The sequence below is a fragment of the Seriola aureovittata genome, chromosome 5 (genome assembly GCF_021018895.1).
Source record: "Seriola aureovittata isolate HTS-2021-v1 ecotype China chromosome 5, ASM2101889v1, whole genome shotgun sequence".
Taxonomy (NCBI): Eukaryota; Metazoa; Chordata; class Actinopteri; order Carangiformes; family Carangidae; genus Seriola; species Seriola aureovittata.
Window position 1 is genome coordinate 10084375 of NC_079368.1, and position 51832 is coordinate 10136206.

At 44.2% G+C, this 51832-nt stretch overlaps 1 long non-coding RNA gene across 1 annotated transcript; it reads left to right on the forward strand.

Moving 5' to 3' along the window:
* The first annotated feature begins 6600 nt into the window (after positions 1-6600).
* Positions 6601-47529, forward strand: LOC130170011 (uncharacterized). Its single transcript, XR_008827931.1, has 3 exons — positions 6601-6694; positions 7741-7951; positions 47322-47529. It is a non-coding gene; the product is annotated as an uncharacterized LOC130170011 (long non-coding RNA).
* The last annotated feature ends 4303 nt before the right edge of the window (positions 47530-51832 follow it).

Below are 51832 nucleotides of genomic sequence, written 5' to 3' on the forward strand. Positions count from 1 at the left end.
ATACTTATTGCCTTTGAGCTAACAACTAACGCTCTATTCTTATATACTTTTCAGCCCTAATCTGCCCTCTACCTGTTTGCCTTGCGGGCAATAGGTGAGGCTCTAATCAGCTGTGATCAAATTGCTGGGCTACAGGGAACGCTCCTGCTTGCAGACATGGCAGAGCGATTAGCACACTTCTTCACACTGGCTTAGAGCACAGAGGCGTGGAAAGGGCGACTTAAGAGGCTGCTTTAACCACATCAGCTTTAAATAAAGATGTCTGGACTGCATCAACATCAATAAGGCCCCCACCACCATCAGTCTGGGTCCACACACTCACAGGCTCAGTCATACTCGTGCAGTGTATACACTCAAACATGTACTGACAGGCAGGCGGACAGATGCTTACACACGGACACACACCTTCATGAATACATGCGTGTATTTATGAGAAAAAAGTAGTTCAGGCATGCATGTGTGTGTGCATGTGTGAAGTGACACAAATTACTTATTGCACAAGCACACAGAGTCAGTCTCTGCCTTGAGCATGTGTCATCTTCAGCAGCCCATTGTGGTTGAGGGCTGTCCTGGTGTAGGACGAGGCTGATTTGGGGAAACACCCAGCTGACACATTAGCCCTGGCTGGCCATGACACAGTGATGCCACTGCTCTCCTAAAACACTACCTGGGGCTTCGCCTGTGCCATGTGGGATTACCACTAGACCACGTTAGCACCACACTACCCACCCACTGTCTTTAAAAAAAAAACCCACTCCCACCCCACCCAAAGGTCTGGCATTTCCACAAGGACATGGCAATGAGAGTAGGCAAGACTAATGCCGGCCAGTGTTATCATCATGTTAACCCTGTGTGGCTCTGTCCTTTTTGCCCCTTGGGTGTGCCACGCCTGGAAACCCCTCCCCAGGGGGACATGGCCTCCTGCTGGGCTCACAGCTCAGTCTCCACCCGATGTGCTACCCCCTCCCAATTTCTTCATACATCTCCAAAATTTACCCAAATCTGAGTGACTCCTCCTCTCTGTCTGTCTCTTCAAATCTTCTGAGGTCACGAATAACAGGAAGAAATGACATTTTCATGCACACGAAGGCATTGTTTGTGGGATTCATTCACTTGATTTGAATCTATAGTTGTTACTGTGCAGTAAGTCTTTTTTCATATCTCATTTCTGTGGCATAATATACTTTGGATGCCATCATAGCTATATTGTAGAACGGTTTTGGCTTTTGACCCCTTCAAATGAAGCATTGTTTTCTGGTGAACTCTAATCACTGGTTCTTCATACCTGTGGGTTATGACCAAGTCAACAAGAGACCATCTTCACTTACCCCAACTCCTTTTTTTTTGTCTTTTTTTTCTTTGTGAAATAGTGGTTTCTTTTCCCTAGGAGAGTAGCAGGCAGAACACATCATTGTTTCCTACAAACATTACTTATATATTGATAAGGGAACTGTTCAGCATTTTGAAAAATATACTTTTTACTTCATTTGTTAATCATATCTGTCAGTTAAATACTGTATACAGCCTGCAGCTGATTAGCTTAGCTTAGTTTAGCTCTGTCTGAAGGTAACAAAATCTGCCTAGCAGCACTTCTAAAACTCAGTAAATACCATTTTGTGTCTCATTTGTTTAATTTAGTTTTATTTGGGTGGTGGTATCAGTCTTTTAATTTAACTCTCCATGAGAATATGTTTTTCCTGAAATGTCAGACTTTGCATTGTACATATAATCAACATATTTCCTCACTTTACAGACCTTTATAAATATATATTTCTATTATTTTTCAGTGTGTGTTGTGGGGTGGTGGTATTACTGCTCTCTAATTAAGAGAGTTAATCTCCTTAGTAAACCTAGTGAGTGTAGTGAACCTAGAGAACCAAGTGAACTTGTAAACAAACAGAACTGTAAGACCTTGTGTCTCAGATATTTAAAAAACTCAGACATAGTATTGTAGATACCTTAGATACTGAACTGGATGGATTGAATTGATGGACGGATGGATGGAAACTAACTTCTATATGGTCTGTGATGAACAAAGATAAAAACACGCTGTGCTCTGTAGTTCAGTTTCATTGGTGACCAGCTAGGCTGCACATGTCTTGGAGAGGTAAGAGGGTGAAGGGAGAATGAGAGACAGCTTGAGCTGGGTAGTGATAGTTGAATCACAGTATATTTCCACCTGCCAGTTTCGTTGGGAAGTGCACCTCCAGGCAATGTGCTCCTCCACTGTCAGTCCTGTTTTCTGGCCAACGTACAGCAGAGGTTTTGAGAGTCTTCAGCCGGAACATCACCTGACTGTGAAGTTCTCCCCTTACACTGTAATGAACTGGCTCTGGAAATCAATCTGCTGTCTCCTGTGCAAGCAATATCATCTATTTGATCTTGATTGTGCATCAGTGGACCAAAACATACAACTGAATGAGTAGCACTGCATCTGTTAGCCATCCCTCTTTGTCATCCTGATGAAGACTCACGGGGTGAATAGCCTAGATGACCTGAGCATGGCAAAAGGAAAGGAGGCATGTTACAGGAGGTGAAACACGAGGAGAGAGACCCAGGGAATCCAGGACACCTGAGCTGGCAACTTGAGCCCAAGAGAAAGAGAAAACCTCATCCCAGGGGAGAGTGGTAGGACTGGAGTCAGCCAGGGTACCTGAGTTGAGCCCAGGTACGAGGACGAGCCAACACGATGCTCAGACAGCAGGATGAGGTTTCACTTCAATGGGATTAACAGGTGAGCCAGGCTAGTGGTTCATTCAGATGTACGGTACACCCCATCTCATTAGCAGAACAGTCAGTGACATCGCTATAGGGGATGGGCGAGATAAGGTGTGGTGTCCAGTGGTTTCAGTAAGAAAAAAAAAAAAAGAGGTTTCTGAGTCCACACTGCAGGCTGGTATTCAATGCCTGCCCATTCCTTTGTTATCTCTCCTTGGCTGTAAAGCAGTCAGTGAAGTGGAAGGAATGTGAGGTATTTCCAGGGTCTGACAGGGGTGTGTGTGTGTGTGTGTGTGTGTGTGTGTGTGTGTGTGTGTGTGTCTGTTTGTGTGTGTGTGTGTGTGTGTGTGTGTGTGTGTGTGTGTGTGTGTGTGGTGAGGGGGTTCAGGAGGGTGGTCAGTCAGTGCCCACCCAAAGCAGTGCAGCAGCATGATGCCTCCCAACACACATAAAGGAAGCCTTGTCTAATGCTCTACCTCCATTCACTCTCTTCTTAAAGATGCTGGGTTTCCACACGCTTTTCTCCAATTTATTCTTCTACGGCTTGTTTCTCTTTCCCTCTCCTTCAATTTTCACACACACACAATTCAGGCACACACAAACCGACTGAACTAAACTGGCGAAAATGATAATTATATAAATCTTAATTAGTTTCCAGGGATTAAAAGTGTGCAGATTTGGTGAGTGAAGAAAACACTAACAGCTTGAAACCATGATTATCTCACTGCGTAGGTATAAAACTGGGGTTAATACCTGAGATGAAACAAACGGCTTAAAAGTCCCAAACCTCCCTGTGCCTGCCAGGGGATTCTGGCAGCATCATAATGACAGGGATTGAAATACAGTTCTATCACAGAGAGAAAACACAGAATAGTCACAATTTATTCAAGAGACATATTTCATCTTACTAGGTTTTATGGGTCTCCGTACATCTTCTAAATAAAAGATGATGAATTGCACGCGCAGCCGTGTCTCGTACAACAGGAAAAAAATCTCAGTGTTCAATGATAGATAAGGTTTTCTTATTTTCTTTCATCCTGTCTTGCCGCCTCTCTCTCTTTCTCTCTCTCTTTCTCTCTCCCTCTCTCCCTCCCTCCAGCCGCCCTTTCTCCTCCTCTCAGTGTTAATGCTGTTAATGTACACAGCATTATTGAAAGCGTCTGTGCTTGCAGCAGGATTCAGATATTAGGTGGCTCATTTGGTTAGCTCATTGACTGCTATCAGATTTCAGGTCAATGACCTCAATGACCAGACAACAGCATAGAGTAGGCATGGAAAGTGGAGAAATGAACACCACCAAGCTGGTTTGTTGGTTGGCTGGATAGATGCCTGGACATGGAGATGGATGGATGGATGGAGGGATATCAGAGCATGCGCAGGTTTTTACTGCAACACTGAAAGTGAAAGAGAATCGCTGTAATTTGCAGACATAATGACCTTTTGGGTGTAAAAATGTGGCCTGTCATGGCCCTCATCCACTAATAGAACAAGACTACCACCGCAAATAAACAGTTGAACCTGGCTCAGATTTTCAGCAACTTGTTGTGGTGGCCAATCAAATCCTTGCAAGCCTGGATTCATTATTACTTTGTAAAGTGAACGCTGTATTCCCACTGTTTACTTTCAATCATTGTTCTGAAAGATGAAATGTTTGACACTGTAATAACTTTACAGAGTTGGTCATAATATTATGATATATAAGATAATGATGTTCAATATTTTGAGGATTTGTATCATTATTGCATATAGCATCTCAGAAACACAATGATGGCAGGGTGCAGTGGGTTGTGTTGATACAAAGGCTGTGATTCCTGAACGCCCCAGCTGATCAGAGGAAACTGAGTTTAGGGAAGTACTGTATAGTGTCAGTGTGCCATTATTAGATGAGCTAGTCATGTCAGAAGATATACAACAAGCGTATGCAATTAGGGAAAGGAGCTCAGCTGGACCGAATATGCTTTGTTGCGTTTCAGAGGGTAACAGTTTGTTTCGGCTTCTGAAGTGCGTGTGTCTGGTTACCTATATGCTGGACCATTTTTTGATTAATAATAATATGTGTGGTTAACTGTATAGAGGTTATGTATGATTGCATTTCAAAAAAACAGGCTTACATCCTGGTGTAAAGCTTTCTGAGCATAGGCAGAAGTACAGCCCCAAAGAGCCTTCATTGAACACAAATAAAATTCAAATGTATATCATAGCATACACTGACTATTTATATAGTCATGTTCCATGAGGAAAAATATTAAAAACTGTAAAAAGCGTGGGCTGTGGTACCATTATGCCTTGATGTCAACGCACAATGTCACAATAAGTACTCTGGGCTCTGCTATAATTACATGTACAGTTGGAGTGCAATAAAGTTCACCTACATGATGTTTTCTCTCTATTTGTAGATGTGCTGATCAGAATGATTAAACAAGGACATAGAGAAGATGGTTTGGTCTAAAATGGCTCCACAGTTTGCAACATCAAGAGAGACATTAATTAAAAAACAATTCCTTTATGCATATACTGCAGTGACAATGGTTCTAAATGAAAGCAAAACAAATTCATTGTAATTATGGGCATTGATGAAGATTGGAGATCATGATAGGTATACCCACCTTAGTGTTATCTTCACTAGTGACAGAGGTATGCTGACCTCACTGAAATTACTTTTGGTACAATGCACAAGTTAAACACATCTGTTGCTACATACTATGCCACTACTATATGAAGCTGGAAAAAGTATTTGAAGCATGTCTTCTGGTCCACAATTTTGTATATGTGAGACAAGGCTCAAAGTGACCTTGAAGTCCAGTAACACAGGACTGGAATGAAAGTTTTAATTTGAGTGAGAGGACCGCTACATCACCTGCCCATTCGACTACAGCCTCCTATGACTACTGCAGAGTTAATTAACGAAAACAGGGCAAGAGCCTGCTGAAACCTTGGCTTGATATGCATGATGACGCTTTGAATGTACTCAGGTCAACTACACATGAATGAACACACCTGATTTAAGTGATGGAGGTGACGAATTGTGGTCAATGTGGTCAATGTGTGAAATTGAGGATGTAGTTGAGAACTGTTGTTGAACTGCTGTAAACAACTGACATGATTGTGTTGCATTCTGCCTAGTGTCAGCCAATTTCAGCTCTTTATCTGTTTGCTTCTCTCATACTCTCTGTGCTCACATATAAAGTATTTTAATACAGCTGAATTCCATGTAAAGCTTTTCTCATTTACATGTTTTTATGTTTCTGTTGTCAGACAACTGAAAAGTATGAAATAGTGACTGAAATGTGGCCCATTAAGAGTACATGTCAAGCCCTTTGCAAGCTGCTGCTTTGCACTGCTAAAATACTAATTTTATAACCACCATCCTTGTCTTTAATTTATGTGTTTGGCGGTTATGAAATCATAATTAAAAACAAGGACTGTGCTGTGATTTTGGCTAAATGTACTTGTAAAATGATTACTTACAGAGAAAGTTAGAAGTGACAAAATATTTTTCTTATTTTCTTTTTCTCACACAGAGCCAGGGGTGGAAATAGTGAATCACATTTACTCTCACTACTGTAACGAAGTCGTTTTTTTTGGTGTATTTGTACTTTTTGGAGTATTTTTTAAAAATCAGGAACTTTACTCACACTTAAGTATTTCTTAACCCAAGTATTTTAATTTGCTACATTTAAAAGTCGAAATCATTACAGAGTAAAAACAAAAGTCACATGGTGACGATATGATTAACTGTGTGAGAACGCCACAAATCAAAGAAAATGAACCGCCCAGCGACCACGGCAAGTGTCCCAAATCAAACACACCTTCCTTGTCGCGTGATCAACAATTGCATGCTGGGTCTGGCTAACGCTAAATGCTAAAATACTGACGGTGGATCTTCCAGCTTTACTGACGACTAGCGGAGAAGCTGCATTTTGAGCAGATTTCGGAGGACTTAACGGTACACGAGACACAAAGTTACGTCAGTCAGGTGTGTGCCACACTGTACAGTATCGTTTTGTCTGCGTTTGTCAGCTGCAGTGGAGTTTATATTGTTTGTACATCTCGGCTTTTCCTGCTGCTTTATTCTGCTGTCCATTTTATAATTTACAGTATGCAGCTTAATAATGCTACGTAAGGTCTATGGACACAACCGCCTAGGTGACCTGGTGTCCAGAAACTAGGCAACAATTAAAATTGCTGTTGTATTAGACTGCATTGGTTTTAGCTAGGTGTTTCTGATAAACTGCCAACTGGCATATACAGACTGCAATGAAATGCCTCTTCTAAGTAGTCTTTTTTTGAAAATAAAGTCTCTAAATCTAGTGACAAATGTTGGCAACACTGCAGGCTGAAAACTCTCCCCTCTAATAGAAACTGTTTGCGCCAATTCATTTTGAAAGAGCCAATGGAGAAACTCCATTTCAGTCACATGGCATTTGGCTGACCAATGGTGGAACTATGATCTCTCAACTCCATCAGTCAGTCAGTCATGGACATTCGTGATTACAGTGCTGCCCCTGATGTTGCAGTCTAGACAGAAATAAGGATAAAGGAAATACAAGCAAAGCAAGAAAGGAAGCAAAATGTAAACCCTGTTTTAACTTTCCACCACTGTACACAAGCAGTAGAACCTATACTGAAAATCATTTCAGAATTACATTTACAAAGTTGCACCTATTGTCACACAGGAGGAACACTGAACTGATTTGTGTAATATTTGAGCAAAACTTAATCAATATAATTCACTTTCTCTCTGGCGGACAGTGACCATGTTGTTTGATAAAGAGTAGTTTTACTTTTGTGGTAGAATGCTGCTTAGATCCAGTGTTTTTTTTGTATTTCTATACGTAAAAGATCAATTATCATGACACCATACAGGTCACGTAGAAGTGTATTTTCTATCTGCTAGCTGTGCATTGACAGCCTTAATTGTTTGTAAAAGGGGAACCCATCTGTTTTGTTGGTCACTTCATCCTTTATTTTTCTTACTGTTTTCTTCTCTCTCTCTTTTTCCTCTCCTCTCTCTTCCCTCAGCCCCCCTTTCTCCCCCTTCCCTCTCTTTGGGTCATTAGCATGTTGCTGATGGGGGCCGGTCATCCATTGAGCGTTGCAGGGAGGTTTGGCCGGGGCTGCAGCAGGCCTGTCAGGGCAGGTCATTAAGAAAACGACGGGTCGGGGAATACACAGACAAGGTTGATTGGTTTCCTGCAGCCGTCAGCAGAGCCCTGCAGCATCTTCTGACCCTGTGAGCCCCATCCAACCTACACACACACACACACACACACACACACACACACACACACTACATGCACCTGCACAAGAAAACACACTTAGAGACACACCTTTGTATACACATAAACACTGAGAGCATATATGAAGCCACACAAATGTATAGTATGTACACACTTGCTGCACAGAGCATGTGTTGCAGCATGTGTAGCACTTGGGCACGCACACACACACACACACACATACACACACACACACACACACACATACAAAATGTACCCCAGACCAAAGGCTAAAGACTAGGGGAAGACAGGGAGCCATAGTGAGGTGATTACCCTGATCCTGATCCCCACAACCCAGCCTGTTGCCAGGTTTTAGATCTACTAGGAATAGTGTGCAGCTTGGCCCTAATCCAGCTAGACCGCCTGCTGCTCCTACTCTCACGACATGTCCAGGGTGGAGCCAAAGAAGAAGGAACCCACTAAGAGGAGAACTGACTACAGGAATTAAGGAGTTGTGATCTTATTGTCTCACCTACAGTGCTGCAGCAGCAACAGCAACAACAAAACTCTGAAGTTGACCCCAGTTTTCTTGAAAGGTCATATGTGGGATTGAATGTGGCTTTGTGCAGGGAGGGTCTCTGTCATGCGTGCATAGATGGAATGCTACCCAGCATCCATCTCTGCTGTCTGTTGTGCTGTGAATGTCAAACCCAGAGGCTCTGACACTCACTCCCCCTCCCCGCCACCCTTTGTGCCCCCCTACCCTACCTGACCCTTCAGTCTCAAGCTGCCCTGGCCTACCTGATGAACAGAGCCTCCTGCCTGGGGCTCCTGTGCTCTAAATGAGCCCTATAATAATGTTACTTCAAATGTCAAAGCCAGGGTTATTAGCGCATGTGTGTGCATGTGTCCAGGGGTGTGGTGCATGGTGCAGGGCGGGGGGTAGAGCTTCTTGTGTAGCTGCCACAGCCTTCCATCCATCCCTCGGTGTAATCAAATGCATTAATGTGTAAAAATGCCATTTAGCACAACATATCCGACTGCAGGCTGGTTAGTAGACGCTGATAGACATATAGGGTTTGACTGACAGTCCCCGGCTGTGGCCTGTCTGTGGGTGTTAGTGACACACAAGCCATTCTTCATGCTTATGCTCAATCACAGAGCCAGCTTTATACTTGTGCAATATTTATGCAGTGATAACATACTCACTAAATGGCACACAAGGACACATGCATGTAAGACAATGCACAAACTCGAACATTAACCCACACACAGTGATTGTTAATGCACAATATAATTGCTAATGGGACCTGTCTTAGGGGTGAAGTGGTGTTAACCTCTGATCAACCCTAGGTCAACCACTTATAGTCTAGATAGAATTCATTACATTTCACCCACTTCATCATCAGCATCTGACTGACCAATTTCACACCCGTGACAATGACAAACACATGAGCAGAGGGATGAAAGAAGCAAGAGGCGTTTTATCCGTTTTTGCTCCTTAGTAGATACTGTTTAGTTTCCTCTGTCTCAAATATTCCTATAACAATCATTGCACCATACAGGCCAGCTGATTGTATATTTTGTTGCTTGTGTTAATGATCCAGCCAAAAGTTCGGTCATCCAGCTCACCAGTCAGCCAGCGTCCAGGACTGGATGTCAGGGAAGGCTGTGTTTAACTCACTCTGGCTGCCACAGCACAACACAACCGACCAGGTGGCAATTAAGATGTTAATAGATAGCTTCATAAGGCCGACAAACCGGAGGGAAGGAGGGGGGAAACGAACCAAACCGCAACAGATTTCCAAGACTTCTAATTAATAGCGATGGCAATTAAAGCGTAATTCAGCCCATTTCCCTCTGTAGCATTCTCTCTCCCTCGCCTCCAATTGCCTTTACTCACTTACCAAAAGCACTGGAGGGTTGTGACGTATCCTCTTTTAATGTTAAATTTCTTCATGTACCCTGTTGTTGGTAGTTTTGATAAAACACCCATGTTGGACAAGTGGGCAAAAAGCTAAATGACTGAGTCATCTCCTCAGGGCTAATCCTAAGATATTGTGGTATAGTAGTATTATTTTGTGGACGAACACAGGTACTTTGCATTTATATGTCATGTTTATGGAGTAGTGTGGGTGTGGGTGTGTGTGTGTATGAGTGTGTGTATGAGAGAGAGAGAGAGAGAGAGAGAGAGAGAGAGAGAGAGAGAGAGAGAGCGAGAGAGAGAGAGAGAGAGAGAGAGAGAGAGAGAGAGAGAGAGAGTAGGGCCAAGCAGCAAGACAGGGGCAGGTGAATGATTGCAACTCTAATTAGCAGGGTGGTGGCTCCTGTGCTGCGCTGCTCGAGACATGAGTCGTCAGGGACTCCGAGGTGCCAGGCTCAGTGGGGAGGACTCAGAAAAACAGCTTTAATTGGTCGGAGTTATTTATAGACAAAGCACCTCTTTCAAGGTTAGTGGGTTAAGTCTCTTCAGTCCTCTGTGGGGACCGTCATGTTTGGTGGCAACAAACAGACCGCTGCCAAAAAAACCAGCCCTACCTCTCCATCTCTGTGGAGTCACGTACACACATCGAAAATCAAGTGGCGCACGTGCACACACACACACACACACACACACAGGTACATACTGCGGAACTGTACTGCACCTTTCCCATGCACTTAGACATGCTGTTGACATCCTTGGCTTAGTGCAGAGCAAGAGAAAGTGAGTGCTAGAAAAAGAATAACTGAGAGAAGGACCAAGCAAGTGAGAGAGAGATAGGGAGACGTGGATGGAAAAGACGAGGTGGGGAGGTTGCTCCTGGGTTGAATCCCTCATTGGAGGCGTCTTCATCTGCCGCCCAATCCTCCCGGGGGCCCCTACTTCTCCATTTCATTAGTTTGTCAGCCTGCACGAAGGATTGTGCATTAGGCCTTTAATTTAGTGGATAGCCAGAGGCTACCTATGCTGCCTGGTGAGACTCTCAGCTCCAACAGGCTGGAATCTAACTAGGATCAGCTTAGCTCAACCTAATGCAGCACACACACACACACACACACACACACACACACACACACACACACACACACACTACAGTGTACCCACCCAGTGAGAGATAGAGAGAAGGTGGGAGGTCCATTTATGTACTGTATGTACGCATCAATCTGTGTAATGTGCAAATGGACAGTGCGCAAGCAAATGAAAAATAGACAACACATACACAGCATTAAAAAAAACACAACAAATACAGAAAACACAGAAATGCTGCAGTAGTACAGACTTCCAATACAATAGACATACGTGGGGCACCCTAAAAACTGATGAAATGCTTGATGAGTGAAAGTCCAGCACTCGTCAGTGATGTTGTAACATGAGCTAACACTGTTTGTTTTACTTTAAAATGCTGATTATATGATTCAGATTTTATTGGAAATATCCGCTATGTACCTAGTGTTACCCTTCTACTAATTACCATGGTGGTTTTTTTTGTTTTTTTTTGTGTCCCATGGAAACTTCTGATGTGTTGTGTAAAGCATCTATTTATGTATCCATCAGTCTCCTGTAATCGCCTGTATCTTATGAGTCCACAGTATCAGTTTGCGATGAGCAATTATATAATTAGTCACATCCTTTAGAGGGTCTATCCAACAGTCCAAGCAGCTTCCCTCAGTGAGTGTGAAATGTTGCTAGTAGCCATACCCCAAGCATCAAAGGCTTTTCTCTTTCAGACTGGAGGAGCTGCACTTTGAGGGCCTGTCTCTCAATGTCATTCAAAATATCTATTCAGCAAACTGACATGCTGTGGCACTGCTGAGGGCCGGACAGGGTGTGGGTGGACTTCCAACAGAACAACAACTGTATGTCACAATGCGACAAACAATAAGCACACATGTACACGCTCTGAGCTGCCCAATTAGAAATACACTCGGTGCATTAGCGTGAAAGCCATGCACCCACACAGTGGCAGGGACACATTGAACAAAGAGCAAAAGACAAAGCCCAGTGTGAGAGAGCGAAGTTGTCCATCTGACACCCCAGCTGAAAATGTCCTCTTACATCTTCTTGTTTTCTTCTTAAATTGCTGCTCCCTCTTCTCTCTGACCCTCCCCCTACGGCTTTTAACCCCCCAGCACCCCTCACTCTCGCTCACCCTCCCCGGCAAGCTCCACAGCTTCCCCCCTGTTTTTGGGATGGGAGAGGAGGCTAAAGGGGGTGGTGTGGCTGTTGGTGGGGACGGGGGGCCCATCTTTTGTTTCCTGTTACAACATGCATTTCATGGGGAGGCCTGGCTTCTGACCCTGCCGAGCACACACTGCGCCAAGGCTGGGAGCTCCAAGGGAAAGGCCCATCTGTGGCATCCATCAGGGCTGCGCTCTCCCGCTGAGGTACTGTCAGAAGCCGGAGGGGGTGGCAGTGGTGGAGGGGAGGCTTGCAGGGGCACGATAGGGAGGGGCTGGGGGAGTTTGTTGAAGAATGGGGATGGGGTGGGGGTAAAATCAGGCCAAAAAAACAGACTTGGGGAACACAGGGTCCTCCTAAATTCGAAGTGGAGGTGAGGGGCGGAGGGGAAGGGGGCTGTGTGTGTGTGTGTGTGTGTGTGTGTGTGTGTTGTGTGTGTGTGTGTGTGTGTGTGTGTGTGTGTGTCTGTCTGTGTGTGTGTATATATAATTGGAGCAAAGAGCATTGAATAAACACTGAAACATATGGAGCTGAAGAATCTCAATGGAAGTGGGAGTAAGGTGGACAGTTCCAACAAACAGTTATGATTAATTAAACCATTTATGCTTCTATTTGCATAATACATAATATATATGATATTTATAATATGATATTGCATAATACAGTACTTAAACCAAAGCACAAAAGCAACATCCTTGTAGTTTCACACAGTGACCATGATTTTGGTAATGCTTTAATTTCAGCAGCAATAGATCAAAAGAGTATATTACAAAGAGCATCTGAACATGTTTTTGAGTCAACCCTAGTGAACACACAAGAGCTGACTCACAAATACAAATGGATACAGATGAAACAATCGTTTTATTTTCTGAGGGCATACCAGAGACAGAGGTTTTCAAATACCAGCAGCCCAGGTAAAAGCTGCTGAGGGTGGAACTGAAAGACACCAGATGTTGCTCTCTGCCTTGTCTCTGCCATTCCTTTCTCACTGAAGACTCTCTTATGTTGTTGCACATACTTGAGGCGCTACAGAGGGAGAAAAGTGGATTGGTTTGAAGGTCCGTTTAAATAAAAATACTTCAGCAAGTATGACAGGCAGGGTGTGCTCTGGATAAATGCAGTGCTCTCATGCCAGCTCGCTGAAACTGATTGATTGACTTGTAAGATGTCATGGACAGGCTGGGGAGGCAGGGAGAGCGAGCGAGGCAGAAAGATGGCGAGGATATGGCTACTGTTGGATGGAAGATGAGACGTATATATATGTGTGTGTATGTGTGTGTGTGTGTGTGTGTGAGAGCGTGGGTTTGCAGAGTTGAAATGCACACCCTTACACATACATGCATGCACACAGCTGGCCAGCTCTGGCCTGGTTCTGGTCAGTTGCCCGTGGCCACGCGGGCACAGGAGTCAGCTGTCAGCCTGTGACGGATTGATACAGACACCCCCCCATCTCTCCGCCTCCACCTCCGCCCCTGACACTCCCAAACCTCCACCTCCATCCCTCAATCCCTCCAGCCCTCTACATCCCTCCTCCTCCTCTTCAGCAGCTGGCCAATGCCTGGTGGGCATGTTTGAGAGGAGACGTATTGAAGAGGGAGAGCCGGCCTCCATCTTGACTGTGGCCTGTATTAGAACATGCCCTTCTGTCACCCTCGCTCAGCCAGTCTGCTGGCTTCATATCTGTTAGCCATGTTAGCTACGACACTGTGGTCCCTCTATCACTTCATCTGGCCAGCTGACAGCAGCCTGCCGGAGGTCCCTCTGTGCCTGTTGTCCTGTCCAATGTGGACCGGATGTCTTACTCTCATCCAGCCTTTTAAGTCTCATGTGGAAGATGCAGTAGAAGCATAGTGAACCATGGGTGGTCAGTTTGATCAGTGTAGTGCAAAAGGATACGTTTGTGAAAAAAACAAATCCCAGATATTGTTTTAAAGGGGCACTTTCACACATGACGATCAGTTTACTACTCTGAAACTACTGTGTCTTCTGTGGCTCGAAATGAGCTTTGTTCTGAGAAAATGACCCTGATGACGTCTTCAGGTTTAAGCTTTGAGACTACATTTTTTTGATAGACTGTTTAGTCATCAGGGGGTGTCTAAGGAGAGATGCAGTTGAGCTGCATTGTGGGAAATGTAGGATCTACTGTTTTCACAACTTGACCCATACTATCGACTAAAAGTCTGCATCTATTTGACCATTCTTTTTTAAAATCTTGTCTTTGAGCGTCTGAGTCCTTGAACTTTATGGAAGCGCAATACTAAATCACTGGAGCACCCTTTTAAATATGGGAAATGTGTGACTGCAGATTGCGACTGATCTGATGCTCTTATCTGCAAGACATGCTCTGTTGGTGCCTTCCATTAGCGTATAAAAACATCAAGACGATGGTTAAAAGAAAACAATGACGGCTGGTAGAAAACGGAAAACAAATGGCAGTCTCTTGTGTCATTCGCTTCAAACTTCCTGCCTACGATGTTTTGAGGCTGTATAAGAACTTGCCGTTATTCCCGCCTTTGTTCCTGTCAGACATAGTCATAGTTTGCATGGCCACTATCGGTCTTTGTCAGGTATGTGTAAACATAGGGCATTTTAGGCATTTGAAACAAATGACAGATGCTGTTATTTGACTGAAGAACCAGTTATTAATCAACCTTCCAAACATTTTCTATATTTTGATGACAGCTAATAATTGCTAACTAATGGCAAAGCATAGAACAGTTTTGTATATTTGGACTCTTTAAGCCTTTCTGGGCTTGCTGTTTACATCTACATTGAAATCTCCGTGCCTCTATCTGTCTCTGTCTCTCCCTCCATCTCCTACCTTCACTGTCTGTCTGTCTCTCTGTCTCTCCTCTTTCTCCCGGACCAGTGTGAAGTGTAATTGAAGGAGCAGTCTTCACATGGCCCACAGGCATGGAGGGGACATTGTGTGCGCTGTGGCGGTAAATTGCTCTCCTTGCTCCTCCGAGCCTATACCTCTCCTTCACTTCTCTCCTCCTCCTCCTCCTCCTCTCTTCATACTCTGCCCATCCTCTCACTACTTTATTAGTCAGCCCTCTCTATCACCACTCTCAACTCCCTTCCTGCCTCATCCTCACTGTTTTACTCAACTATTCCATCTTCTTCTGCAGTCTTTCCAACTTCCAACATACTTACCTTCATATGATTTTAAAGTATTCAAATGCATGTGTGTGTTTTTAGTTTGGATACAGTAAAAAATGGCATGTAAGATGAGAGAGCAAATACAAACCTCTGAGGTCTTAAACTAAGTTCCCGCAAAGCGTGACATTATTTTCACTTGCTGCAAAATCCTACCCAAGCAGCCATCTTTCATCACTCCAAAATCTCATGTGAGGTGTCACTGCAGTGTGGCTTTGGAGAGACTACACATTTAATTATTCACTAAGACTGTATGTTGGTCTGCCAGTCAGGCCAGCACGTCTAGTCCAAAGACAGTGCTTGAGGACTGGTTGAGTAAAACTGTGAAAGTACTGCAACTGAGGGTGCATGAGGAAGAAAGAGAGTAGAGGGGGGAGTGAACACACCCTCTTGGGTTAGTGGAAGTGACAGAGCGTCTATGATAGGGGATGCGAGAAGTCTCCAATATGAAGAGCGATTTCAGCAGCCTGCCTGGAGAGAAGCACACAGAACAGGAAAGAGCTACAGAGAATGAGTGAGGGAGATAGACGGAGGAGAAAACCTGAGGGAGGGAAAATAGGGAGAGGGGAGAGTGGTATTCGGGCCGAGACGAAGAAGCGCATGCTTCATTAAGTGAGGAAGTAATCCTGGCTAATTAAGGCTCTCCATGACAGCACTGTCAAGGATGACTGATCCTTCAAATGGCACCTCCCTCTCCTGACTGACAGCCAGGCTGCTCTCACCGCTTTGAAGGTGAGAACTTTCTTACCTATTCCCACAGCTTTTTTTTTTTTTTCCTTCGTCGCCTCTTATCCCCAATTCAAAGTGTTTTTCTTTGTTTTTGTATCTCATTATCATTTTGTAGGCAAGTGTATGTGAGTGTAAAGGAGGGAAAAGTGTGTTATGCTTATGTGTGTGTGTTTGTGTGCCTGTATGCATGCTTTCTTACATACAGTATGCGTGCGTGTGTGCCTGTGGGTGCATGGGTGTATGTATTTCTACGTGTGCAGTAATTGCTGCAGTACCTGGGCAAAATACGAGGAGGAAATCAGTGGATAGAAGGCGCAGCCCATTGATTGCTTGACTAATTAATCAGCTGCATTGGCTCCATGTGGATCCAGGCTTATTGAGTGGAGGGTTGGCGCGGGCCCTTTATGAGCCCATAATGATTCCTTAGCCCACAGGGTCAGGGCCTCATCTGGCCTTTAGCAGAGCTGTGGTAATACTATACAATATAGAAGCTTAGAAAGCAACTGTGCCTTGGCTCAAAGTTCATCCTTTCCTTAAATGTAAACTTTGATGCAATTGTAACATCAGTGTATTGACCCAAGCAATATAATTATGTTTCACTGGGCCCACTTTTTTTTTTTTTTTAGGCACAGCATGTTAAGCTCTTATTTATAGGGCTCATTTTCACAGTGGGACGCTTTCTTTACATGATCCATTGTGAGTACCAAGTAGACACCCTACAACCACATGTGTGTGCTGACCTATGCCATTCACAGAGGAGCTATGTTGACAGTTAGTGTCCCCCTGCAGGAGAGCCCACATGAAACAGCAACCTGAGCTGAAACCAGAGAGAGCAGAGGCCACGGTATATGACCCAGACGGCCAGACAGGGTAGTACTGTCCTGCCTGACATCAATCCCCCCCCCCCCCCCCCCCCCCCCGCCCTGCCCAGCTCGGCTCAGCCTAGCTCAGCCCTGCCTGTCCCAAAACAGGGGACTACGACGAGCCGCTCGTAAACATGCCTATAAAAGTCCTGTTTGTATTGCGCCAGAAGGCAGCTCTGTCCCAACCCCCAGGAGCTCACGTGAGCGAGCTCTCAGAGTTGGTCGACTATCTTGGGGCTATGGCAATCTGAGTGTCACAACAGGTGTCTCTGTGGGTATGTGTTGCACAACGTGCATACCTACTGTATCATTGTTCTCAATTTCGTTTATGCCTGAGCATCTATGAATAACTAGTCTGCAAGAAAATATTGAACTTTTAACAAGATATTCTAATTTAACAGTTTTGTATAATGTATTGTTTGTAAGTGTGCACCAGGATGCAATGGATGAGTGCAATGTCACATGTTTATAAAGCAAATAATTCATGTGCACATGCCTCTGCAATTGCATTTTTTGTGTGTGGATGCACATTTATCTGCGAGTGCAAGCCTGTTGGAATATGTTCAGATACTTAAAGTGTATGAGTCCACTTTCCTCAACTCCGTGGGGATTTTTTAATGGGTGGCTGCATTAACGCAGCCAGGCTCTAATAGCCTCCTTGAGGTTTTTTTTTCCCTCAGAGTGCCAGCAACTCATGAAGTAGATGATTTAACAGCAAGAAGCCTCTCCATCACATGCAGAGTTGGAGATAAAAGCCAACTGGAGCTGGAGAGGCAGTAAGCTATCATTCCAGGGGACTGGAAATCAGTTTATCCATACACTTTGATAGAATTAACAAATTATAGCCAGTGGTTATTTGAACATGTGTGATGTATAAGGTGGGTGGGTAGAACAAGTTGTTTGTATGTATCAATACGTATCCTGTATGAGTGAAGAAAATACATATTCAGTGGGGTCCAAAAGTCTGAAACCACTTCTCAGACCTCCCACTGTACCTTATTGTATGTAAAGAATTTACATACAATTTAAAAAATTTTGGTTATATTTTGCTGCCTATAAAATCACTGTACCTTAATGGCTACATGGCAGTGCCACAATAGCTGGCTGTGAGCTGTCATGCTGCTATTGCTATTGCTGCTGCTGCTGCTGCCGTGAGATGGACAACAGTGGCTTTCTCCCATTCAATCCCATAAGCTCCCTCTGTAAGCTCCCTGGTTCCCTCGGGTGGCTGGACTGGAGTTAAAGCACTAAGACCCAGGCAGTTAAAGTTTACAGTGTCGTAAAGAGGACTCACGCGGGCCAGCTCTCTAAAGATAACGCTAAATACACAGTGATTACAGTGTATGGTCAGCGGGTTGGAACTTGGAGCTACAGATGGACACAAAGATGATTTGCAGATTCTGAACTGTACAACATATATGTGCACTTTTTTTTGACACGACAATGTGTGCTTGTGTACATGCAATCAAGTGTGACTGTGTCCACATGTATCTAATGCTATCTTGCTCTACTATCTTAACACCTCTTATCATGTGCTGACTGAGCTTGATTGCACAAGCGTGCATATAACCTTTTTTTTTTTTTTTCCCCAAACGATGATTAGCCTTGTGCCCAGTGAACATTTAATTATAATGATGCGGACTGCAGAAATGTAAAATAAGCCAAACTTAGAGAACACAGAACCACATGAGGCTTCTGTGGCTTTACGTTCCCTAGTTTCCACTTTGCAGCTCCCCAGTGATGTCCTGTGTGTGTGCATGAGGGAGAGAGAGTGATTGTGTTTTAGAGTCAGTGAGCACACAGGGCCATTTTTAACCACAGTCACAAGACGCCAGTATAGGGTTAGAACAGAGATGAGCTCCTTCTCTCAGAATAGTCCCTAGGAGGCCATGAGGCCCCCGCCACTGACCCTGGTCTGCATTCCAGTTGGCAGACACACAGTTGTTGGGTCAGACATGGTTCCTGTGCTGGCGAGGGACAAGATGACATGGGGGGGGGGGGGGCAGAGAGTGATGCAATGTGGCCCATTTTACCACTGACAACTGCACTCCATTTTGCACACCCCATATATGGGGAAAGAGAATAGGTGTTGTAGTGTGTGATTTTACCTCTCCACTTTCTCTCTTTAAACTCTTTCTTGTCTCTATCACTGTTTCCTACACTCTCAGGCTGTGTACGACTTGCTTCACAGCCTGAGAACTTCTCTGTCTCAGTCTGGTAACGAAATGGGTCCCTAAATCATACATCCCTGGCCTTCCCATGCAGCAGACCCCTACCTCTCTATACTCCACCCCCTGAAGCTTAACCATAAAAATATCACTATATTGCTTCCATGATGCATGCCTGGAATAGCTTCCATTGGGAATAAAAATACCTAAATACAGCGGGACAATTTTGAGTGTAAGATGGAGGGGTCAGGAGAAGGTCAAGGGGGTACAGCAACAGTAAAGAGAGGGGTGTTTCAGCAACCGCCAACTGTATTATATTATGTCAGGGAATAGGACTGTATTGCAAAAGAGTGGAGACTGATCCACGGTTGGTGCCTTTGACTTTGAGTGTGTTTATGATCTCAAACAATCAGATCAAAAAGAGTGAGACTTTCTGATGAGGGTCGGGGTGCAAACACATTAAATCGCAGTTAACTCACAGCCAGCAATCAGTAGAGAATAAGTGCCATAGGTTTTTTTCAGGTATTACACTTATTTAATGTTGTTGAATGTCTGATCAGTTTCATATTCTCACAGTCACACCTCCAAGCATCCCAGTACAGCCACAGTACTCTTTGTCGGCCAGATGGAAGTTGGAGCCTTGCTCAGGGGTGTTGGGGCAGTAGTTGCTGCTTTCTCCACCCACAGTTTTCCAGCCTGTCTGGCAATTTCAGCCATCGTCACTTCAGTCACAAGCTTGCTTCTCTGACCTCTGGGCTACCGCCGCCCCTGAGCACAAGTGTTACAGACACACGGTTTGGAGACTAGCTGTGTATATGGAGATTGAGCACTGATCTGTGTCTCCCCAATGGGAATGAGTATATGGAGTGGTATGGAAGTGTTGTATGGACTCTGTCTTTTATTTTCAACACCCTACTCCCAGGTGGTGACAGCCCACTGCTAAGTGCGGTAATAGCCAATTGATTTTGTTCTCTTTTTTTGTTGGTGGCTAGACATAAATCAAAGTGTCTGTCAGGACCTCGATGTTGGGAGGGGTTGTGTGCGTATGTGTGTGTGTAATGGGGGTAGTGAGGGTTCTGTTTGGATTGGGAGAGTGTCAACAATTAATCCAGCCTCTGATCTGCAGGCCACCGCTCTCCTGACCCTCAGTCACAATCCAGTTGGGACAGCAGCTTCATGAAGGGGCTAAAATCAACACAGAGTATCCTGCTGCTGGGTCCACTAGATTTTTAGAGGCGCACCCTATATATCTTTTGGTCTTAAATCTCTGTGTACAGAATAAAGAGTTCTCACATTCTTATATTGAAGATTTGGATTTTAATGGAGCATAATTTCAAATCGTCATTTTGTAGCAGATTTTGCATGTTGTAAATTGGGCTTTAAATGTGTAAAATCTTGCGTTTATTTCATAGGAAGAAAATGTAAGTAGCTACGAATCCCGAGCTACCCCCCCCCATGAATCTAAGACACAGGGAAAGAGGTGGAATCATAGAGAACACAGATGTGAGCAACACTGGAACCATGTTAATCCTTTTAATTCAATTATGGTAAATAGGGACAGAGCTTCCTTCTAAACAAAACACAATATGCAGGAGTTCAGCAGGCAGTGTCAGGGGGAGCCTCTGATGTAAAAAGGCTACCCAGTGGGAGGCCTGGTGGTCTCCTGGGATACCTCCCAGCTCCCAAGCCCCCCACCGGGCTTTCCCCCAAAGGCTCTCCCTGGCCCAGCACTTGCCTGTGGAATAGGGTGGCAGGGCTGGACAATATGCCTGAGACAATGGGCTTTGAACCACACACACAGTGTGCCTATGTGGCCAGCTGTGGCCATTCCTATACAGACCTAGTGGAGGTGGAGGGAGAGGAGAGGGTTGGATGGCGTGTAATGTGTCAGGACTGAGTATTAAATGGGGATCTGCCAAAGTGCTTTGGGGCCTGGCTAGCTCATTCCTCCTGAAATGGTTCTGTGCAGCAGTAACCTGCTAACCCAGGCCAGACTGACACCAGCACCTCCTCTGCTATGAAAGAGAGTGTCTGTTCCTTGGGATGAACACAGGACAGAGAGGGGGAGCAGAGGGGGCTGAGAAAGGGAGTATGTTTTTGAAACAGTTAGACAATCTGTTTGGATTAGGCCCACTGCCGAAGAGACATGGAAATGATGGGCAGCTGCGACGAGGGGAGGAGAGGAAGAGAAGGGGGGAAGAGGAGAGGAGAGAGGGAGGTAGACAGATGGAGAGGAAAGGTGGTGGTGGAGGGGTTGAGTAGAGGCAAAGGGGGGGAGGAGGTGAGGAGGGGAGAGGGGTCGGAGACTGGAATCTCAGGATCTAAGGCTCTTTTTGGCTTGATGGTTCCCAGATGTTGTAGGCCCCCTCACCCCTCCTTCCCCTCAGTGTTTCTCTGCTGTATTGAATACACAGGAGCCCAGTTAGACATGCGGGACAGATGGGTCAGTGGCTGTGTGGAGATGGGCCTCCTGTGGACCAGGGGAAATGGGAGGCGAGAGGCATCCTCTCCTCCCAACAGACATAGGCCAGAGGGGGCAGACCTGGCTATGTTTTCTTATCCTCTCTCCACCCCAGGCAATCACATAGGGTGATGGCTGCTTGTGTGAGTTTGTGCATGTGTGCAGATGTTTGTATTGTGTGTAGACACATGCATGCATACCTGTGTGCACCTACAGGTATGTGCATTCTCGCACATGCATGTTTTTTGTACAATGACCATAAACCGCTTCAACAACTTGAAGTGCATGAATAATAGTAGAGTAATAGAAATGTGCACAATTGGGGTGTGTATTCTTCAGTAAACTACGCTGGCTACATTGCAGACTGCAGAATATGTGCAGGTGCCTGGTCACACTGTAGCCAGTGCTGAAATTCTGGCTCTGCTAGATTTACAGCCTCTGGCTGAAGCCGGCCATGTTTCAGGATGACGGCGTGTTCTCCTCCACCTATCTGCTAAAACGCTTACACTCCTCTGCTCTGCTCCACACTGTCTCTCCTCTCCTTGGCCCTCCTCAGCAGCAGAAAGTGTTGTGGCCGTATATTAGCAAGTTGTTGACTGGCCACTAAAGCACACATTTGTCAACATATTAGAAGGTGTCAACACATGAACAACAGCCCCTCAGCCCACCCACCTTAGTTCACTTTTACTTTCATCCTTCCACCTTTATTAACTCAAGAATTACAGGGAGGGGAGCCCATTAGGGTAGTTGGTAAGAGCAGAGTTACTCACTGTGGTTTGTGGTTAAGTTTGAATGAATTAGTTTTCAATGAACTCATTTGTAATGCTCTAATATTTTTTTTAAACTAACATTCCACAATTTGCCAGTAGAGTAAAAGTCACGAGCCACAGGGCTGCTACTACAGTTACAGAGTGTTCCTTACATCTGCTCTGCTCAGAGGTATACTGTGTGGTGAGCTGGATTCAGCCCAATGTTCTTATCCCAACTTTGTGAGTCAAAGCTGGGTGGCTCAGAGACAGTAAGCCCCCTAGTTAGAGAGGGCTTGAGAAGGCTGTTGTATCACTTAATTGTGAATTGGTGTTTAACTGTTCACACATATGCTTGTTTCAAGTCTCAGGAGTTTCTGTATCCGTCTTGGCGCTTTTAAACCCAGAGCCACACGAAGGGAATATTTCACAGAAGCCCTCACTTAATTTGTGGTCATGGTTGCCAGATATGGACAGAGACATTCTATCTCCCCAGAGACGGGTGGATATCCTCCTCTGGATGGGGTGGGGGAGGGTATTTTTGGAGCATCTCATGGCTATTACTGGAGACCTGGGGATGGGAATATGCTAGTATGTGTGTGATGTGAAGGAGGGGAAGGGAGGGGAGGGGAGGGAAGAATTGGGGGAGCCGCTATGATCAGGATTCCACAGCTGGCTCATGTCACTCCTTGACCCTTTCCCCCACGTATCCCCCACAAAATAAAAAGTCTAGACTGCGCTCTGTGTCTCGACACTTCACAGGAGCAGACGAAAAAGGCATATGGAGAGATAGACAAGATAAACGAAGCCGTAACTTTCTCTTCCCCTTAAGGACTCGGTTCAAGAGACTCTCTATAGACTTTTTAGACTTTGCTCTTCATGGCAAGACATGGTGTCTATTAAGCCCATTAATAAATAAAGCAAGGCAATAGCGCCACCAAAGAAATAGATATCACACTATTACTTATTTAACCGCTCTGCTGAATTATTTATTGTTTATTCCAAATGATCTTTTTTTTCGAGTGTACACTTTCAGCTTGGGTATCCCATGTGAGCGCTAGCAGCGGCAGATGATTTGGATAGCCAAGTTCAACTTGGATGAGTTTGTGAGGGGGAACGTACGGCTGCTGGTGCAAAGCTCCTGCAGGGGGTTGGGGAAAAGATCCTTGATGATCGTGTTACTGACATCAAAGAATAAGTACACCAAAGTCAACAGCCAAGCAGTATTAAACACCCACTGAAAGACAGACACAGACACATACTCTCTCTCTTCCTCCTCTCTCATACTCATTTACTCTCTACGTCTTCCTCGCTCTGTTCCTGAAACACTCAGGGTCCGTGGAGACAGATAAATTATGGGCCTAGTGGCTTTTTGAAGTCTGCTCAGCATCAACACCAATAAACGCCAAGCATGGCCCGCCTCCCTGCTCCTAAATTAAGTAATTATTACCTCTGGTGTGACTTGGCCATGTAGACCATAGCAATACTGCGCCTGGATAGGGCTGCGGGCCTTGGGTCAGCAATGAGGAGAGGCAGTGGGAACAAGCGGAGCATATGTCCTCTAATGAAATAAAGACCTCAGCTATATCCAAGCTGAATGATTTACACTGATGTATAGTGACCTCTGAGAATTCATGAGTCAAAGCTGGTGCGTGCCGTCCTCCCTGCCTGGCACACGTGTATTAATGGATAGTAATTATTCAGTCCTTCCGTTGTGTGTTGTTTCTCGAGACTTTATAACTTCCATACCTCTTAGCTGCAGCATACGCTCCGAATTAATCATAATCATTAAGATATTCCCATCACGCTGATGATTGAAACCACACAAAAGGCCCTCAGTTAGCTGGGTAACGTAAGACAATTCTTTGTTTTGGGGTCTGGGTCACTTACGCAAGATCGATTTCTGCAGAACTATAAACTAATAACAGTAGCTGGCACTTTTATCAAATTAAATGCCACAGTACAAGTACAAAAAAAAAAAATCTGCAGCTTAAAACAAAAGGATGGAGAATTGCCAAAGCACACTGGAGAGAGGAGAGTGAAGTTGAGGGAGAGCAGGCAGCTCATTCTCTTGGAGCACCCTTTAAAGTAGTGCCAAGGCCCTTTCTGGTGCCATAGCACTGCATCTGCCTATGAGGAGAGATGAGGTGCTTAGCCCACACCTCCTCTCCCCTCCCCTCCCCTCCCATCCCCTTCCCACCCCTCCTCTCCTCTCCTCTCCTCTCCTCTCCTCTCCTCTCTTCTCTTGACACACGCCTGTCTGGCTGCTGCAGCAGGGAGATTGTATAACCCAAGTGTGTAAAACAGTCTTTTACGGCATTGTAAAGATTTACTATTGGAGTAAATAACGGTGGGAGAACAGGGCTTTTAAATGGAACCCAATCAATATGTCAGAGGAGGCTGCAGTAGAGGACAGGGCTGTGTCTGACGCCACACACAGGTGGATGGGGTAGATCAGTGAGCGGTCCACAGAGGAATACTAGGAGGAAGTCTCAACCTCCTACCTCAGCAGAAAACTGCCTAGCAAAACCTCAACATGATCAATAATTCTGTATTTTGGACCGTAAACTGCTATAAGACAAAATCAGGCACAGTGAAAGTTAAACAGGACACTTTGGGTCTTAAACTTGTTGATTTATTACACTGAAGATTTATTGAAAATCAGAAAATAACCTCAACTCATGTGACATAATATGTAACATTGTCAAATATGAATAATATCCACACACACACACACACACATGCATGCACGCGCACACTTATGCATTCTGGAGTAAATTCAACCCTTTGCTCTCTTAACAGGAACACGCACATGCACGGTTGTACAGAGTGAAATGCAGACATGCAATAAATTTCAAACCCTGTGAAAGCAGCATTGGCTCTCTCACTCACACACACACACACGCACACACACACACACACACACACATTCAGCCCCTATAGACACTCACACATTTACACAGAGACACCCCGGCCTCATGAGCAATAAATCGCACAGCCCATCTAACAAGTTCATTTCCGGAGGCCAGAGAGGATGGGTCCTCTGACTTTGGAGTCAGCAGCCTTGTGAGGATCAATGGCAAGAGACGGAGAGCGAGGGGCAAGGAATTGAGCTGAGATACAAAAATCAATCAGCAATTTAATCGCTTCGAGGGGGGAAGACAGAAAAAAAAGAGAACGGGAGAATTCCACCGCTTTTTTACTTAAAAAAACAGCACTTTGATTTAACCCTTTGACATATAGTATACATCTCTCAGTTTTATTGAAGCTTTTCTCTATGACAGGAGACGCTCCAATGGGAGCAAATCTATTTTCAGACTCAAGATCACACAACTACTGTTTCTCTCTACAGTCTTAGATAAGACTTGGATAATGTGTCAGGAATAGAGTAAGGCATAAATGAGAAATTCCATTGTAGAGCTTTAGCTTTTAACTATGCACATACTTTTGTCAAAGCTTGCACATAGTCATTATGTGCAATCTAAGAGTGTCTGCAACTTAACTAAAAGATGCAGATAAATAAATACCTTATTCCTCAAGCGGGAAGTGAAGTCAGAGGAAAGCTGTTTGGGAGGAGTTTCAGAGCATTTTACTGTTGATGGTAAAATTGCTCGACAGAGAAAAATTCCTGTGGAGGAAGTGGTTGATTTGGGGCTGGGTGTTGAGGAGGAACTTCTTTCGGTCAATGTCCGTGGCTTGGAATTGACACTATTGAACGAGCGAGCTTTAGACTAATAAAATGAGTGACAGCCTCTGGCTGCAGAATCGAAGATATGGATCCTCTCAGGAGAAAAAAAGCAAGCTGGAAAAAACGAAAACATAGAAGCACTACTCAAATCAGCTTGGCTCGAGGAAGAGACTTAATAGAAAGGGAGCGAGTTAATTGAAAAATGCTGCCGTCTTTCTGTGAATGGCTGAGGATTTGAGTGTGTTTTAGTGTATATTTTTGCAGACTGTGTGGGCACATATATTTTTTCATGAGAATTTGAAGCCTTGCAAGTTTAAGCTCTGTGTATACAATAATATTAAAGTGTGTGTGTGTGTGTGTGTGTGTGTGTGTGTGTGTGTGTGTGTGTGTGTGTGTGTGTGTGTGTTAGATTGGTGGGGCGTAACAGGCTGATTCCTCCAGAACTCAGGCATTGCTGAAACTTAGCAACAGGAGCCAGGGGCCTCCCTCCCCAGAGAGGCTGGCTGCCGAGACACATTCATTACCAGCCCAGAATCTTCGGCTGGATTAAAAATTCATGCTGTTTACAACAACAAAGGGCCCCCCGTTAAAGAATATGAGCCCTTCTGAACAATGGCTTCACCAAACCGTGAGCAGATCGCTGACATCTCAAAGGAGACCAGTGGTTGTGTGTGCATGTGTGTTTGAATTTGTGTGCTGCTAACAGCTAGTGTTGTGCTTTCTCAGTGTATGCACACACCTTCATAGGCAGTGGTGATATAAATAATGATACTGTTTACTGCAGCAGGGAGTGAAAACAGCCTGAGGGCACTTGAATAAGGACACGATTCCCTCAAAGTCTTGTGCCTTGTCATGCTGTTCACACCCATAATAAAGGAGCATGTATTCTCAGCGTACTGCACATGTGTCTGTAGGTGCCAGTGCGCTTTCCTTGGAATGAGCTGGATTTTGTGCCGAGTTTGTGAGCCTGTCTCTGCTCGGCTCATTGACAAGCGCCTGTGTGCTGTGCTGTTGGCGGATTTGTTGGCAAAAGGACCGCGCTTATGAGCTCTATTCAGTGTTAATTAGCACACTCCACAGTGATCATTATATCAGGTTCCTGTGGTGACGTCTGATTGCATTGTCCCTGTGGGGGGGTGGGGGGGTGGGAGTGAAGCTTTACCAATGGGGGAGCACCACACACATACAGTACACACACAAATTTCGCTCACAAGACCACACATGCAAGTGCATATGTAAAAGACATCCTGTACATGTGTATAAAAACTGCATGGCTGCGCTCCGAAATGCAATGTGAAGATGCACCAGGATATAAACGGGAAGAGCACAGGGGCGCAGAGCCAAGCGCTCACATGAACAACCCCCCCCCCCTCCCCCATAGCATTAATGCCACACGGAACAGGTGCAAGGTCAAACCACTACGCCAATAATAGATGCTCCTCATCATCCTCAAAAATAGTTCCCTCATAGCCACTAAATGTTTCGGTAAGGTTGTATGCTGTTTGTATTACCGTGACGTGAGTGAGGTGAGAGGCCATGTGTGCACAGGTCAGGGAGATCCCCTCTGTGTGTGCCCAGCCCTGACCTTTCACCTGTCTTCTCCATCAGAACGGAGGGGCTGGCAGCCCATTGTTGCGCTCCGTTGGCCTGCTGGGCCACTGCTTTCTGTTATTTCTTCTTGAATGTAGGTTGTGTTATAAAAAATTAAGTTATCGGCTGAAATGGGCTGGACTAGCACTGCATACTTTGGTGGTGGCTGTCAAAAAGTTAGTCACTGCAACTCTCTGTTGGGACTTGAATTCATAGCATTAATAAGATGGTGTTGTTCCATCAAAACACTGTGTCCTAACAACTCATGACTATTCCTGAGGGGGCACTAACTCATGAGCCTGGTGACATTGCATAATGAGGAGGATTGGGGGGTGATTGTCACCCCCCAATCCACCGTCAGCGGCGCCTGATGCAGGGCACCTGTTTTTTTTCTGTAGGTTGCTCTCCTGGGGGCCTGGCTCAGGTTTCAGCATGTCTTTTCCAGAGTTCACCAACTGCCGGCTCCCAGCCCTGGCATCCCACTGTAACACTGACTGACTGACAGGACGCTACCTATGACTGTCATGTGCTCTACAGCACCGAGCCTTTCTCATCATTGGGCTGTCATCAAGGCAGCACATCTACTGGCACAGCGGTCTGCTTGCTGTGTGTGTGTGTGTGTGTGTGTGTGTGTGTGTGTGTGTGTGTGTGTGTGTGTGTGTGTGTGTGTGTGTGTGAGTGTATGTCTGTCAGTATGGTGCACACAAATATTCATCATGTTTGTTGTTTTTAAAATATATGTGCAGGGGGCATACACAGCGTGAATTTATTTCTCACATTTCAGCTGGCAGTATTCTACACTTCATGTGTTTAGATTCTGTATAAGGAAATACACAGTGGCGCTGCAATAAGATCAAGCTCTTGTTCATTTCTACATTTAGATTTAAACTTTCAAATAACTCCAAAAATTTAATTAAAAAAATCAATATTAATTCAACAATTAAAGCTATTTAGTAACCTCAGGTTGGGTTAGTTATATATTTAATTTAGTATATATTAGTTATATGTATATTTGTAAAAAAATAAAAATAAAATAAAATAGAATGCAGTTAAATATGTTGGAATAAGTTCATTCATATGTTATAATATGAAGAATTATTCAACTTTTCTGTTCCATTTGCCACTTTGCACAGTAATGATAAAAATATAATAAATCAGTTTTCTGTGATCAATAATCAGGTTTGCCTGGGAACACAGTGCCTCCTGAAAGTGTACTACAACCTTGAAAAGGCCATTGTTTTAAATTACCTCATCTGAACATGTGAATTCATGTTGCTTACAAGTAACGAGTCTCTGTTAGACACGGGCCTCAGGCAGAAGCAAAGAATTAATTTAAGTCCTTGATATTCACTACATACGGGAAGACTTAATTGAAGCCCTGGGTTGGTGTTACAGTAAATGAGAGAAAATAGTGTAATGCTGCATTCATTTTATAAAGTAATGTCTGTTTGTGCTAATCCAATTTATGGTTGAAAAGTGGCCTGAAGAAAGCCTGTTGTTAAGTTTGCATGTAGTCACTCTTGGCCACTCTGTCCAGTGCTCTGGGTGGATACCCATCATGTGGATACGCTTTTCCTCTCACCAGATGTAAAACTAAAGGTTCCCCAGACGGTAGCTATAGCACCCTGACTGCTCATCCTCATTCAAAGCTCAGTCTTCAAGAGGCACAGGAGAGGCTTCTTGATAGAAGCAACTGAATAAAACCAAAGGAATACGATCCAGATGCTAAGCATGTAAATGCAAAAGAATGAGCTGGCCTCTTTTGTCACCTAGGAAAGAGCAAGTGGCTTTTGTATTTGTGAATCAAGCTGAGCTCATTCTGTGAATACAGTCCTTGCTTCCCCCTCTGTGGGCCTGAAATGCCAACTATCTCTCCATTCCACCCCTTGTTGCTCTCAGCTCTTCGCCATGGCTCCCTAAATGCAAGGCCCTAACTTACACAACTTCAAAGAGAGACAGAGAGAGAGAGAGACAACACACAATTTTACACTTGCGTGCACACAAACAAATAAGGTGATATTGATTGGAACCATGGCTGCATTCATACTGATGCTCCTCTCAATAGATCAGTCATGCTCTTGCAGCTTACCCTGCTGCAGCCCTGCAGTTTAACACCACTAGCCTGCTCCATAGGACACATTCAATCCACCTGACACCGAAATAGCCCCACTAACCACACATACATGCACACTCTGCTCCTTAGAGCATGAACAAGCTCTGAAAGTCTAAATGTGATTGTTTACCTAAATGATGGCAATTCTAGTTCTAGTATTACAATAACAAAACTCTATTGATCTCTGTAGGGACATCGTTTCTTTACTTGCTGGGTTAAAGCACAGACTCAGTAACTGAACAGAAAGAACCAAAGTTAGTAGGAGTGTGTGGGAGTCTGGATGACAAGACAAACAGTAGATAGTGATGCTGAACACTAAAGAAAAAGGACTCTCATATTACTTAAGACATGTTATTACATCTGTTATTAACACCTCTCTGTTTATTTAAAGGGAGTGTTATTCTGTTTTTGCGGAAATGTGTTTCCATTGTCACATTAAGGGCACACGAAGCCTCGACAGTCACACTTAGTTGAAATCCAAAAGACACATTTTCAGGCTCAAAGTGTGGAAGTGGGAGTTGCAACAGTCCTGATTCACACTGCCACCAGCCCACAGATTGGCGGACACCTCTGAGGGAGTGAGAGCTGAATCATAATGTGACTCTCTTGGCTGCAAAAAGGGGGCCAGGAGCATCCTTCCTCTGCCTGTCCTGAGGTTGGAGTTAGTTGATTTTAAGGATGTCAACCAGAAATGCCGTTTCACTCAAATGTGCCGCGTAAATGTTTCATGCTTTTGCAAATCTGCAGTGATATGCCTTGTAAAGGGACAGATAATTGCGTGTAAACATGAAACAAGCAAGAGAAACAGTGATGTGCAATCTCTGTTTGACCTTTTGTCTATCAAATTTACCATGGTCCTGCTGTTGTCTGTGCATCTTGGGACTATGTTGACCCCCCCCCCCCCCCCCCCCCCCCAGGCCCAGCCTCTCCCTCCCACCTGTGCAGTTCTCAGAAGTTCTCAGAGAAGTGTCTGCGGCTGCGTCTGTTGCCTGCGTGGCTCGTCTGCGGATTAATGACCTCATTAAGGAGGTTAGTGCCCCTAATTGTCTTATGGACACAGATACACACACACTCATACACGAACATATACAGTCTTGTGTAACAGCCTAGAGGACATTTTAGTCTTACATATGCTCATACACACGAATGCTTACATGTATGTAGTAAAATATAAGCATACGTGTAAACACAGAAAACAGATAACTTTATAATCTCTAAACTTTATAAAATCTGTGCAGTTTGTCGGGTGTTTGCTTGATTGAAAGGTGTGTTAGTCAGTTCATAATCAGCTGTGGTGGCTGTAACTTGTTCCTCAGACCTCTGCTCCACAAAGCCTTCCTTCCCTTCAGCCAAATTTGGATTCTGTGGCTCTTGTGTGGCTCCACCATGATGTCGGGGGGGGGGGGGTAAAGCATTAAACCCAAATCGAGGCTTGAAGACAGCTTGTCAGAAACCTATGAGTGATGGCACAGATGATACATGCATGTTTTTTTTTCTACAGTCTGATCTGTACCCACAGTTATGCCAAAGCACCCACTAGTAACTGTAGCAGTGTTGATATCCGGCCTACAGGATTTGGATTCCTTTTAAAGCAGGATGTGATTTAATATTTTGAGGTTATGCAGTAAATCACATCAATCACCACATGGGTCTCTCCTCTTCATCAACTGACAAATTGATGTAGGGTGGAGACAAATGATGTGATTGGATGACCACAAACTACTGTATGTAAGAGCAGAAGAGATCGGGTGTTGCTCTGTGTATAATAAAAGCTTGTGCAGTATAGTCGAGCCAGGAGAAAGGATGATTAAGAGTAAATATTGTACTTGGAACAAATTTCCAGAATTATTTTGACAAAGAATCGTTGCATCAGTTGGAAATTTTTTTTTCCTGTTGTCGGACATCTGAACTGTTCAACAAAATATTTTCCTAAAAGCAAGCCCCACACACACACACACACACACACACACACACACACACACACACACACGCACACACAAGAATGCATACACTGTCATATGTCTACTAGCACCTGCACACACACACACACATGCACACGCACACACACAGACACAAAACCCTGTGTTGCCCTGCCTCCTGCATGACACCTGCACTGTAACACTAAAGTGTTTACAGGAAACACCATCCCTGTTGCTCTTGTGTTTGCCTGTTCAGGCCCCGCAGGGATAGAGGCCACCTCACTATCGAGCAGCCCTGTATGTGTCTGCTCATGTAGGACATGCCCCGTACATGCACGCACAGCCAGCATCTCATGCCTGAGTGAGTCTGCTGGCGGGCCCTGGGCTGGGAGGGCTGCCGAGTGCAGCCTGTATGGGCAGGAAAGAGTTAAAGTGCCACATTCCTGAGTTTAGAGGCTGCAACTAATATTGCAGTTTATTGGTGGAGGAGTTGGAGGCTGAGTGCAGCGTAGGTGTTTGCAGCTGGAGTGAGTCGGTGTGTGCCTGCCTCTCTGACTAAAGCGCACACACACACACTCACACATGCATGCCAGCACTGTGACACAAACACACACATTCACACACGCTTATGCACGCTTAAAAAAGAATGCTTAGATACAATAACAGACACACCTGCATGCGGTCTCTTGTTACTGCTCACCTGTGTTTAGTAGTCTGCTTCCCACTCAGTTTGATCCCCGGGGTTACTGGTCACATATCATTACTTTCATGCATAATCGACAGTTTCAGTGATATGTAACAGAAACCCATCAGTATCATATTTATGTTGGGTTAATTATATTTTATTTGGGGTTTATTATGACCACACATTTGATTATGTTTTTGGTGAGTTCTGTTTATGTAGCATGAATACAGAGCTCATTTTTATTTAAAAGAATCCGAATGTGTCAGTGTTTATTTTGAATATTACAATCTATAGCTTTTTTACATCAAAATTAACATGTCTAAGCGATTTTTAAATGTAGGTAATCCTGCTTAAAAAAAGGCGATGGACTCCTTTTACACTGCCAGCTGAGTTTCTGTTTGGAGAGGACACAACTGCAGGGTGCAATGTCATCACATGCACTAACAGGGCAGGGAGGAAAGAGTGAGCTGCTAGCTCCCGTGCAGACTGGTGCAATGGATCCATTGCATCTCATCCCCAGGTTGTGGAGGAGGAAAGTGTCGGAAGCCTCCGTGTGAGACGCTTTATTTTGAGGCTGTGCTCGCTCTTGCAACAACCACAGCATACTCTCAGTGGAAGGTAGCCGCTGCGTTTCTGGTTTAACAGTACCGTGCTGGGCAGTGTTTGTTCACAGTGTTTGTGTGCTCCGATAGATGTCACAGCATGGAATATGGGGGAAAATTAGTATGTTGAACCAGGTGTTGTGTTTAAATCACTGGTGATCAGAGCCGCAACTGGTAAATACATGTAACTAGTGCAGAGGAGTGAATGTCGATCGTACTCTTTCACGTTGCCCACGAAAGCCTGATGTCAGCTGGTCTTAGTGGGGCTTACGTGAAAGTCAGTTTAAACTCCTTTTAAAGTATCCAGGTGTTTTTAGGGGTGGCATTTGTAAAAAAACTGAAGAGTTTAATGCAAATCGATATTGATCTTAACAAATTTGTGGTGAGACATCAAATAAATAGCTTCCCAAAATGACGGTATATTCCTTTAATTGGTGAACATTAAACTTTGAAATGATTCTTTTATATTGTTAAAATGGGCCTAAAACACAACAGTTCCACACACTTGTACCGCCCATTCAGAGCGGTCTCGCGATGTCAGCCAGTTAACTTCTGTCTGTGCGACTCTGAAGCTTCTCCATAAATATCCTGCTCTTGCTTGCGGTGTCTGAAATTGCTATTTGCATAGCTCTTAACATAGTATTGCTGCAGTGTGAGCTGTCCCTTGAATGGCAGAAGGGAAGAGGAGCAGGGTTAACAAGTGCATGGCAACAGCCCACAGTGCGAAGCTTGTCACTCACAGAGGAGGGAACCCCACATCGTTCAGTAGCCTATGAAGTGTCAAGACGATGCGGAATGTGACTTTCAGGTTTCAGGAGCTCTGAAGGCCGCATGTTTAGCATCTTTCCTCTCGTTACCCTGCCTGGTACATTCCTCTCTGGTGTGGTAGAGGTAGGGAGTTGTTGCACACACACACTGGGTTGTATCTGGATTTCATCACCACTGAACAATCCTGCTCCCAATTAACTCACACAGAGAGAGGTAAGTGAGGCAAGAGCTCTTTAAAGTGAGCGCTGTCGCAATCAGTGTTTAAATACTGATCTTTAAAGGGAATGACAAGCGTTGTGGTACATCAAAACCATCAGGACTTTTTAAAATGAAAGCTGAAGTCACTGGTTTACCTCTCAGTCACTACTCAGCTGTTTTATGGTTGATGGTGATTTGTATGTACTTACAGTATTTAAGGAGGCTAAATTTAGCTCCAGATCATGTGGCTGCTGGGATCATCCAGCTTCTGCTCACTAGTTAACAGGTCTTGACCAGGCATAATCTTGTTTTGTGCAAAGCCAAACATTTTCTCTGAAACAATCTATAGCTTTGATTTTACTTTTTTTTTCTCCCTCTATTGTAACATTTGGTAATTGAATACACATACAGTGGATGCTAATTGGAATGGGAAAACACTGCCAAAAACTATTGTTGCTGTCCAACAGCGCAGCAGCCAGATTTGAAGTGACTAAAATTTGCAACCAACAAACAGGTTTTCAGTTGCCTGATTCTGGGGCTATTTCTACAAAAAACAATGGAATAACAACGGAAAGACAAAAATATTGACACATATCCCCTGCAATGTATGATTGTTGAGCTCCATTCGTTTATTGCCTCATCCCCCTCCCCTTACCCCCGCCTCAATCCCCCACATTATAGCCATTTACCTAATTGGATAAAACGACTCCTGGATGTAAGCCAAAGGGGTTTTATAGTCCGTGTTTGCGATTCGGATGTTTGATTATAAGCTCTCTTTGATAATTACTCCCAGTTTGCTACCAGCCAGCCGGGCCCACTCTCTTTATCGCTTCCTCGCCGTGCTGTGAGCAGCAGTTGTGTGTGCCCAAAATCAGCCACCGGGCTGTAAAAGGTACCACAGCATGCCTTCTGGGCCCAACATCATAGGCGTGTTTCGTGCCCAGTTTACCAAGGCTAATTATCTCTAATTCGAGGTAATGGCGTGATCAAGTGTGTGCTATTATCACAGATCCCCACTCACCCTCCTCTTTCAAACTGCTAGTCCTTCAAAGGTTAGCATTCCCTAGATTTGTTGTGCTTCTGCTGATTGGTCTCCTGTTTCCACTTCCTCCACACTAAACACATTCCATCCTTTATCCCCATCTGTTCCTTTTAGCGTGGACCACTCGACATTCACATGGATCTGAAACATAGTTAATGCATCAAGGATTCATGATTGTAAGTGAGAGAGATAGCTAGCCTCACCTGCACTGGCCCTGAGGGGGTCCTTGAAGCTGATGTGGTTATCAGTGCGCTGAGAGGAAAGGAGACATAATCCATTCTGTGGCTCATGGGGGTCTTTCATCGACCTTCCCTGTTCTGAAAGAGTCTTTCCTGCAGGTCTTACCCAGGGCTGCGATATGGCCGGTCCTTACCATCCCTCCAGCCCTGCTGATATGGCCCAGCTCTATTAGGTCTTGTCTGCATGCTTGAGCTCATGTCAGTTACGGAGCCTCTCTGCCCAGAGGGCATTAGTTGGCAACTCTGGAAGGTAAAGACCCCAAGGACATACTGAAAAGTTGGAAATTATTATAACTTAGTCCACTTTCTTAGTACAGTTCTGGGAAGCTCAGAAGCACTTCTTCCCTAATTATGTTTGGTTCAAACTATAAACTTTTTCTGCACTTTCACTTCACCCATAAATTGAAAGGTTAGGTGCACATGCTCATCATTCACACGTGTTTTACATTTTGTTTCAGTTTTCATATTGAAACTGTGGATCTAATGCGCAATTTTGTTCATTTTTTTGAATTAGAGAAAATAATGTGTGTCAGTTGTTTTGACACAAAAAGAAGGGTTGACCCCAGATTTTAATTACACCTGCAGCTCTTCGTCTTTTTCTCTCAATCGCTCTTCAGAATGATTTTTTAAGATGCTTTTTCTGTACTTCAGTTTTTTGTCACACTTGCATGCATGCCGGCATAGACACACACACACAACACACACACACACACACACACACACACACACACACACACACACACACACACACACACACACACATACACACACATAAACAGACACATGCACGCAGCACCAGTGATTACCATTGTTCTAATCCTTTTATTTTATTTCCCTCCCCATCGTTGCCAGCTCTTTGGCAGCCTGCATGCAAATGTGGTGGGTAATGAGCAGAAAAAGGCATTGAGAAAGAGGGGGTAGGAGAGAGAGAGAGAGAGAGAGAGGGAGACACAGAGAGACAATTTCTATGCCTCTGAACAATCAAAAGAGCAGCACACCCCCATTCTTTGTACTTTCCTTTGGCTTGTCAGCGTGTGTGTTTGGTGTGTTGGTGGGTTGGGTGTGTGTGTGTGTGTGTGTGTGTGTGTGTGTATGTGTGTGTGTGTGTGTGTGTGGAGGGTGGGGGTGGGGGGCTGTTGCTGTCATGTGTCTGACAGATATTGAAGATAATTGTCCGCTTTCTTCGTCTTGCCTGTGTAATTCCACTGCTGCTGCAGCTTGAACAACATTCACCTGGGCAGAAGAGGAGGGTAAGGCGGATGTGAGAGGGAGTTTGCGGAGAGTGGGGGTTGGTGTGTTTGGTTAAAGGAAGAGGAGTACACTCCAGTTACTGCTGTTAGTGAAATCTATTTCATAGTCAGAGTGGATTCATTTGGGCTTTGTCCTGCTGAAGGTGTTCTGCTGCACTGAATGCTGATTGCTTCCATGTTGCGGTGGAAGAAGAGAGCCTGTAATAGCATATAGGCACATTTAGGTGTCCATAGAAAGTTTGCCCAAGCTGTGGGTCCTTCAGTGAGCGAGAACAGTCCCTGTGGTGCTGCGGGAGGAAAGCACATGGTGAAGTCATGGAGACCCAAGTTGCAGAACAGGTGTCTCATTGGGTGGAATACATTTGAATGATAAACACCCAGGAGAGGATTATTCAGGCATCTCCAGCCCTGGATGGAGGGCATCTACTATTAATGAGATGGAGGGATTCAGATTTCCAGACCAGCTCCTGGCTACGCATGGGAGCTTTGCACTGTTAAAATGTTGACTCTGGGGGACAAAAGGATTCAGGTGGGTTCGTGTCCTGGAAGTTCTTCAGTGTTCGTTACGATGAACTGCTCACACTGAACACTCTCCAGGCACTGGAACACTTTACCTCTATGCATAACATCTACTGTGAAGAGTAGATACAGCAATCTGTCTTTTAAGAAAAGACTGTAAGACTTTTAGTGAGTCTTGTTTTGACAGTATCAGCAATTCAGATTACAGATGAAAATTAGGAAACTAAATGGAAAGGATTCATAAATATTTAGTGCTAGTGATTTAATCTGCTGGGTTAAACAAGTGACACATACACACACACATTCGTGCATACATTGCAAACATAAAGACAAACAGACTACACAAGTCAAGGTCCACATGTGGGGACAAAATGGTATGACCCAATGATTGGCTGCATCACAGCAATGTATTAAACCTACTTTGTCTTGATTAAGGATACCTATCACCATCTTAGTCATCTTGATGAACTAAAGCGATCTGATGCAAACTGCGGATCAAAACAAGCTGAGCATTTCTGTTGGTACCAAATGGAGGAGAGAAAAAAAAGAAAGAAACAGAACTTGAACTCAACCCGTGCATCTGTTGTTTTTTCCTAAGTTCTAGGAAAGCTGGGGAATGGGAAGAAGGCCGACTGAAGCCTTGCTTTTCCTCCTCCTTTCAGCCCAGACTTCTTCACTGCTTCCACTGACCCCTCCTCTTTTAGGCAATGCTGAAAACACTGGAATATGCAGCCAAATCAAACAATGGTGGGTCCCATTGCTAAGCAGTGTCTAGAAGGACTGGGCCGTCCTCCAAGCCTGTGGTCACTGGAAACACTGGTGAATGCTGGGATAATACTAGGCTTTAACAGAAGCAGCACTCTTCCCCCCTCCACCCACATGCACACGCTGACACACTGTGCGTGTAGACACACACACGGACACTAAAGCGTGCACAAAGGCGCGCTGCGGCCTGGCTGCTCATCACTGACTCCTATATTGCTGAGTTCTGATGCAACACCAGCTGTAGAGGCTCATTTGTTGATCGAACTCAACATGTAGACACGTCAAACTGTTCCTGAGTCCTTAGCTATGATGATGCACATCTTCACACTGTATTCCAAGCCCAGAGGGGTGAGGTCACCTGTCCACAGTGAGGTCAGACTGTGACTGTGGTACTGTATGAGGTGGCTCTGGTGTCTGTCCAGGACTCCATTCAATCAATGGGCTGCAAGTTCATCCTCTAATTACTGCAGTGGGCGCCCCTCGCCTCCTCTCGGCAACTTATCAATAACACACTTCCACTTCTTCCCCGGGAGCCATAAATCTTTGGTGCTGAGCCTCCTTCAGTCTCCAAGTAAACGGCCTAGAGGAAGCCTGGACACATGTGTTAACAATCGTTGACAGGTCTCCCCCCACCTCGGGTAAAGGCCGTTGGAGAAGGGAACATGTTTACATTTTCTTGTTGCTCCACTGACTTAACAACATTGCTGTTTGTCTCCATAGTTCTTGTTTCACTCTGTATCTTTACCTCTCCCCGTGTTTCCTCCCTGTGCTACTTCTCTCTCTCTCTCTCTCTCCTCTCTCTCTCTCTCTCTTTCTCTCACCCTCCCCCTGTCTCCCTTTCTGTGTCTCTCTGTCGTTGTCTCACTGTTTCTGTCTCTATATGGTCTTTTCTATTCTTTCTCTCTCTCTCCCTCCCTCTCTCTGCCTCTGTTTCTCTGCCAGAGGGGCCAGGATTATGTCTAGAGTAGGGGGAGATAACCTGTAGGCCATGGATGAAGGGATTTGGAAGATGGAAAAGTTTTTTTTTTTTTTTTTTTGTTAAGGTGGGAGGGAGGGCAGAACGATGCTGGATGCAGCATGGAGCTGTTGGATTTATCACTGTACGGAAGGTGGGAGAGAGAACGATGCAGGGTTGAAAAGAAGACAACCCACCCAGAGCACATGCTCATCATTCAAATACAGACTTGGTGCTCACGAAATAAGCATCTTATGATATTCATTATAGCCCCAACAACAAAAGGAATTACTGGCTCCTAATCTTAGAACATAGGTAATTCTCAAGGGTCTTCAGTGCTGTGGGAAACTGAAATTTTAACAGCGACAGCCTCTGTTCTATAGATAGAGAAAACTAAGGAGAGAAAGGGGAGTTATAGTTAATGTGAGGGATTAGAGAATGGCTGAAAAAAGCAACAAGGCTTCCTCTCGTCTCTTTTATCTCAAAGGTGCAGCTCCAGAGGGTTGACACGGGGGGGAAAAAAGCCATGTCACGACATTGCATATGCTTATGTGTGCATGCACATTTGTGCACACATGCCAGCATGCACACACACCTATACTCTACCATTTTTATTGGACATTTTCTTTTCATTGTCCTTTCTTTTTTCGTTCTCTACGTAGGTTGAGACAGCACTGAACAATGAGCTTGTGCAGGTTGAGTGATTCCAGCATCCAGGTGATGCTCCCCAGACACATCCCAGTGTGCTGTCCTACACCTGAGAGCTTCTATGGCTTTGAACCCAAACAGGGTGTGGCAATCCCATTACCTGCCTGTCCTCTGCTGTCTCCTCACTGTAGCACGGTAGAAGAACAGGGCTTTAAATGGACAGGTGGTGCTGTAGGCAAGGTGACATGCAGAGGTACAATATACACTGCTGTGTAACCACTTACTATTGAAATTACAGCGGTGTGGTGAGATTTCACAGTACAGGTAGAGGGTGCAGATAATGGAGGTCAAGGCACTGGATGCACCGTGTACCACTGATGGACTCCTCACCACAAGCTGTTTGGCAAAACTTTTTTTTTGTAGAGCTCAAGGATATATGATTGAAAAAAAAAAAACAATTGTAAAGGACACATCCATTTGAATTCTGTCAAAATGAGAAATGCTTAAATGCCCACAAGAATTCTTCTTCAGAATTCGTTCAGATATACACACAGCATGTATGATGAATGATATCTACAGTAGGAACAAAAGATGGCCTTACAGTTAGCAATAATGTACCAAAATAAAACTCCTCAATGCACAGTGCTCAAAGTAATTCTTCATGGAAAGGAAATTTATATTTTAAAAATAATTTACAATAATGAAAATATTTTCCTTCTGAATTTAGAAAAAAAGCTTGTGTCCAGAGTGCTCTCTTAATATTTTCCAGTTTCTTACCCAATAAAAATATGAATTTTTTTTTTCCATGTAAGATGATACTCTTCTTATGAGCTAGGTTGTTTTGTGGATGGTGTCCTACTGTTGTAGCAACCCTGGTGTGTCTATTTTGGAGAAAAAGAAAAAAAATGCTTAAACAAACATGCGTAACTGTTTGTATGAGTGCGTGTAGTGTCTCTATGCGTGTGTGTGTGTGTGTGCTAGAATAAAGTACATATGTGTTTGCATGCTCCAGCAATGTGCAACGCATTAAGTTCTGGCAGTCCCTCCACATGGGCTACATAAGTTTGATTCATATGTACAGTAGTGCTCCAAAAGGCTGGTTTTCTTTCCAGGAGTTGCCAAAGATGACTCACTTTAGCACTCAGGATACTCTGTCGAAGGGACTCTGAATGCTCTTTTCAGACTAAGAGGACAAACAGGGGAGCCAGTGGTCAGTGACAGCAGATACATCTTTGACAGCGAGCCTCCGCTGTGCTACAGTTTCCTGTTTGCTGGATCACAAAGCAGAGCGTCTTGAGAATTTGCCCAGAATTTACTTTCTCTCTTCCATTCCTCGTGTTGTTGTTGTGGTGGATGATGGCAGTGCCTGGAAGTGTGTGGGAGAGAGGAGGTGAGTGCAGACTTGGCACGTGGCCTGACTCCCTGCTGTTCAGAACGTATCACGCCAAGGTTCTTTTAATTAGGCTGATCAAGTGTTTTGTGGGAACTGGACCCATGCTCCATGCCATTAACACATCTTCAAGCACGACTCCCACTCCCCCTCTGCATCTCTTTATCTTTCACATGTTTCCTTTAGGGGTTTTTATCTCCTTTTATTATCACATTAGAGACACTTGCTACTTTTTCCCTCACTGTCTGCCAAGGGATGTTTTTTACCTGAAAAGTGTTGAGATATCACACTGCAGCTAACAATGCAACTAACACTGCTTTTGTTTCTCCTGGATAAACAACAAACTAATAATTGCTGTGTGCATCGCATTCCCGGGCAAATCTGATTTTACAGCGAGTAATTAAGACCAGTTTTCTTACAACATTTTGAAAATTTTCAATAATTTATGTGTATACACAGTGGACAATGAGTTTACAGTACGACCTTCAGAATTTCTTGTGCTTTGCTAAGCATAAACAGTCTGAATGTCTGAGGGCAGTGATAAGAACAGTAGTGATTTCTTTTCCCGATGAAGCACAACTGTTCACTGGACACAAGACATCTGAGCTGCGAAAGTCATAGAGGCCCCTGAAAAAAAAAAGAGCATTTGGAAAGGTAATTTTCTTAATATTTAAAAACATTAGCACTTTCTGATTTTTCTTTTCTTTCTTTATGTTTTGAAAGAAAATAGCACCTGTGCGCTGGCCTCCTGGAGTGTGCTGTCCATCAGCGGGATGTTGTATGCTGCTGTTGTTCAAGGTTGCCACGGTAACTGTCCTCTTTATTTCTTAGGGGGCCCAGAGGCTTTTGGGTTGCATATTTTATGCGTGGAATGTAACTCCCAGAAAGAAGGGGGGTGGGGAGGGGGGAGGGGGGGGGGTGTTCAAAGTACAAGTGGAGCAGCTGATCTTAGAGCATACGTGTGTAAACCCTCTCGTCTCTGGTCTCTCTCTCTGCTGGCTTTGTCACCTCTATGCATATCAACTTAACTGACATGATATAATAACAACTGGAGTCATGGAGTTTGCACCAAGAAACAAATGAGCATTACGGGAAGAGTGTAGCCGAGTGTACTGTTGTGGCTGTGGCACCTTTCTTCCACTGATACAGTTGCCTGCTCTCTACTGACTCCTACAGCATTTCTGCCCTCTGTGTCTGTGCTTTTATTGTGAAACTGTGAATTTATTCAGGCTTTGTTTATATGATCACTCGGATATGTAAAAGCCTTTTGAGCTGACAGAAACACTGACGCATATTAACTAAAATATGTTGGGTAAATACACATGCTCGGCAGAATCATATCAATTAATGATGCCATTTCACTGCTTTACCTGGATAGAGAATGTGATTAAATATAGAGAGCTGCCTAAGAAGAGCTGAATGAAGTAGCGTGAAATTCCTACCGCCAGTAGTAAAGGCTGCATCCTTCTTTCTGATCTTAAACATACACATTCCTATACAAGTTTGTCACACATCAACAAAAACAAGGGGTGGAGGTAATATTTATGGTGCTGGAAAAACATCATTTTCTTTCAAGTGGCATTATGGCACATAAATAATGACCCTGTATGACACATATGGGGTCATTATTTATCAACAGTGTGGACACTCACCACAACCCCGCCTCTCCCACACACACACACACACACACACAAAAAGTAAAATAAGCTAAACCCTCTCGTTACCGACTCAGCGTCCTCTGGGAGTTGTGGAGATGAGATCCTGAGCGGTAACATCCAAAGCCCCCCACCCCAACCACCCCCTCCTCCTCCGCCTCACGGTCCACTGCCCAAGTCCTACCATGAAATACAAGCCTACAGAGGTCACAGTGATTGACCTGTGTCGTAAAACGCCAAGTGTGATGCATGCTCAGACGCTGTCTGTTCACAGATCCACAGCTTGCTGTGTACAGTGTAGCCATGTGGGGCTTGGTAGAGTATGTTTGTGATTGTTTCTGAATTTGTTTGATATTCTTTGGTGAGTGGATCCATCCAAATGGCAATATTTACTCTCCTGCACATGTGTGTCAAATATTTCAGGAGATTGCAAGTTTTTTTCCTTTCTTTCTTTTTTTAAAGTGTTTTTTCAAAGCTTGTACTTCTGTGTTATTTAGATGGATCATTTTATGTGTGGACAGATTTTTAGAGTAAGCATGCCAGTGACTTGCTTTCTCTCTTGCTGAGCTCACTGATCTGCATTGTATATCCTTCCATCCATCCTGTATTGCAGGGATAAGCCGTGAGGAAATGAGCCGTTGCACAGAAATGCAGTTTCTGTAAAAAGCTAAAACTATTTGAGTAGGTCAAAAGGAGTCTATTCTCTTGTCCTCATCTGTCACCAGTTGTGTCCCTGGTGTGTCTGGCCGGGGTGTATGAAGTCCCATAACACTGGGCTGTGTCTGAACACCATCTAAAGACCAGCACTGGCTCTGTATATAAACACTAAGTAGGAAATGATTTCCAGACCCCACTTTTTTCTCCGTCCACCATACTTGTTTAGTCTCTCCCTTCTTTAACACTTTGTGAAGAGAGAAGATTTAGACATGTATATCTAAGACTTAAGCCCGAGTGGTGCACTACATGATCTTGTATACATCCAGCCCCTTTTTTCAGGCTCCTCTCCTCCTGTCAAGGTGGATGGTAGTCACCGCGGTGGATGTTGGATGTGAATGCAGGAGCAGCATGGTCATCATTGCGGGGCATACAGAGGAGTGGGAGGAAGGACAATAGAGGTGAGCGATCCTCAGGGGGAATCTCACAGGGGTAAATGAAGAAGGGCTGTGTTGCTTTGGTTGAGAGGTCAGTGCTTAGCATGCAGGCGAACTCTTTGTGGAAGCACGTGTAAAGCCTAACCATATCAAGGGAACTCAGAGTGAAGTGTAAGAGTCAGCGTTAGACAGGGCACCTTTTTTTGAGGCGTTGATATGGAATGATAACAGGCGCATACTCACCCAGTTATGTTCATCAGTGAAAATACAGTGGAGGGCTTGCAAGAGCGAAAACCCTGCAATGTCCTCAGTAAAGATGGTGTGCATGGGTTTGTGTGTGTGTGTGCACGAGGTGTGTCCTAATGAAATTCAGTATTGATCTGGGCAAAATAGACTTTATACATCATTCATGCTCTCTATCAATCACACCCTGCTAAGTTTTCCAAAGCTGTTTGTTTTAGAGGAGCAGAAAGAAAAAAAAAAAAAACTCCAAGCAGAGCAATAATTACTTTGAAGAGATTGTTTTAAAGTCTTTCCTTTAGCCTTTTCTCAAGGTGTAACAAGCTTATCTGTCAAAGACAATGTCTATTGAATGAACTGCTTAATTTGAAATTGATTGAGGTTCTTTTTGGTTTAGGTGGGGAAAAACTCTTTTCCGCAGACCTGATAGAGACTTGGGAATTTAAAGCCCCGCCAAAAGACAGGTCACATTAAGACAAGGCTTAGGTGGGAGAGGTGTATCCCTGACGAGATAAAGACACATTCGTTAGTGTGGAACAACATTGAAGGAACAGTTGAGATAGTGCCATCCTCTCTTTTTGTATGGTTTGGTGGATGTTAGCAAAATCCTATAGGGTGGATACAGACAAAAAGCAAAGAAAATAAACACAGGACGTGGTAACCTGACACAGGAAACCCAGTGAATGCTGGGAGTGAGCAGTGAACCGTACTTCCTGTAGGACAGCACAATGGCAAGCGGTGGCCCCAGATTCCTAAAAGAGGCTGTAGTCGCAGGGACAAGGAAGGGCAGCCTGTGTCCTCCGGTCCAGGGCTGATAAGAGCATAGATAGAAATGGCATTTATGTCCCTCTCACTGCTTTGGGAAAACAAAACATCCTGAGGTTGCCGTGGTTACCCGTTTCATTAAACATTAAAGAGCAAATAGCAAGTGAAAACATTCAGTCCAGAGTTTTGTCACATGTCCAAGCGGTCCAGAATACATGTTTGTGTCACCAAATGGTTCCTTTGTCTCTGGGACATGGAAGACAAACACTTCCACTGGGTAGGAAACCAACCTTCTTCACAGAGTGTCTCCAACACTTGGCATCTCTCTTGTTTTTCTGCTGGTTCTGTCACTCCCTTCACTCGGTTTGCCTCCTCCATCAAAGACATCCTCTAGGATTTTATGGAAGATTGCAGTTTGTGGACTGGTGATCCTTCAGCGGTTTCCGCCACCTGCCTTTTTGAGTAGTGGGAGACAATCCTCTTCTTTTAAGATGATGCTGCATTTACAGCATTTTTGAAAGAAGTGGAAGACCTGGATGAAATTTTACAACTTCTTGCGGGGTTAAAACGATAAAACATTGTCACTGTCCACATTTGAACATGATGTACTGTTCCTCTTGAATCAAGCAATCAAGCACCAGTTTTTTTTTTTTTTTTTTTTTTTTACTTTATGTAAGAAACCTCTCTGGCATCCTGCAGCTGGCATCGTTGGTAGCATTAGTGTAATAAAAGTCATAATTTTAACTTTTATTATGTTAAACTGCCAAGATCAGTGGATTCACTGCTTTATTTGCTGCTCTGTTGATGAACTTCCTGATATAGGGTGCCACAAAAACTCTTATTACTTCTAGAAAAATTACACAAATGTTTTTCATGGTTGGCAGCTCATACTTACTGTAAATCCAATGTTAGACATCTTCTTTGTGCAGCAGCTTCTGCACAGTGAAGGCATTTTTACACAGAGGCCAAACCATGCAAGTTGCTCCACATTGCCATTGTGCTGCCCTCTCAATGTAAAGATGACCATTTGTAACTCTTTACAGTTACAACATTAACTATGAACTAATATTAGCAGCTAATCTTTACATGAGCACATACCCTGATGCATGAAAAGCATTAATGAGCTTAACAGCAATTAAACTGATGCTAGTTACAGAGACTGTCGCTGAAGCATCAGCAGAAACACCACCCACCATGTGTAGCCCTCCTTCTGACCTACTCAGGTAAAGACTTGCGAGTCTACCTGTGCGACTCCACCAAGCAAGGCCACTGACAAGATAAACAGTCCTATTTACCCTGAGTACCTAAACTTCTTCCATACTTAACACTGTGTGCCTGGACCCATTCCTGTGGTCTCCTGTATACAATAAGTAAGCATCTCCATGCTAAAAGACAAAGAAATCTAGCTAATCTCCGGCCCCTTCACCTGGGGGGACTGGGACGGACATGTGGAAGGACAACCACATGTTATACTTTTTGGGGCCTTGCGCTGACCTAGAGGGCTTAGTGAGGGAGGTGGTGAGCTACTGACCCGGACGAGGCAGAGAAGGGCATGAGAGCGATGTGGAGAGTGCTGTGCCATTAACCGAGGGAGAGTGGTTGAGTCTGAGAGGTTCAGAGAATTGGCGATTGATGGCCGCCACCTTTTCAGTAAAGAACGAGGCAAAGATACGGGCTGAGAGGTCCAGTGGATTAAGTATGCCCTTTGGATTAAAAACCAGTGGCTGAAAGTAACTACTCAAGTGCTGTACTGACATACAGTTCTGATGTACTTGAATAATTCTACTTTCTGCTACTTCATGCATCTGCTCAGCTACAAATCAGAGGCAGGAATTATCCTTTTTATTCTACTACATTTATTTCATCATTTTAGTTTTAATACTAGTTAATTATCAGATTCACATTAATGATATATAATTATAGGTTAAAATAAGATAACACTCTTTATTGAGACTTTATTGATCCCCAGGGAAATTCAGAAGCTACCCAGCAGTATATAAAGTAATTAAAATTGGCCCCTCCTTTACTAGCTAAAATATTAAAGTGATGGACACATTAATACATTAGTAATTATAATCCAGTAACATAATATATATATTACTCTGAAGTGGGCAATTTTGCATAATGACTACTTATACTTTTAGTACTTTAAGTGTTTCTACACTGTGGTGTTGATACCTTTACTAAAGTACAAGAACTGAGTGCTTCTTCCACCACTGCCTAAAACCATATGAATTAGTCACTAAGCAGCATTATCCTGTTCGGTAACTTGGCTGCTAATAAAAAAAGGAGCATGATGAAGTAAGTATGTCTATCTGCAGATCTGACAGAGCGTCTGTGACTGCTCCACCCTTCCTCCTCCTCCCTTCATCCTTCCCCACTGACCTCTCTCTGTCTTCTCCCACGCGTAACACTGTCAAACATTCTTGTTTTGTGGCAAAATTGTTTCAGTGGCACTGATTATCCCAGCAGGTATAATACAAATAACTCGCTTGTGGATTAAGATTTGGATTAACAGAACATTGAATATGCATACAGAGGATTGAATAAAAACTGTAAACACATGTGATATTATTTCAGCCCATATATGGTGAGTGTGACTTTCCACCCAACTTGATATGTTTAAGGTAGTTTGTCTGTGTAGAGTCAGGAGATGAAAGGCTTACTCCAAATAAAAAATCAATCTTTTCCACAAGAGAGAAACATTAGCCAGGTATTTAAACATATTGATATGAGTACTACATCTGTTCAAAGTGAGCAGGGTGGGCTTCCCCCCCCCCCCCCCCCCCCCCCCCCCCCCCACGCACACATGCACATACACACAAACTCAAGGCACAGGAATGGTGCATGATTTTTTCTAAATGCCATGTCTTTGTTCCTTTTCCATGATACCCATAAAAACCAACTGAAAAAAAAAATGGAAGTGGGATGTCTGTGCTTCTTATCTGGCTGTTTTGTTTTGTTGTTGACCCCATAGCGTGAGTGTATATTCACGGCCAGTTCCTGCAGGCCTTCCCCGTCAAACCAGGCATGCGTGTTGGCTCGCCCACACCTATCTGCGGCATTGTCCATTCAATATGATTATCGCTGACCCACACCGCCTCCTGTCTCCGGGGCTCACATGAACCAGTGCTTCCTCCAAGGAAGGAAATGTTCGTTACCCACAGGCAAGTGTCACACGACTACACTGTACAGACCCAAAAAGGCAAGTTTGACTGAAAAATTCATATGTAAACTGATCTCTCTCTCTCTCTTTCTCTCTCTCTCTCTCTCTCTCTCTCTCTCCCTCTGCACTTTCACCAAGGAATCCAAATTATTCCAAGTTTATTCACATAGGCATAAATGTAAGCCACTTGAGCAACATATTGTAATCACTAAGTTATCTCTTGAAAGCTCTTACTTCTATCCTTCTCCCTCCCCTTCTCTCTTCCTCTTTCTCTTCGACACACACATACACACTGACACATGCACAAACAGTTGGGCAGTGGGACTATGAGGGAGAGGGAGATCATTTGTCTCAATCTGCAGTGATGATAGTTTATCAGAGGCTGGAGGAGTGGAGTGGGAGCAGGTGGTGGAAGCAGGCTTTGTAAAGAGACCACAGTAATCAGATCTGCAGCTCAGCTCGGAGCTGGAGGAGTCCAGCGCTGACCTACCAACCAACCAAACAATTGCACTGGGTTAGCTTCCCCCCACCTGGATTCCTGGGCGGCCAATGAGACGTTGCGGACAGTGGGCCATGGAGGCAGGACCCACAGTCACTGTCTTCGACCTGGACCTTCCAGGGGGTGGAGCTCCCAGCATTCAACCTTAAATGTGACTAACCAATTTAAGAGAACTTACAGTACATTACAGTGGTCTCTACTTGCTAAAAAAGTTATTGTATCCCTACAATTTCTATAATTTCTTTTTCCTATAAACTGTATGGAATTCATTTAATAGCATTTAATGCGTCAACTGTTTCACACTGAGTTGCTTCTCCTCGCCTCATACTCTCATAGTCTTTCTATTTCTCTCTGACCCATCCACTTGTGGCAACAATAGATGGTCTTTCTCTCATTCATACAGTGTAGTGTATAGTAATACTGTGGTGGTTGCTATAGCAACCCTCTAGTCAGACGATCTCATTACTGGCCCTTAGACATTTCTTTCTCACTCACTCTCTAAGGAATTACCACTTTTCATTATGATTTCCCTCCCCTCTCTCCCAACTACCCCTCCTTCTTTATCTCTGTCTCCCCCTCTCTCCCTCATCCTTCCCCCCTCAAAGGTCAGATGTCCTCCATGGTGGGGAGAGAGGAAATCTGTAAAAGCGTTGAGGTCTATTCAGTAACCCCCGTCCTCCCCCTCCGATTGCACCCCACAATCATTCTGTTCCTTTCTATAGCTGCAAAGAAAGGAGCCAGAAAAGAAGGGAGGGAAGAGAGGAGCCTTGAGTCTGCTTTTCTTTAGAGCACATTTTAAAATCTGTTTCTTTTTTCTGCCCTTCTCTTTTCTCTCCTCAAAGCTTCCTTTTGTGTGGAAAATAGCTCCTTGAACTGATGGTGGAGTAGTGGTCTGTGTTGACTTTTTAAAAATGTTCCTGTCCACAGTCAATAGCCCATAAATTCACGCACACACACGCGCACACATACATTCACTTTGTGCACACATATATTCACATGACATTCACACATATGGATGTGCATGCAACTTTGAACAAATTGTTGCTCATGCACGTATGCATCTTTTCAGGTAAATACACATATATATACACTCACTTAGCTTTTTCCGATATTTACCAAAGCACATATAATGTATTTTACAGTAATATTTATCAATTCAATATTATTTGTATACAGACACTTCTGAAAATATGCATTTTGCATTTACATACTGGTTCAGAGGCTCCAAACAATGTTACAGTAACAAGCTACATTGTTGCAGAGTCAAACCAAAGACACACAAAAGTTGTACATCATAAGGGATGGTTTGTTATTAAATGGTGTTACTCAAGGGACAGTTGTTGTTATACTTCATCATACAACATGCAGTTGTAGAGCACCGACATTGATAGTTAAAAAAAAAAAAAGGGATGTTAATGTCCATAATGCCAAAAATACTCAGAGTACACAAAAAAAATAGTTAACAAGGCAACTCCCAGTTGAATCCATTATTATAGTAACAAAGATGGCAGAGCCTGTCCTACCTCACACTTGATCTCTCTGCTGTATTTCAAACTTTCACTCTTTCATTTTCCGTCTGCTACAAAGGGACAGTGGACAGTGGGCAGATCCATAAGCCCTATTGCTCCATCTTGCATTGATCCATATGGGGCTCTATTCAACTGCATTGGCCGCACAATTGATCCCGGCCTCTCTGCTGTGGTAAACATTTTACTCGGCTTGCCTCCATCCTGATCAATAGCCTTCTTTTAATAATGTATCTCATTGATCAGTTTGGCCCCTGAGTAAATTGATCAATTATTTTAATCCTTTTTTTTTTTTTTTTGGTGTGGTGTCAAATGAGGGGCAAACTAGTCTCGGTTAAACGCCCGGCCCCTCTCTGTGCTGCTATACTGAGTCTTCACATAATCTGCCCTCTTTAGAGGTTATATAATTCCAAATATGCTGGTCCATTAAATCATGTCACTATGATATGAATGTTAAAGAGTCAGAGATTATCAGTGTTTCAGAACAGAAGTGATACGCAAGCATTGTATTTTAGTTCTGAATAGGATGTAATTAATCATTTCCTTTTTATTATGTACTGTCAACAGATAAAACAGACAACTTCTTTTGAAAGCTGCGTGTAAGGTGGTATAGTTGCTGTGTTTTCTTTGTGACTGGCTGCGTGCTGATCAGGCTGTATCTCTCCACCTTCATCCCTGTGATGGATTTCAAGGGCATTGGTCATCAGCATTGGTGAGGTAAAGGCACTCCACCCACCACATCTCATTACTAGTCCTAATTATCCTGACAAGTCACCATTGGCTTGTGTATGCGCGTGCGTGCGTGTGTGCGCACGTGTGTGTCTTGACTTCACAGACACAAACAAAGCTGTAAGAGCACACAGGAGCACACATGCATTTATTCTTGGCACAGACACAAGCATAGACTGAATGCACAGACATAAAACAGCGAAGCAGCGGATCAATAGCCAGCTTGTGTCCCTGACTTCATGGAAGGCAGCAGAAAAGGTATTTGAAATCCAAAGAGTTATCAGAGGCAAGAGAAAACAGGGAGGAGGCAAAGTCTTTGTTAGTTTGACCTTGCTGAGATTTATCTTCTGTGCAGATATTTTCACAGATTGGCCAGGATAACACCGGGCAAGTTTAAAATGGAACAAAAGAATCGCAGCTACTCCAATACTTGATCATTAGACTTATGAAACCCCTTCCCCTCTCTTATGCTAATGCACACAAGCATAAACATATTCATTTCTGGCAGATTCTCTTTGATCTGCCCATGTTTCCACCAGGATTTGCTGTCTCTGCTTTGCCTCCCGGCAGGTTAGGGAACAGAGGATTCCCATGGCAATCAGGAGCTGATCAGGTGTGGTGAGTGTCGCCATGTTGAGTGCTAGCTCATTAAAGTCTCATCTTCATACTCTTCCCCCCACCTATCTAAGATGACGTGACAGAGCCTATGGCACTTTGAATACCCCCCCCCCCCCCCCCCCCCCCCCCCCCCCCCACTAGCCACACCAAAATGCTCTGATGATCATCTGTCACCGGTGTACAATGCTTCACTACTGCTTGCTCGCTCTTCCAGAACACAGGTGTGAAGTATGAGCAGCGTGGAGCTGAAGTTTTTCTATGAAACAACAGTCGCCTTTTCATGCTATTTTCATGCACCATCCCAGTGGATGCACTTCGCTTCCCAGATCATGCTAAATGTTTGACAGCTGCTACGGACATTAGCAAAGATATGAAACCAGGGAAAGCACAGAAACAGAGGGACTGCACATGGTTTGCATTATTTGTGAAGAGGTTTTGTAAATCTATTAAAAGCAACTTTCAAATACAGATGGGCTAAATTTAAAGAACAAGCAGGGAAAACATGAATCGAAAGCTGATTTACACTGCATTACGCTGGCTGGTGTAAGATTTGTGTGTGCAAACAGAGCATGCGTCTATGTGTGTGTATTTGACAGTGTTGGTGTGCGCTATTGTGTGTGTCTATAGAGAGAGCGCTAATTGTAAAGGATGTGGCAGGTTAAGATAAGGTTATCTTGACGCAGTGAAACGTCTGAGAGAGAAGGCCAGAGCTTGCAGACGGAATTAGATTGATTAGAGGAGCCATATTTGGGCCACAGTGCTATTTCCAGATAGCCCTCGGTGAGCCTCATCCCCTGCGCCTGGCCTGGCTGTGCTTTCGTCCTCACCCTCACCCCAGCTCTCTCTCCCTGACACTCCTGCTGTGCAGCAGGACAGCTGATAGTGCCACAGGCTGTCACTCACGCACTAACTGACTGGCCACTGCAGGGCTGAGATAGTCCCATAGAGTC